General features: G+C 41.9%; 2 protein-coding genes and 2 long non-coding RNA genes across 7 annotated transcripts in view; 3 read left to right on the forward strand and 1 right to left on the reverse strand.

Annotated features, from left to right (window-relative positions):
* Window positions 1-2250: 2250 nt before the first annotated feature.
* On the reverse strand, window positions 2251-5836 carry LOC119030268. Its single transcript, XR_005078220.1, has 3 exons — window positions 5569-5836; window positions 4288-4506; window positions 2251-2642 (listed from the first exon to the last, which is right to left on the reverse strand). It is a non-coding gene; the product is annotated as an uncharacterized LOC119030268 (long non-coding RNA).
* Window positions 2611-4292, forward strand: LOC119030269. The gene is made up of 3 exons (XR_005078221.1): window positions 2611-2677; window positions 3039-3087; window positions 4035-4292. It is a non-coding gene; the product is annotated as an uncharacterized LOC119030269 (long non-coding RNA).
* Window positions 5837-5939: 103 nt separating the features above from the next.
* Window positions 5940-58993, forward strand: znf462 (zinc finger protein 462). Of its 4 annotated transcripts, XM_037117020.1 has the most exons (14): window positions 5940-6473; window positions 6707-6765; window positions 32425-32684; window positions 33588-38803; window positions 39334-39468; window positions 42410-42828; window positions 44692-44810; window positions 47430-47627; window positions 51063-51318; window positions 51455-51594; window positions 52338-52561; window positions 54561-54930; window positions 55426-55564; window positions 57160-58993. In XM_037117020.1, exons 3-14 carry the CDS (start codon window positions 32465-32467, stop codon window positions 57368-57370), a joined length of 7647 nt encoding a protein of 2548 aa, XP_036972915.1. In that variant the 5' UTR covers window positions 5940-6473; window positions 6707-6765; window positions 32425-32464; the 3' UTR covers window positions 57371-58993. The 4 variants fall into 4 exon arrangements, with proteins under 4 accessions (XP_036972915.1, XP_036972914.1, XP_036972917.1 ...); XM_037117019.1 differs by lacking the exon at window positions 6707-6765; XM_037117022.1 differs by lacking the exons at window positions 5940-6473; window positions 6707-6765 and adding an exon at window positions 8416-8504.
* A 6185-nt stretch (window positions 58994-65178) lies between these two features.
* rad23b (RAD23 homolog B, nucleotide excision repair protein) overlaps window positions 65179-72089 on the forward strand; it is a 7232-nt gene continuing 321 nt past the window's right edge. The window contains exons 1-10 of the mRNA XM_037117979.1: window positions 65179-65385; window positions 66266-66347; window positions 68531-68610; window positions 69520-69692; window positions 69807-69859; window positions 70129-70256; window positions 70631-70763; window positions 70873-71000; window positions 71683-71871; window positions 72060-72089. The exon at window positions 72060-72089 is cut by the window's right edge and continues 321 nt beyond it. Of these exons, the coding sequence (XP_036973874.1) occupies window positions 65320-65385; window positions 66266-66347; window positions 68531-68610; window positions 69520-69692; window positions 69807-69859; window positions 70129-70256; window positions 70631-70763; window positions 70873-71000; window positions 71683-71871; window positions 72060-72089 (1062 nt within the window). The 5' untranslated portion in view covers window positions 65179-65319. The remainder of the gene's footprint in view (window positions 65386-66265; window positions 66348-68530; window positions 68611-69519; window positions 69693-69806; window positions 69860-70128; window positions 70257-70630; window positions 70764-70872; window positions 71001-71682; window positions 71872-72059) is intronic.

Raw genomic sequence — 72089 nt, forward strand, 5'->3', positions numbered from 1 at the left:
GTGTATGTGAATGAATGGCTTCACATTTGTTAGGCACTGATTGAAGTAAGTGAAAACTCATATTTTGAGTAGCTCACTGTTTATCATTTGATTCTTTTTCTTTCCCTGAAGGTCAGTGGAAAAACAACTGTAATGTCATAATAAATGTTTTTTTTAGTTGTCTTCCCATAAAAGAATATGTAACAATTTATTTTTAATAACTAAAGATGCTTCATAAATATGATGATTAGGAAGTTTTTTTTGAGGGGAAACTGCTGCTTGAGAGTAAAAAAAATGAAAATCTCTCCCTCCTGCTTCGTCTGCAGATTGTTGTGTTCCACAAAATATATAAAGTGCTCTCATTCAGAGGAGCATTTTAAGTTTAGCCTGCTGAAAATTGCATTCAGATTACACAGCAGGTATATGTATTGTTGGACATGCTACTGTAAGTGCACTGTAATGATTGTACTGCTTGTTCTCTTTTGGTGTGGGGAGAAATTTCACTCAGAACTACATAAACGCGACTACATAAAGCCTCAGACACAGCTGAACGACTGAAAGGGTTTTTGTTTTTGTTTTTTTACGAGATACCTCAGATACTGCCTCAAAAGTCTTGGTGTTACTTTTTTTTTGTAGAACATCTATGCGTATTATCTTCCTTGTCATTGTCTGTTTTTACATATTCCTGTTGAGCACAGAGAAAGGAAACATACAGGTCACTCGTCTGCAGGGTAAACACAGACTCTGGGCAATTTAGGGCCTCAAATTTGCCTGATTTGCATCTTGAAGCTGTTGGGAGACGGTATAACACACAGACGTGCTAACCTCACACCCAACAAGCAAAGATCCGTGTTCATCTGTACCCATTTCTGCTAATCCTGAAAACACCAAGACATTTCTGAGGAGTTGAAGGGTGTATCTGAATGACATAGTAATTGAAGCGTTAATAATTCATGCTCATTTCTCCATTTAGGCGAATGCCACGACAATTTTACAGGATGTAACAGCTCTGTCCGACGTCCTCACAGGCAGCAGCTTCCCTGGTTTTATTTTCCATTTTTTTTTATGCACATTGTTAACTTGTGTTTTGTAATTCAAGCGATCCCTCATGCCGTAGCTGCAGTGGGGAGAAAAGCTACCCGTGCGAGATGGTGTAGATACTGATGAAAGAAACAATAATATGTGTTGCCATTTCTTTCATCATAATCTCAGAAAAATCCATTTCAATTATGAAGACATGTCAACCCGTTCTTTTCTCTTGTCTGTCTTTCTTCAGAATGTGAGACTCGGAGATGCACGTACAGCCTGTTTATGTGCTCGCTGTGTATATAGAGGTTATCTTTCTCAAGACGTAAAAAAAAGTGTCAAACAGATTAGAAAAAACAGACACAATCAGACTCACAGCTGAAGATAGCATCAGGGCGACGATCATTTTATCTCCTCATATCTCTCCTCTCCCCTCTCCACTGGCACACGGTGGACCTCTAATAATGTTTGCTGACCCGTACAGGACTCCGCTGTGTCTCAATTCCAGACTTGGGAAACTTTTCGAGCAGGTGTATTTCTCACCGGCATGTAGGAGAGTTCGCAGCACAAGGTCACATTTTTTAAATTTTCCTCTCAATTTTCTTTAAAGTTGCATAACTTGTATACCTTAAAACAATGTTGTGTTGCCACAGTGTCTTGTAACAGGGTGAATGGTGTCTCTGTCTCAGACACTTGGCCCCCCATCATCTGTTTCTGCTCTATATAACTTCAGTGAGAGGGTCGGATCACAGTGTTACAGATATGTTTTTCTTAAAGATACAAGTGTACAACACATAACATTCTTATGACGTGATGAGTTTTGTTTGTAGTCAGTGTCAACATTACATTGGACAAACTGTGGGGGGCGCCAAATCCCACAAAATGCCAATTTCTACATAGCGTTGATTTAAAAGAGAAGTTCACCCGAGCTCAATCCAGCTACACTGAGGAGTTTGGCTCAAAAGAAGATGGAAGTAACATTTCATCATCTTCAAATCTTAGACTCCATTTTCAGAAAAATGTTTTGTTCTTTTTTGACATTTTAGAACCATTTACTTCAGTTCGTTGAACGCTGCAACACAGTTTGGCTTCGAAGCTCCGGAAATCACCTGACATTCCATCAGCGTCGAGGTGACTAGACACTGACTTCATATTTGAGAGAACTGTTCCTTTAATCATATGTATGTTTTCAAAGAAATAACCAACTGAATGTTTGTCACTAATTAGCAATAATATTTTCCCAGTGAAATGGTGATACATTAATTTTAATGCATCCAAAAAAAAAAAAAAAAAATGCTTTTCTAAATCCGTCCAGCACCCCTCAGCTCCTCCCGCTCACCCGCCGCTCAGACCATCTGAATCCCTGACGACTGGTCTGTTTTTAGCCGCGCTGGATGGAGGCCTGGCACGGTGTGCGGGGGAGGCCGGACCAGTGGGGATGTCCTGTTGCAGTCTGTCCTCTGCTGTACGCTGGACTCCTGGCCTTCCCATATTAATCAGATTTGCCGCAGCAGCCATATGTCCAAGCAGCATGATAAACCCCGGCTGCTACCTGGCACCCACAGGACACACTGTCAACACAGTTTGTGTGTGTCTGCAGGGGTGTGTGTATTTCACACGTCGCTCCTCCGGAGGATCTGTTGAGACATCAAAAATGTTAGAAATATTACAGGTGTGGGTTGTTTTTGTGTGTGTGATCTTTCAAATTTTCTGGAAAATACTCTGAGAGTATAAAAAAAACATGAATGAACAAGAGGTCATCGGAGGTAAACCCGAAGGAGGAGGAAGTCATTTCCGGGCCAACTGATCATTGGCCACAGTGTTTGGGAAATACATGGGGCTATGTACGTCACTGCAACAGGAAAACTGGCACTACGGAGCTGCATTTTTTCTTTAAAAAAAAAAAAGCCTCATTCCTGTTCCCATCTGCCACCTTATGTTTAACAGCACATTACATATTTCATACTCTCACATGATTCAGATCCCAAGGTGTCACATATTTTAGACGCTGTTTGTGTCACTCTGTTTAACAGCATTGTGGAGGATCCAGCCCTGCATTAGCACCACTGACACGCAGAGCAGGTTGGTGATACAAAGACTGACTGAATATCATTTCTTATCCGAAGCTTTCTATTAAATCCCACAAAAAAAAAAAAATGTATCCCACGATCCATAATTCATAACCGAACGCTCGGAAAGTGGCAACACCAACACTTGTCAAACGTGATTAACTACGTCTGTATCTTACACAAATTTAATTCCTCTCTGTGTCGCTGTCTGTAAATCAGCCAGCGATCAGCAACCGGGGAGCTCACAAGATTTGTGGTGGAGGGTTTCTGAGGTGTTTTAATGTCACAGGCAGGATTATAGGGTGAAAAAAAAAAAAGTTTCTGGGATGCAAACAACAAAATTAAGAAACACTGCAGAAGAGTTCACATGCTGTTGTTGTAATCAGGGCGGATGTTGTTGTTGCCATCTACTGTCTGTAGAGGACAAAAGAAAAGCCTCTCACACAGGCAGAGAGAAGGAACACAGTGAGAGCAGGTATCAAACATAAACACGCAGGAATCCAGATAAATATAATGTTAGATATTAGAATAGTGTTTTACGCTAATGATAGTTGAATTTTTTCAGGTAATATCTGTGCATATAAAAGGTAGTTTTAGGGGACACGTTTTAATCAGAGGAGGAATATCTTAATTGATTGGTTTTCATGACAGTAAACTGAACAAACAAACTGCCCTCAGAGGTCATCACAATTCATACTGTGTTACCCGGCCTGACACTGCAGGACACTTCAAGTAGCCCCCTTTCTAGTTTTAAACATTGTTATGGGGACCTTATTCTAGTCTGAGGGTGGCTTTTTTATTCAATAATGAATGTTAATAAATATATTTTTTATCTTATTAATATCATAAATACAACCTTCCTGAGTTAAAATTGGTTTATCTTTAAACATACAACAATTGGCCAAGAGGCTAGTTTTCATCTGCAGTCCCTGGGTTTTTATTTTTATTTTTTCCTGGCAGCACAGGAACAGGCGGTCAGCACAAGATCGATTGTGGCCGGGGTCCACCACACCATGCAGGCTGTGCAGAGATACCCCTGAGACAATCCGGCACATACCAGCAGGTTGTGATGCAGCACGAGCTGGAGGTAGTAGAGACCAGACCGACACACTGGTGATAGCTAACCAACTGGCAGTGGTGATACTGTAGATGCAGCAATCCCAAGGGACAGCAGCATCCGGAAGAAGGAACACAAGAAGCTTGAGAAAAATACCAAGGGGCTGAAAGAAGAGCTGGAGAAGATACGGAGAATGGAGGTTTCAGTGGTAATAGGAGCACTGGGAGCTGTGACCCTGAAACTGGGAGAGGGGCTCCGGCAGATTCCAGGAGCAACATCTGAGATCTCCGTCCAGAAGAGTGAAGTCCTGGGAACAGCTACGACACTGAGCAGAAGCCTCAAACTCTGGGAGAAGATCCGAACTTTGACATCACACTATGAGACAAAAATAAATAAATAAATAAAAGATCCTATCAACTGGTTGACATGCTTCAATACATCCATGCTTTTATTTTGAAGTTTAGACTGTGCATGATTAACTCAGGTGCCAGGTCAGTTAGAGAAATATGTGACCTTGTTATGACTTTATTTTTTAGATTTTCTATAACAAATTCCCCGAAACTTCCTCTGTTTATTATTTTTTTCTATTGTTTACTACTGTTTTGAATATATATATCTATATATATATATCTATATATCTATATCTATATAGATATAGATATAGATATATATATATATATATATATCTATATATATATATATATATATATATATGCATTCAAAACAGTAGTAAACAATAGAAAAAAATAATAAACAGAGGAAGATTATTACACTTAAAGTGTACGAGCTGAAAAGCGTAAACAATTTAAAATCTATTAGTCTACTTCACTTGATAATTTTGAGGCAATCAGGTTCGTCAGTGTCTCTTTCTGTCTCAAGGAGGATTTTCCATTGCAATAAATATAATAGCAAAATAACAAGTAAAATAAATTAAATGTCTGTGAACACAAATATATTTTGATGACAATCAAAACAAACCTAAATAAATAACAACACTCGGGATATTCGCAGAACTTCATAAGAAATTCGAGTAAATTAAAGGTACATCACATAAAGTGAAGTCCTCATGGAACAATAACAATAACTCATGTTGGAGATAAACTTTATACATGAAATGATGACGAGGCTTTGTTACATTTCTCCTCTGATCCAAATTATTCAGTACTCTCAAATGTTCAGATAGTTTGAGCTGTCCTGACGCCTGCGTGTCTCAAATTATAAATATCTGTAAGTGAAGAAACGTCCGTGTTATTAAGCATGGTGAACAAACCTTAAATCCCAAAAGGCAGATTATTATCACTCCCTGATGACATCACAGCTGCTCCATCATGCAAGGTATACCCCTCTCCTCACCCACCTACCCACCCATGTGTGCCCCCTTCTTTACCGCTCAACCCCCACCCACACACACCCACACACACCCACACACGTCCTTACCCTGACATACATAACATCTGAGCAGGACCCTGCACCTTTTGTCTCAGTTCTTTGTTAGCAGCTGGAGGACAGAGCAGCGGCAGCAGCTTGTCTACCTCTACAGTAGTGACAGTGTGACGACAACATGCTGCAACACAACAGCCATGTTTGTTTTTCTGTTTGTTTTGTTTTTTTTGTCTGAATGAAGGGACAGAATGAATAAAGACTGTTGGGTAAAAATGTTTTTATTGTGTGGGATCACAGGATGGATTATGTATTTAAAAATATATATTTTATTATTATTGCATTTTAATATGTTTATTCATATAGTGTGATGATTTTATTGCATCTATCTATCTATCTATCTATCTATCTATGTATGTTGTGTGTTTGAAAGTGTGAAGCTGCATCATCACCACCACCAAAGTGAACTGCAGATAACCCCATGACGTGGCAGACACACTGTATGGTTAAAACCTATATATATTTATATATATATATATATATATACAGATCTATCCATCTATATATATATAATTCACAGCGCCCCGCATGTGTCTCGGTGGTGGTCTGAGCCGCAGATAAGGCTTTGCGGGGGCTATCTCTGCCTTCAGTCCAGATGAAGGATGAGCTTCTCAGACGTAGACGTTGTCCATCCTGCTGATGCTCCCTCGTCTCGTCGTAAACTCTTGTGCACCCTCTGGTGCTTGCTAGTCTCCCAAACTTCTTTGTGTAGCCTGCTTTGCAGATTGTCTTCCTTGTCTGTGTGGTTGCTCATTATTCAGAGACAGACGGATCTCAGGTCATCTGCAGCTGCAGCAAAGGAGAAGCAGGAAAGATGGCGATCATCCATTAGACCGACCGGGCGCACGCATGAAATACGAGGACAACTTTTCGGAGGATCGCTCGAGGAGAAGATTGTACCAGTGAGTTTTTTTTTGTTTAGTGTTTGCCTCCCCACCTTCTTTCTGCACTACTATATTTCCCCCAGTGTTTTTTTTTCTCTTTCGGCTGGGGCTTTCAAGGTCTGCGAGAACGTCGCGATGGTAGATCATGGGATATAATTTGGAGAGCGCCTCGTGAATGACCTGGAAAGAGCTGACCCCCCTCTTCCTCTCGTCTCTCCTGGTCTTTTTTTTTTTTCTTTTTTCTTTTTTAGTCCAGGTCTCCAAGCCGACTTAGGGAGAAGAAGAAGAAGAGGAAGAAGAAGAAGAAGCAGTGAGATTATTCGCGTGTATGTTAGAGTCGGGTGGGCGCTCCAATTGCAAAATAAAAAGCCACAAAGTCAAGTGGGTCTTCTTCTCCTCGCTTCCCAGTTAATATCCTCACCCAGCCAGCCTGCCTGCCTGCCTGCCTGCCTGCCTCACCTCCGCGTCCTCGCTCATGTCGCCGTGTTCGGTGGGGTTTGTTGTCAAAGTGACACAAGGAAATGGACGCGGCGGTGTCGAGGGCTCGGAGCTGCGTGTGTTTAGTGAGCGGCACCGGAGTGTTTTGTTATTCTGACATGTCTTTGGTCAGGGGAATTAAAAAAAGGCAGACCCGGCCGGCTCTGCTGTGCTGTGCCGTGCCGTGCCGTGCTGTGTGTCCCCCCTCCTCCTTCTCCTTCCCTTCCTCCTCTCCTCTCCTTCTCCTTCTCCTCTCCACCATTCGCTTCTCCGGCCGTGCGTGTTGTTGCGCGTTAGCTTCATGGAGAAGCCATTGCACGGGTTGCTCTCCTCGCTCCCCTCAAGCCAAGCCTCCATTAGCGACACAGAGGAGCTGGCATAGCCGCTGGGTCCAGTCACACACACACACACACACACACACACACACACACACAGACACACTATGAGAGCCATGTCCAGTGTGAGGAGGCTGTACGTGCAGCCCCCCTCCTCATTTCTTAATGAAAGCAAAGGAAATCTGGTGGCGATTCTGTGTGTGAGTCTCCTCAGGGTCTGGAGCTGGATGTCTCATGGTGGTGGTTGAAATGAATGCGTGGAGTTCTTTTTGTTCTCGTGTTTTTTGTCGCTTTTATTTTTTATTTATATTTTATTCTTAATTCATTCTTTGAACATCTTTTGGATTGCCTTTCTTTATTTCTGCTGTCACTGCCACTCCAAAGTCAGGTATGTCAGCTGCTGGTTAGGGCTTCACCATAAAATGGAGGAAGGCAGATGGGTCTCCAAGGAAGAGCCCCTGGAGTCAGACAGGCAGGATCTCCTCTCTCTCTCTCTGTCTCTCTCTCTCTGTCTCTGTCTCTCTCTCTCTCACGCCAGAACAAAGGTTGTGTTCAAGAAAATAATCGGCCACAGCCACCAACACCTCCTCCTCCTTCCTCCTCCTCCCTCCTTCTTCTTCTTCTTCTTCTTCTTCTTCTTCTTCTTCTGCTTCTGCTGCTTCTGCTGCTTCCTCTTCTTCTTGTCTCTCTTTTTTTTTCTCTTGCACTTGCAGCTCGTAAGTTTATGGTCAGCCCAGAGGAAGCAGAAGAAGAAAAAAGAAAAAGTGTGCAAAGTGAGGTTGGGTCCTCTCAAGGTTACCTCGTGCTTTTTAAAATTTATTTATTTTTTGACTCCATGAACTTTCTGCTTCTTCATTCACATACATATATATTTTATATATTGTTTTATTTTGAAAGGGATTTTGAAGGTTTTGGGTGGTTTGTGATGTCTGAGGGAATCTTAAAGCTGAATAATGCAGTGCTTTGCTTTTTTTTTTATTTGGGGCCATGCAGGTGGTTAATGTTCAACTAAGTGGTCTCACACACACACACACACACACACACACACACACACACACACACACACACTCACTCTCTCGCTCGCTCCTCTGTGTGTGTGTGTGTGTGTGAGGGTGAAGTAATGGCTGTTGTAGATTCTTTAAGGAAGTTCTCCAGATGGTTCTCTTCTTCTATTTTCAGTGGGGGTTTTTTTTGGACGTTTTCTCACCAGCGCCTGGTTTAGAAATGCACAGTGAAGGTATTCTGGTTTGTGGCGGCACCAGTGGACCTCTTGTCTCTGCATTGTCTGTGCGAGGTTCAAAAGTTATTCGATGGGTTATTGTTGTTGTTGGTCCATATTGTAGTGTTATGCACTCGGCCTGAGGTGACTCTTCGCACGCTATATCCTAAAGGTGTCTGTTGACCAGCCTGTCAGCCGAGTGAAGACGGAGGTGTGTTTGCAAGCTGTGTGTGTTTGTGTGTGTGTGTGTGTGTTGCTGTGGCTGTGGCTGTGCTACGCTCTGCAGTTCCCCTGGCCACTGTGTGAAATCTTGCTGACAAGGAGACTGTGAGCTTGACACACTGTGCTGCGACAATGCCGGGGCTGAGAAGAGCAATCAAAATGGTGGCGATGCTCCTTCTCCCTGGCGTGGCAGCAGGGCAAACAGGTTCTCAAGGAAAAAGGAGAGGAGAGGAGAGGAGAGGACGGGCAGGAAGAATCTGCTGCGGTCAACACATTTTGTTCCTTGTGGGTGTGTGTGTGTGTGTGTGGGGGGGGGGGGATGCAGTCTAGTCATGGATGGGTGGTGGGTGCTCTGTGGAGGTGGCTGTCTCGGTGACACCGTCTGCCGTCTCAGAGTTCCTGTTGTAACTTTCACAGGTCCTCCGCACATTCTTGACTCCCGTCCTCCATTGTGAGGCTCATTCATGCTAGGCTGGAAGCTAATCTGCGTGCTCAGGTTTTTCATTGCAACTCGACCTGCTCGAGGTCACGAGGGTCAGGGCTGTCTGCTCTGGAGATGGCATCGCTTGTAGTCGTGCGTTATGTCGTGAAGCAGTGCTGGATCGCTAACAGGGCAAAGTGTGCAACCGCCTCGGGGGCCCCCAGACTCTCAGAGGCCCCCGAGGTTCTCGGCATGGCAATTACTTTGTTGTAATTTGATTAATTAGGAGTTTATACACCAGAAAAGTACATTAAAAACTGAAAAGCGCAGGGCCCTGAGGTGGTGCTGGGATGATTTATCTGGAGGCTGCATCTTATAGAGAGCAGGTGTCTGAGATGTGACATTGTTGGATTGACAGAAGGAGTATCTGGTGATGTTGGGACAAGGTTTTTTTATGGTTCCAGTTTCTCAGGACTTTGCTGCTTTCCTTGGTTTTTATTTAAAGTCAAACTGATATAATTCCAAACATGCGCTCTCATTTGTCTGAGTGTATTTTACTGGACTAAATTTCCTCAGATTTTTAGACAAAAACAAGATGTAAGTGTTTCCTTCATTCTTGTGTTTTCTAGATGAAAAGTTAACATTAATCAAGAACATAAAAGTCAAATTAATCTAGCTGAAAAGGATCATCACGTGGCACCAAACTGAATTGCTCACACGCTGCTTAACGCTAAATAAATGTGAGTTTAATCAATTCAAATCACAAAGTAATTGGCCTGCGGTTGGGATGTATTTAAAGCACTGGTTGTCAGGAGAGTATCAGGAGAGTATGAGTGTGGATCCGGGCTCAGAGGGGGCCCACACCTCCTTTCTGCCCCGAAACCCCCTCAGCAGGTTTGTCCGGCCCTTCCTCAAACAGCTTCATACATCTGAAGACACTCTCTTTGTTTAGTAAACACACAACATAAGGGTTGGTGTTTTAAAGGTGCCCTATGTAGTTTTAATGAGAGGAGAAAGATCATTATTGACTGATTTGTATAAACAAATTCTTTGTTTCACGACTGAATTAACTGAATGAGCAACCTGATCTTAAAGGACAACAAAGTACTGTTTCACTTTGTTTATGTGTGGCGGACCCTGCCACCTTTCTAGCTTAAACGTTCTGGGGACCTTATTTTCCTCTGAGAACAGCTTGTTTATTTAGTTATGGATAAAGATATATATATCTGAGATCATCATTAATAATGTGAATATCAACCTTCAATTTAATGGATAATAACGGCATATTTTTTGTGTGTGACTGACTAACCAACAGTGACAATCCAATTCAGAATTTTTTTTTTTTACCCTGGCGTGAAATATTAAACACACTGTTGCTGCTGCGGTTCAGCGTTAAGGTGACGGGGCAGAACTGAACCACGGTGGATACTTTTAGAAATAAAATTACATAACTGGATTTTTTTTTTGCAAGGTATTTCAGGATTACACTGAAAAAAAAAAAGCTTCCACAGAGAGGACAGAGGATTAAACAAGAGAGACTTCTGTGATGGTTCGAACGCTGGAAGGAAGTGGTTTGAAGCTCATCACTCACTCTGATACTCTTTCTGCGTCTCTCGCGCACGCACACACTCATAGCAGCCTTCCCTCCCTCCCTCCCCTCCTCCCTCTCATTCACTCACTCGCTCACATTGGGTGATGCACTCCTCCATTCTTCTCTACCTGGGGCAGTGGAGAAGGCTGGAGAGACGCACAAAAGCAAATTGAAATGCTCCAGTGAGTGCTTTCTTGACATGATGCATGGCTCATGAGATGCAGCTCGGCCCTGCTGCTACACTTGTAAAGTGTGCTGAGACACGCAGGACCCCAGATCCACACAAAACAACAAGATCACAGCAGAGCCGCAAACTCGACGCTCTCTCCTGTATTTTTACCGACCTCCTTCACTCCATAAGAAACCTGTTTTATGTCCTAGATTTAGTTATGTGATTTAGACGTGAAAGAGAAAGCCAACCAGCTACATCACGTCGGGGCTTTAAATGCAACAAGGAAGTGGCTCTCAGGAGGTGTCATTCCAGTTTCTGTTGTCTGTTGCCACGTCGCTGCAAAACTGGTTCCTCCTCTCTTTGCTTTCCATCCGAACATCAACAGTTCAGATGTCACCTTTTTCTCCTCTCCTGGAGGAAACCTCTCGTAGCTCGGTTTGTAGCTCACATTTGTGTCTTTTTCTCTTTGTTTTTTTCAGCACACATGTGAAGCATGTGGAGGGGTTAGTCTGAGAAAGAGGACTTTTATGCCCATGCAGTTTCGCCCCCTTGAGATAAATGAAGCCATCGCGGTGTGCTCAGGTTTCCAGCCTGAATTCAGGATTTATGCCCTTCTCTAATAAGACACAGTGAACCGACTCTTGTCAGCCTGGAGCTGCCTGCAGTGGTGGAAAAAAAGGAGGAAAAAAAAAAAATCCTGAATTCTTTGGAGACGCCCGTTCCTTGGGCAGTGTGGTGCCACCAGACAAGGCCTTCATTGAGCAGGAACAGGAGTGGTCTTGTAGAAGGGATCCACACTGGCTCGGCCTACGAAGCAACAGAGCTGTCCAAAGACGATTAAATATTTAAGAGCTTGGAAAGGAGGTCTCAGTGGTAAGTTAATATTGATGGGTCTCTCATCTTTCCCGTCTCAAACTTGTTGCCTCGAGAGGTCAGTTTGGTTGGACCAGGAGAGGAGCCCTCGCCTCCTCTTAGACAGAATCAGCATTAAAAAGCTGTCCAGAAATAAGTCGGCGTGCCTCCAAACAATTCTGCAAGTGAACCTGAGTTTGACTTTTTTTTTTTCCCCCTTCTCCTTCTTCTTCTTCTTCCCTCCACAGTCTTCTTTTGGTCACTCTGAAATGCTCCATCCTGACGAGCTTGTAACCTCACCCACCCCCTGTAACTGTAGTAACTGCCATGTCAGGCTTACAAGGAAGTCAGCATTGCAGTGTTTTCTGGCAGTTGTCCACCGAGCTGCACTTACAAGAATCCCCTCAGTGCGTCTCAGTCTTTTCTTGTCATCATGGGTTTTTTTGTTAGTGTGTTTTTGTTTTTTTTTTGTTCTTTTTTTGATTGAATTGGTTGAAATAGATACTCCTGAAGGCGTTTGAATAGATTAAAGGACAAAAAAAAAAAAACTGCGATGAAACCAAGGACTTAGGCTGTTGATTGAGATCAGATAAGAGGCGTCAGTGGAAGATTGTTTTGTTTTTTTTGCTCATAGTGAGAAGGAAATCACACACTTCGGAGTTTGGCACCTCAGTATTCTGACCTTAGCGAGTGGAGTAGTCCATAAACGTCGTCTGAGATGATAGAGGATTTATTTGAGACGGCGTCAGATTGATTTACACCAGGAAATGGTTTCCTAGGAGAGATGGTCGAGAAGGGCTGCGTGGAATGTAAGGTTTCCTGGAGTAATTGTCTTTGTGGAAAAACACTTCCTGGTTTCTCTCCAAGATCTGTCCTTGGACATCCTTCAGTTGCTAAGAGTCTTCGGTGGTGTTTATGTAGCCTATGAACCCAGATATACGACATCTGAAGGAGACTTTGGTGAAGACTTGCGTGTTTGTACGTGAAGCGCTATAAATATGTGTTTTTCCTGCTGTACCCTACTTGTGTACAGGGTTTTATAGAATCCTTTATTCCGAGAATTTTTTCTCTGTGAGCTCGAGGGAAGAGACCTCTTGAGAAAACCAAATATATCTACCTATTCCTTCCCATATAAAATTGTAAAAATAATCACGCCTGAGGCGATTAATTAAATCGTGCACTTAATCATTTTTGGATGGAATAGTTAATCACGTTGCAGAGGGTTGCCCCAAGTTTTATCCTTTGTGCTTTTCAGTCTAGAGAAAGAAATGATTCTAACGTCTCCCATAGAAGCTCTGAAACGTGTTTTTTGGGTCACCTGTGTTTGATCACGTTATCTACAGACAACAGACACGTATCTTCTTAAAGGTCTGCATGAAAGGCTCCATATTTAGAAGCAGTCCTCGGATTTCTGAGGGAGCAGCAGAGACGCTCTCTAGGTGGCCATCTTCGCAGCAAACGAAACCACACATCTCACTTCTGCTTTTTTTTTTTTTTTTTTGCTTGACTGCCATGACAGTCTGCAGAGGAACAGACAGGAGGAGGCGAGGCTGCTCGCTCAGGTCTCTGCTCTTAAAGTTAAACACTTCCATCTGTGTAACAAGATAGCAGAAGCGAGCAGAGGCAGCTCCACGCAGCTGAGCAGGACAGTCAAAGACCTTGAGGAGCACAAAATGGTGGATGGCCACTGCCACTGCCACTCCAGCATGATTGCCTGTGTCTCCTTGGCCACAGTGGGGCCGGCTGTGTGAAATGGAGTCCTCTGTGTGGAGCGTTGGCCCGGCCTCAGCTCTGATGCAGAAGATAATTCTGTCAGCCCCGAGAGAGAGAGAGAGAGAGAGAGAGAGAGAGAGACGAGCGAGCAGCCAAGTGAGGTGACTATACTGAGGGGAGCTTGAGCTGTAGACTTCCAGAGAATTCAGAGTCATGCGTGTCTTCCCATGTCTCATCCTCACACCGTCACTTGATTTCCTGGGTTCTGACTTCTCTTATTAACTGCGTTTTTCATCCGGTGCTCGGACGCTCGGCGGCTAGAGGAACGCGCAAAAATCAGCTTAGATGAAAAGATTCATCTCTGGGTTTTTGTTCACAGGAAGAGTGCGAGTGTGTAAGGGCATTCATTATCTAACCTTCACACCCAGCAGGCTTTAGCCGAGGGATTTACCAGCCTGTTTTGTTGCTTTGTGCAAATTTTGAGGCGTGAAGGTCACGCAACTATATCTAAGATGGAAAGGACTGTAAGCTTTAACAGGTTTGAATGGAGTAGTATTTTAATTTTTCCTGTATTTTTGAGGGTGAGATTTCACCATGACAACCTGAAGGCAGCAGCCACATGGACGTCCGCCATTAGTGCTTGTCTCCTCTTAATCTGCTTGGTCATTATCTTCTGTGCAAAAGAGGTCAAATGTTGCTAGCGATTGCTGTGTGATGCAGCCGTCCCCTCCTTTCAGAAGGAACAATCTGAGCCCTTCGCTAAACACAAAGGCTCCCCTTGGAGCAAGGTTACTTGTACCGCGATGGTCAGCTTTCCTTTCTCTTTTGGTGCAGCTTGAGAGAGAAAACATGTAATTAGCAAGTTGGAGGTCTTTCTGATTGAGAGAAGAAATGTCATGGTTCGCAGAGAAAGAATATAAATAGGAGAGCGGGTGCAGTGATATTAAGTATTAAAGGCCGTCTGACTGGGTGGGTGAAGTCAGGTAGCCATCTGTCAGAGAGAGACAGGCTGACACAAGCACTGTCTGACCTTGCAGTATGGACGGCACACACATAAAATAGAGAAATTATCTTCTCTTCCCCGGGATTAGCATGGTATTGCAACCGGGCGCCATGTTAATGGCATTCCTCGCTCTCCCTTTCAGCTTCTCTGTCTCTCTTTTTGATGTGAGGACTTGCTTGAAGGCCTCAGTCAGCAGAATACTTTGAGGTCCAAAGATCAAACTCCTTCAGTCCTCTGCACTCGGCTTGCTGGCCTTTTTTTATTACCCGTGGCGGCACATGTTCACATAATGTTATGCATTAACTTGAATCAGATAGTATCCCAAGCATGATGTTGATAAGAAAACCAGTTTAAAATGAAAGGGATATTGTGATAAGAGTAGAGAAAGAATCCAGTTCGGCCTTGTTTTGTTCCATTAAATCTACATTCAGTCAGTTAGACAGGACGGTGGTAAGCCTACATGATCTTCTCCTTTACCCAGAATCCTTAAGGGGCGGCCTGGGTCTGCAGTCGTGAAGTGTTTCCTTTTAACGCCCTCTGAATGTGACACCAGTGAAGGTCAGGCAGCAGACAGATCAGCAAAGCTCGCTGGATTGCGGCGTCTGGAACGCTCTGCACCTGTATTTACCAATCCTCTGAGACAATGTGGGATTACCGAGCAGGTTTTTTCTGAGCGTCCAGCTAAAATCCAGACTTTTCGTGACTCATTCATTCAGTTAAAGTAACCAGTGAAGGAAAGTTTAAACACAAAAGGCTACTGTCAGCGTGAAGAATGCATTCAGAACATTTTGGTAGCACAAGTATTCGCATACCTCAGGAACTCAGGGTTGAGAATTTATTTCGGTTCAACTCGCTTGCAATGAAAATCAAAAGTGAGCTAATGTTTCTTCGATTAAATGAAGTGATTCTGATGAGATGAAATAAAAGTCAAACCCTGCAGAGGTGATCCCAGACAGGAAGGAGCCAACAACTGATCTAAAATCAGATTTAAGACGCGTTACATTTTTGTGCAGAATAAAATGAAGACAAACTTGAAGACTGTGAACAATTATGGCTCCATCGGGACCTTAATCTAGATCGGGTCATCTGTCTGTGATGGATGGTCACGTTAAGAGGAAGCTCTAAAGGAAAAACTACCAAGAGGCCAACAGCAAGCTAAAAATAACTGAATAGCTGAGTCTGTCCACAACATGCACTTAGCAAGAGTTTTATGTGTTCTGAACACTTCTGAGCTGAGAGGGCAACACGATGAGGAGTACTTCTCACCAAAAAGCACATGTTCATGTTGCAAGCATGTGGTTCATTCCCATGACAGGAAGTGGGAACTTGTGATCTGATGAAACCAAGGTAGAATGTTTGATGTTAATTCCTAAATATAGAGCCGTGGCAGTTACAGGTCCATGTCCTTAAGGACAATGCTTACAGTAATGCAGGGACCATAATACTACACAGCTGTTGTGCTGGCTAGATGAGGTGAGTAGTTTAAGACAGCAAGACACTGTGAAGACTGTATGTGTTAGAGGTGAAAGGTTAGAAAAGACTCTCTCTTGGTAGTGTGACTGAAAATAAAAATGTCATCAATGCTGAAAATCAAAAGATGCTTTTTTCTGTGTCATTAAGAGGAAAGTACATTTAAAAACAAAAATACATTAAAACAAAATAAAGAAAATAGACTATAGATAAATAAAAATTATGTAGAATGAAAACTAAATATTCAAAAAAAAGGTTAATACATTGAATGTCTCCACTAGAGCTAACAGAGAGCAACAGTGGCTAACGATAGTTTAGAAGTGAAGTCCACTAACAAGAACAAATTTATCAAATAATAACAAATATTAAAATTTTGTTTAAAAAAAAATCTTCATTTACCTTTCAGGGAAACCACTTCCTGTCCCCAAAAATAAACCAGTAAGCTGAAGAGAAACAGAGCAGTCCAACATCATCGACCTTCCTTTAACTCAAAATAAAGCAATTCTGTTGAGCTTTGCCAACATATGAATATTATGTGATGATGGTAAATGTTAAAATGTAGTTTAACAGCAGTCCAGAAGTACAGAAGAGGCACAATGTCAGAGAACTGACTCAGTAAAGCCAGTATTTGCTAACCTTAGCTAACATTAGCCACCATAAACTAAACCATATAAGGTATCAGGCTGCAGCAGTGAAACCCTTTAGTGTCCTGATGATTATTATCTTTATTTGTTGTAATTTTGCATAGTATTTTTTGTTCTTCATCAGACATCTCAGATGGACTTGTGGTCCCAGATGAGGAAGTGCTGGAAGAAGGTTTCTGGTCAAGGCCGTGCTAACTGGTTAATGGTTGACCTACTTCTTTTGAATGCCATATGCTTCCTGAAACAGATTTCTCACCAGATTAACTCCTGCATTTTTTTTAGTCAGGTGGTTGATAATATCTTATGATGGTGTTGATGATTTTGGATGCTGGTTGTTTCCCTTTTAAAATGAAGTGGGCTCCAAATGTGTACCTGGTGATTTAGCTGAAAAAGATGATTAAAGATTGCTGCCCATTCCAACATATTTATTCAGCACATTGACCTTGAAGCAGAATCTACAAACATGATCATATTTGGAAATAGCCTAAGGCCTGGAAGTAAGGTTGAAATAATTAAAATCAAACCATAAGCTGTCAATTAACGGGGCTCTGTGTTGTATTCTCCAGCTCTATTCTGCTCATTTCTGCAGCGGTTTCATGCCATTCTCACCCCTTTCATCCCATTCCTGCAGATGTCTGATGAATGTTATGACAAAACGTTCATACTGAACATTATTGATTCCTCACATCTCCCCTGAAAAGGCCTGGTCTATTGATCGGCCAGGTGGGATCAATGTCTCATCTCTGTGCATTCAGACTTCCTCAAATGAGCAGCACCATGTGATCACATCGTTTGAGGAAGCTCTCTGCTCTGAACAGTCAGACAGGAGTGAGGTCACTGTCCAGCTCACTGTTGTTCTTATCACCCGAGAGCTGAAACGCTGTTGTAATGAAACAGATAGGCTCATCAAGATCAATAACAAGATATCTGTTGGATTCAGGTATAAGATTGCAAATGAATTCCAATGTCAAAGTCTGTTAGATTATATGTGAGATTAAATTGATTATCATTATGTGTTTATGGATGTACAATTATGAAGGCATTAGAGGGTTAGTGTGTTAGCGTGCTAGCATTTGCTATGCAGCACCAAACACGAGTAGGCCTACAGCTGAGCACACCATTATTTTAGGGTAAAGGTAGATTAACATAAACAAAAGCCGTTCCATCACCAAGAGCTAAAGGCTAACATCAGCATGCTCACAGTGGCAAAGCTAACATATTGAATTATAGAAAGGTATCGTGAACTTTGTTATGTAGTACATCCTAGTTTAGCATGTTAGCATTATCTAAGTAGCACTAAACACAAAGTACAGCTGAGGCTAAATGGAATGTCACAGTAGTAGTAGATTTCTAAGGTATTGGGTCATAAACCAAAAGTTAATTTCTAACTAATGATGGAGCTGGATAAAAAGTCAGAAAAATATCTGATTATTGTTCATCCTTTGGGGACCACTTGAATCCAAAAAACATGCTAAAGTCTAACATCAGCATGCTAACACACTCACAATGACAATGCTAACATGCTGATTTGAGCAGGCATAATATTTATCATATTCAGTGTGTTACATCGCTAACATCTGCTAAGTAGCACTTAAGTAACCCACAGCTGAGGCTGATGGGATGTTATTACATTAGATTTCAAGGTATGTGTGTAGTCATAAACCAAAGCACCCGAGCGAGTAAGATTCATTTTCTGAGCAAACTGAATGAGGATGTCTCCAAATACTAAACATTTTCTGGTCCCAGTTCCTCAAATGTGAGGATTTGTTGCTTCTCTCTGTTTCATATTGTTGTAAACTTTAATCTTTGTGCTTTTGGACTTCTTACATTTATTGATTTATTTTTTTTAGAAATAATAAGCAGACTAATAATGAAACCGTTGCAGCTCTACACTGTAACTCATTTGCATCTTCTTTTCCTCTTCATTGTCTGAGCTCTCCGTATTGCACGAGGACTTCGTTTACTGTAAACTTTGGTTTCTTCTCGTTGCAGGAAACCTGACACTTCTAGGTGCGAGGGAAGTCAGCGGTTACAATAACAAAATCAGTTTAAATTGATCTGATTTGAATGAAAATATGAGAAATTTAAGTTCACCATCTCCACTTATCATGCTTACTGACACAATGTGAGACTCCCATGCAGTGCTGGGGTTGAATTTGTCAATATATTATTCTTCTGTGAAGGGATTAATGGAATATGAAGGTCAGTCAGGTCGGACCCGCTTTTCTCATTTGAACCAGTGTTGTTATCTGCCACAGTGCCGACAGATAAAAGCCAAACTGTGAGCCAACACGAGTGTAAGCTGCACGCAGGCCAAAGAATCGCTACAAACCAGACGCTGCTATTTTGGCTGGCTCACATTTGAGGGCACCATTCCTAATCTGCACCGAAATAACTTCCAAAATGTGTGTTAAGAAATTCTGTGGAGATCCTTTTCAGGGAGTAATTCTTTGTGGCATATTCAGGACCAAAGCGTTTTCATGTGTATTTGAGACCCTCAGGTGGGGCAAATCTTCGAGGAAACCAAAAATAGTGAAAGCTGAAAATCAGATGTTTGTGTCTGTTTGAGGTGGTGATGGTGTAATGTGGGTGTATTTGTGTCTCACGCCTGGCTAAGAGATTGTAGGCACATGTACATATGGTTGCATGTTAGCCGGCAGTCTAACCATCCAAACGTTAATTATGCTTCCTGGTTACCCTTTGGCTGTGGTTTCAGAGCCTGCAGCAGCCCTGTGTCTGCTCACCGTAAATAATACAGCAGGAATGTGCCAAAGGTTTATGACTTGAATTTGTCTGACCCCATAAAAGTGATAACAATGTCATGCTATTTTAGTTATTATAGTTCTAATTCAAACCTTCAATACCTAATTTATAATTTTATAAGTTAGTTATGAACACAGCATCTTCTCATTTCCAATTGATAGAGTGAGTCTGTTAGCAAAGAGATGCTTATTTACACATAAGCATTTATTTGGAGTTGTATATCTGGCCACTTGATCTAGCTAATCTCTCTTTAAGCTCTTTTTTTGGTTGCTACCAACTCCAGAGGGAAATATTCAGCCCTTTAGCTGCCATATTTTCCATTTTGTTCACTAGCTAGTTGCTAACTGTATCAGTCCACTGTTTGGTGTCGAACACGTAGTATACAGTGGGTTTTTAGAGCATTATTGCTGAGACAACAGCTTGCTGTGACCGAAGGAACGCTACGAGACCGGTAAGAGTGAACCGAAAGAGTAAAGTTGCAGAAAAGGTCAAGAATTAACTGAAGCTTGGTATAATGCTCTGTATAGTTGAGGCTAGCATGACATTGACATCCAGAGGGAAATATCCAGCTCTTTAGCTGCTGTATGCGCTATTTTGTTTGCTAGCTAGCTGCTTGATGTGTCTGTCTGCTGTGGCGTTGAACAGGTAGTGTACAGTAGGTTTTTAGAGCTTTATCCCTGAGAAAAAACTACCTCCTGTGACCAGAACAACACTACAAGATCTGTGAGAGTGAACCAAAATAGTAAAGTTGGTGCAAAGCTAAAGAATTAGCTGAAACTCGCTATAATGCTCAGTAAAGACGGGGCTAACATAACTTTGACCAACCGCCTTTTCACCTTATTTTCACAAGATTATCATTAAACTATAGAACTAACTATAGAATATTAAAGTCAGTGAACTGACTTAGTAATTCAGCTGAACGGTTATATCTATTTAAAGTTTGCTAATATTAGCTAACATTAGCCACTGTGAGTAATTGGTCACACTGGACTAAACCGTAAAAAACCCTGGGTGTTCAGAACCAAGTGAGCCAATTAATTCCACTTTTCATTTTCTGTTAGTTATTTGAATTGAAGATTATTTGCTAATCTTTGTAATATATGATAATTAACTATTTCTCTTTGAGTTTTGGGTAATTGGTCAGATAAGCCCAAGAATTTTAAGATGCCACTGCCGGCTCTGGGAAGTTATAATTTTTTTCACATTTTATGAACAGAACAAATTATGAATCATGATTTTATGGTTTGAATGTATTTCAATTGATTCATTAGATTTCACTGACAGAGCTAGGACGATATTGAATGTATAGTTGTCACAGATCAAACCTTTTTGTGGTTAAAAAGGACGCTAAGGTTGAGTTGAGTTTCCTTCAGCTCAAACAGAAATGGTGTGTCAAGATTTCCCACAGATGTGGAAGGAGTGACTCAGTTGTCCTCACCCTCTCGTCACTGTCTGTGCTGCCTCTGTTTGCAGCTCCGAGCAGCCTGGATGGTGGTGTTAGCTGCAGGGTCTGAAGTGTTGGGAGTTATGTCTTATACAGTTAAAAAACACTCACGTGTAGCCTTTTCTGGGCAGATCTGGCACTCTCTTCAGCATGTTGGATGTCTCAGGGTGTGAAGAGTTTGCTTGGTTTACATTGAAATGCATCTTGTACATCGTTTAGGTGTCTTTTACAGTCTGAGTGGAAAACCCGTGGCGGAAAGTGGTTTTGAAGAAGCTCTAAAAAGGACAGAAATATTTTCTGTGATAAGTGCTTCGCAAGAAAGAAACTACTTCTGAATATGAAATTCTTTAGTGTGTGGAAATCTTCAGGCAGAGAACACACACAAAAAACAGTCGTCTGGCCGAAAGCTGCAACTAAATGTTGTCTTTGTAATTGATTAATCTGGTAATTATTATTTTGGTTAATTGTTTAGTAACACTTTTGTTCAGTAAATGGTTCAAAAAGCATTGTTTGTTGACAATAACTTAAGTTTGATTACTGTAAATCCACCATGGATATAATAAACTGCTATAATATTATGAACACTGTCCATCACAGACTTCCAAAGCCAGATTTGATGTCCTCAAATCACTTGTTATGGACAACTAGCAGTCTGAAACCCCAAAATAATCAGCTAACCATTACATCAGACAGAGAAACGCAGAAAATCCTCACAATTAGGAATCTGAAACTGAAGAATGTTTGGCTTTTTAATACTTGAAAAATGACAAGTGTTCATCCCAAATGACTTCAGTTGGATGACAAAAGCCTGCAATATTGTAACATTTGAAGTGTAAAATTACAAGCTAAATTCTCATGTAACCAGGCTCCGATCGACAGTCTAAACCTGACACCCGATGATGCTCTCACCAGGTGTAGAATGAGCAAAGAAAAAACTTTGACTTTGAAACCAAAGCCTTTCCTCAGGTTTTTCTGGTTTCAAAGTCCCTCAGTTTTGAAGTTGGTAAAGGGAATGATTAAAGGTTTGGTGCCAAAATAAATATGTCTTGCTGCTGCTTGACTTGGCCCATACTTGCATCAGCAGATGTTGGATTTCAGGACGATGATTTGAGCCTTCAGATACAAAAACAGCAACTGAGAGGCTACACAGAGCTCATAGTGCCATAAAGACAGGTGTTGCTGAAAACATTTTTGGTAAAGCCATGAGAAATAAGGACTATTCAGAACATTTAACTCCCCAATAAAAAAAAATGGGAGCCCATGTGTAATAATAGAATTATAATGAAAAACATGTTTACTTTGCGTAAAGGAACACTGACTGGATTCACAGATGCGTAGGCAGATTTGGCACATTCAGGAAAAGCAGGTTGTGCCGTTAAATGTTTACTAAACTTAACCCAAAAAGCGTGATAATGAGGGTGGGTGTGCAGGCTTGCGCACAGCATGGGACGACAGTGTTCCAGTAGGTGATCTAATGAAGATAATACACATTGACAATTTGTTGTTAGGAACTGAACTGACTGATAGCTATCAAGAATCGAACGTTTGTGTGGTGAAATGCAGTCAAAACATGTCTCTCTTTCCCCTAAACTAGAATAAAAATGGAAAGGTATTGAAAACATTGATAAGTAGACTATCAAGGAGCTAAAAATAGAAAGTGGGAAAGTAGTAGACAAAATTGTACTGTATGCTTCATTGTGGATCTGAAACGACAGGTCAGTTTATAGACAGGAACTTAACTGGCAAATTAATGGATTCAGTCCACTCCAAAGCTATTGAAACAGCGAGGTCAATTCCTTTACTGTGGCAGTACACTGAGAACATTTGGGTTTGACATCAAAAGATGAATATGAGACAAGAGATCGGCATTGTCAGCTTTCATTTCCAGGTATTTACATTTAAATCTGTTGCAAAACTTCGAAGATAGTGTCATTTGTAACGGAACAACTGATTAACTCCTTGCTTGTTTTGGCAGTGTGTTTTTGGTTGTTGTCTTGCTGCATGATGACGGATCAGTTTGGTTCCACCTCCCTTTAAATTGGCAGACAAAATGTTTCTGTAGTTTTCAGAGTTCATTTTGCAGCTGCCATCATGTGTAACACCATCAATGAAGCCCAATGAGCCCATCCCAGAAGAAGCCATGGGAGCCCAAGCCCATGATATTACCTCCACCTTGTTTCACAGATGAGCTTGTGTGTTTTGGGATCTTGAGCAGATCCTTTCTTTCTCCACACATTAGCCATTCCATCACTTCAGTAAAGGTTAATCTTTGAGTCCATAAAACTTTGTCCCAGAACTTTTGAGCCTCATCTCAAATTCCAATCTGGCCCTCCGATTCGGATTGCTAATGAGTGGTTTGGATCTTCTTTTGTGAACTCTGTACTTTTGTTCCCAAAGTGTTTTGCAAATTTGAATTTTGATACCTTCAGTCCTGTCCTCTGGAGGTTGCTGGTGATGTCACTGACAGTTGTTTTAGGTTTTTTTTTTTATTTACAGCTCTCACAATGTTTTGTCATCAATTGCTGATGTTTTCCTTTGTCTACCAGTTCGACATCTGTTGCTGAGTACACCAGTGGTTTCTTCCTTCTTCAGGACATTCCAAATGGTTGTACTGGCTATGACCAATAGCTCTGATTGATTTTCCATCTTCTCTCAGCTTCAAAATCGCTTTTCTCCCATAAACAGCTCTCTGGTCCTCATGCTGGTTACACCTTTTTAACCATAAATGCTGTCTGCAGAGGCATAACCCAAAGCTGAAACTGAGAGTAGACATTCAGCTCTATCTATTGTTTGAATAATCAATCTAATAGAACACACCTCTTAACATAGGTGTAAATACCTGAAAATTGATGCTAACATACTGATCTCTTGGTGTATATTCATCTTGAGGTGTCAAACCAAAATGTTTTTCAGACTTACAAATGTTTAAACACAGTCTTGAACTGCAGTCACTGGCTTGGTAGCCTTCTGCCTCAACTCCACCACCATGCCTTCTGCCTCCCAGTATGAAAGTCAGGTCATAAACAATTTGGCATGATGGTAACGTATCAGTGGTTTGAGAAACATTTTATTCAGGGCTGGTAAACGACATGCCTACAGCTGCTTCAGAGCGAAAGGCTCTTTTTCATTTCCATCAATGTCTATAGAAATGCAGCACCAGCATCAGATATAATACCTGTTATCATCACAGTTATGCATTTAACCGCTCATTCTCAAGATCGCTCCTCTTGACCAGATCTTTTGTAGCCTCATTGCAGCATTCTGTCACAAATTGGCACATTTCATGGCAGAAAGTGCTTTAAAAGTGGAACAACGTGCCCAACAGTGCATAGAAAGTGCATATTAGTACTGTGAGGGAAAGACAAAAGGGAGTAAGTGTTGATGACATAAGCACAGAATCTGAATATCAGTTATTTACACAGAGAGGCAGTGAGCCAGCATGTAGAAGCTGCTGGTTGAGAACCTGTTTGCTTTGTGTCATGGTCGAGTGCGGCAGACTTCCTATCTCTTATGTCACATGTCAGACACTGAAGCCAAGTCTTGCTGTTTGGTTATTACCTTCTAATGAGGTCTAATACATGTTTCCAGGCCTTCAACTAACGATTATTTTGTACTGTGGATTAAACAGTTGAATACATTTTGATGGTTAGATTAGTTTGGTCTGTATGGAGTCAGAAAATGGTGAAAAGTCGATCGGATGAACCAAGATGAAGTCCTCCAATGTCTTGTTTTGTCTATAGCTCAAACATATTATGTTTGCCATGAAGAAGACGCAGAATTCACACTTATAAATGTGACATGTTTCCTTACAAAATTACGCTTAAATGATTAATAGATTGGCAAAATAGATGGTGGAAAATGCAGGACTTAACTGACTGATTTTGGCAGTTCTACATCCTGTCCAACAGAGAAGGTTTTGCTTGACTTTCTGAGCTATTCATTCTCGATGGACGTGATGGTCATGTAATCTCAATAATTACAACTGGAGTTTGCTGCTATATTATAAAATAATGTTTATTTGTGATACTTTTGATTTGATTTTGCCTCAGATGTGTCCATTGAGGGCAGGCTGACATCCGAACACCTGCGCCTGCACAGCCCTGTCGAGCAGCAGTTTATGGTGTCTCATATTGTGTTGCACCATGCCTTGTGTTATTTGTGTACGCACACACTATCAGATCTGGTGCGTTGAGTTCTCTGGGACTGATGACATCAGAGGATGGGAGTAGCCATCTTGATCTCCAGCTCTCTGTCTCCTTTTTGTGCAAGAGGCCAAAACTCACGGCGCTGGTGTGACGCAACGTGTTCTACTTGTCTGCAGACACAATGAGATCTTTCTGCTGCTGTCTGTCTGCTCTCGTCTGTGGACTGAAGAGATCAGAATTTGAGGGATTATATGATTACCCTTGCTCCTTCTCTTTCTTTGTTTTTTAATAACTTTCTTGACTGAAAATGTATTGATTTCTCTCTGATGTTGTCATCTCATCTCGCAAAAAAATAGAAGAAAAGAAAGAAAAATCAATCTCCATGGCTGTGGTTACCTACTGTTATTGCCACTGTTTCTCCCCCCCCCCTTTTCCAAAAGCTGGCTGTCGTTTTCAATCCATGGGTCATTAATTATTGAGGGGCTGCAGGTTGACAAGATGCACGTCATGATGAATTAACTGAAGCCAGGATGCTCAACATGTAACAGTGTTACAACGCACTGGTGGGTTTTCCTCTCCCTGACGGCATGAGATGGTAGCACTAACCAACAGTTAAGGACAAAACCTCTGTACTCCTAATCAGCTTAATGCTGGCTTATTCAAAGGCCCTCTTTCAGACAGAGCAGCTGCTGTCAGCCAGTTTGAGTAGAGGGTGTGACTGCTGGCAGAGCTCGCCGATGCAGAGAGACCGGTTGGTGATTAACAAATGTCAGTAGACTTTGGAATCTGGGGAGCCCAGTCTGATGGCTTTGTCCTCTGTTGCTTCCCACTGAAGGTCTTCCAGGTGGCTCTGTCATGCTCCCTCGCTGCCTCCCTTCTCCCTCCCACCCTTCCCCTCCAGGGCCCTTCACTGCTCTCCCCTCCTGCTTCTCTCTGCCCTTTTTCCTCGTCTTCTCCTCGGGGCTGAGGGTTTGCAGAGCTCTGAGATAAAGAAGTTCAGACATGCCTCACATTTTTAGACCCCCCTTGTGGAACGTAGCTGGCAGCTTCTCCACGAAAGTGTTGGTGCATGCCGTTCGCGCTGACCTACTCCGTCTTTCTTTGGAACCTGGGATTGGAGCGCTTCTCTGAAAATCTCCCGATGTGTGAGCGATAGTGTCCCTGAGAAATGATAGGACGAGGCAAAGTCAGCCCTAGCAAGAGCGTGAGATGTTTTCTGCTGAGCTGTGTGGGCAGAGGGCTTGGGTACAGCTCTGTACATCTGGCAGATAGATTTCTGTCAGCAGCTCTCCAGTGTCAGGGCTGCCTGCCTTTGAGGAAGAGGATCAGATCTGCGGGTCCATGTTGTGTGCTGGCTGAAACACCTAAGCGCACATAGTCTGCTCCTAAAATGGCTGCCCTTGAAGCTCGGCTCAGAGGAGGATCTGAGCAGCTCAGTCGCTGCCTGTTAGAGCCCCAGCTGACGAGATGAAAGCAGTTACACAATCTCACCCATTAACTTGGTGTGGCAGAGGGACTGACTGGCTGAAAAGACACAGCCAACTCTAAGGCAGATGGTGGTTGTGTAGGAGGCTTTTTTTTTCCTTCCTTTCCTCCCCGGGCATTCCTCTCCCCTTCTCTCCAAAAGGATTCTCTTGATATCCATGTCAAGGAACCTGGCATTAGGAGGCAACTTTGTTCAAAACAGCAGTGAACTGCCAAGAGAGCAGGGTGGGGCCCCTTGGTGAGGCTGTAACCTGACCCTGAACAACAATGGATCCCCTGGTTGCTCAGGGACATACTGGCAGCTTGGCCGGCTCACATGGAGCGCTCCACTGGACGACCAGTTGGGTGTAGGAAGCAGGGCGGGATTCCCGACCGTCTCTGGCTCCATCTCACTTAAAAAAGATCAGGCGAGGGAATCTGATGGCGGCACTGAAGCTATATTTCTGTAATATATCTGTTAAAATCAAAGCCGGCTTTGTAACACAATACTCAACCCCTGTTTTGTTTTTTCCCGGTAGTACATAATTTCTTTCATTGATTTGTTTCTGAAAAAAATAATAACTGGAACTGTGAAATATTTTGTTGTACACTGGTACATTTTAAATCGAGTATTATTTTTCTGAGAGTGAAAGAAATAGCCGAAACTTGAATACATTCGATTGATGTCAACAGCCCATGTTTGAGGCTACTTGGCAAACATTACATGCTGAAGTTAACACGCTGTATTCAAAGTCTGTTTTTAAGTTGGTGCACTTGAGTAATAAGCCTTTTCCTGTTACTCTGACTTGTGTGGGTGCAGTTATAATGAAATATCCTGATTTCTCCTCTCTCGAGCCTTCCTACTATCCAGCCAGAACTGGAGATATTAAAAGAGTACTGCACTAATTTAGCTGTACACTCGAATTTGGACCGAACTGATTCATATATCAGGCCAGGGTGCCAGTACTTTACTCATTGGAATAATTGTTCCAGATGCCGATCCAGGTTCTTCAGTCCGATGTTGTTGTGAGTTATAAATATGTAATGATGAAATTTTAAGGCCATAACCAGGATCCTACAGCAAATTAAACAATTCTATGAAGATATTTAGTAGCCCCAAATTTTTGTCTCCCAGAATTCTGTGAATGGAAGTAACTTTGTTCCCCCCGTAACCCAACATGCGATAGTCTTCAACTGAATGAGTTTGGAAGATTTGGCTCACTCAACATGTCCTGAGTTTGACACAAGAGAAAAGCAAGACAGGAAATTGTGTCGTGATATGTAGATATCCAAATTAAGGTATCAGATTGGTTGGTCTCCGCATCAGTTTCCTAAAACGTTGTTGGACTTACGATGAACCATTTCAAGAAATGTTTGTCTCTGCAGCAGAACCAGAGATTTCGTCCTTCATTGGACCATAATATGCCCAATGTCCTCATGCTGTCCTCACATGAATCACACCATTACCTTCTTTTCTCTCTCTTGCCATGTTGCCAATTACTTGATATTGTGATACTGTGCTACAAAGGCCCAAAAATATGTCAGAAAACATCTTGCGTGCAAAAACAAAATCTATAACCATAACTTTGTAAGTACACTAAACCACAAAAGCCTTCTGTTCTGGTCGCTTTTAACGGTCACAAACTGAACTGACGTGTGTGTGCGTTGGTGTACACACCCTCATGTGTGCACAACTCTCCCTGTGTAAACCTCATTGTTTTTTTAGTGTTGTATTTTCAGAAGATCTATATTGAAAGGCTGTCATAGAAGCAGCTGTGTGTAGGTTCAGATATGTTCTGACCCGAAAGAAGTCCACAGTGTTCTTAGAACTGCTCTTAATCTTGCCTGGTGATTTGAGGATGTAATCATCCTAAAGTATTGAAACATCTTGACGCACCAGTGTTTGTGCTACAGTCTGTAAAATGGTCTCCTGTTATAAGTCTTATTGGCCTTCATTGATCTATGGAGATCAATCAAAAGACTCTGAGTGAATCCTACAACGCACCCATACCATTACAGATCCTCCGTCAGTTGTGTCTTTGTGAATGGGCCGTGGATATGAGCACTGTGGACATGAATGGGAGCCTTGTTATATATAAATATCAGCTTTGTTAACCCACATGTGTGGTTCTTGTACAAACTGGGTCAGAGAGGTGCCGATTCAGTTCCGGATAAGCATATATTTGTTTGTTTCTTCAAACTAAGTTACATTAGGTTGTACAGATTGTTCATGTTTAACTTGATGATTGTATACCTGACCGTTTAAATCTCTGTGAGCCTCTTCAACCTTACAAATACATACCCAGGGCTTCAGGGTGCAACTAAACATTTTCATTGGTCATATCAGTGCCCCTGAAATTTAGCAAACACCAACTGTAAAGACAGCTGCTTTGGCACAAATATTAGCCTATAACATAGTGTCATTAGATTAGATTGTTACATACAAATTCATGCATTGGTTAATTAATTGATAATATTCTAGCTTGATTTATTCAAGTTTGTCTTGTTGCCTGGAATGTGATGTATATTGTGTTCCTGAGTTTCCTATTATTGGGTGCAACCAGACTGTATGCTTGAGGGACCTTAATGAAACAATTCGACTCACCAGTGCAACCAGTGTAAGAAGTTGTCTGGAGCCCTGTTGCAGTGTGATTAATAGTCGTCAGGTGTCACGATTTCAGTTATCAAAATCAAAAGCAGAATCAGCGATTCTCCCAGAATCTTTTTTTTTTCCCTTTAACTTGCCTGGAGGTGCAATGATTAATCTATGAATTGTCAACTATTCATTTAATTGCCAATATTCACTACTTTTTAAAATCTGTTTATGTTTTTTAAGAAAAAATGCCATAATTCTCTGATTTCTGCCTCTTGATTGCAGTCTGTGATACCAAAATGAATAAACTATATTGCCAAAAGTTTTCGCTCACCTTCCCTGACTCGCATATGAACTTAAGTGACATCCCATTCTTAATCCATAGGGTTTAATGTGATGTCGGTCCACCCTTTGCAGCTATAACAGCTTCAACTCTTCCGGAAAGGCTTTCCACAAAGTTTAGGAGTTTATGGAATTTTTGACCATTCGTCCAGAAGCACATTCATGAGGTCACACACTGATGTTGGACGGGAAGGCCTGGCTCTCAGTCTCCACTGTAATTCATCCCAAAGGTGTTCTATCAGGTTGAGGGCAGGACTCTGTGCAGGCCAGCCAAGTTCATCCACACCAAACTCTCTCATCCATGTCTTTATGGACCTTGCTTTGTGCACTGGTGCACAGTCATGTTGGAACAGGAAGGGGCCATCCCCAAACTCTTCCCACAAAGTTGGGAGCATGGAATTGTCCAACATTCAGAATTCCTTTCACTGGAACTAAGGGGCCAAGCCCAGCTCCTGAAAAACAACCCCACACCATAACCCCCCCCTCCACCAAATTTTACACTTGGCACAATGCAGTCAGACAAGTATTGTTCTCCTGGCAACTGCCAAACCCAGACTCGTCCATCAGATTGCCAGATGGAGAAGGGCAATTCGTCACTTTAGAGAACACGTCTCCACTGCTCTCGAGTCCAGTGCATCTGACGCCTTGCATTCCATGAAGCTCTCTACACACTGTTCTTGAGCTAATCTGAAGGCCACATGAAGTTTAGAGGTCTGTAGTGATTGACTCTGCAGAAAGTTGGCGACCTTTGCCCACTCTGCGCCTCAGCATCTGCTTACCTCGCTCGCTTACGTGGCCTACCACTTTGTGGCTGAATTGCTGTCGTTCCCAATCGCTTCCACTTTGTGATAATACCACTGACAGTTGACTGTGGGATATTTAGGAGTGAGGAAATTTCACGACTGGACTTGTTGCACAGGTGGCATCCAATCACAGTACCACGCTGGAATTCACTGAGCTCCTGAGAGTGACCCATTCTTTCACAAATGTTTGTAGAAACAGTCTGCTTGCCTAGGTGCTTGCTTTTATCCACCTGTGGCCCTGGAAGTGATCTTTGAGTTATGGACCAAACAAGATATTTGAGGAAGTCATCTCAGGCTTTGGGAAACACTTTTGCACTATTTCTGACATTTTATAGACCAAATAATTAATCTGGTAATTAAGAAAATGATTGACAGATTTATCAAAAAAAGAAAATAATTAGTTTGTTAGTTGCAGCCAAAAACCACAAAAATATGGCAGTTATATCACACTTGTTTCCTTGTAGCCTATTTTTTTTTTTTAAAGAAGATTTTTAAAATATAAATTTAACTTGGGAGTAAAACTAATGATCTGTTGATCTTTACAAATCAAAACTTGATATTCAAACAGTGCCGATGGTGCTGAAAAATGTTTAAATGGAGAATTTAATCAAATCATGACCTTCAAACTGAGTGATGGATCTGGAGGATCGTGACACCTCTGGTAGTCATACAATAGTAATGTTATTCACCTTTGATACTGCATCTCCAGTACAATTTGTTTGATTTTTCTTTCCTCAGAGAAGAAGGGCTCACAGAAATGAGAAACTTTCTGTTCCTTTTGTTTGATTTACCTCTTCTTGTGTTCAAAAGAATGCGTGAAAAGCTCCTATTGATTGGGTTTTGATTTAAGAGTCAAGGTTGTAAACTGTGCCCTGTGTTATTATACGGTCTCTGAGACAAAACGTCAGTTGATTAGACAGCCATGATGAAAGAGCTGTGAAATGATGGCCCCCATCATCAACATCCATTTTTCTGGCCAAGTCCAAACTGCAAAGCAGCACAAAGACATAAAGCCTTCATCTCTCAGCCGATTCATTCAATCTTATTTCAGAGCGCTTGATACAATCTGATGGAATAGTCTGCTCTAAATACTGAGCTGTGGAGCTGCTCTCCAGCTGTTGCTTATCCCAAGGTAATAAAAATGGGACAAATCAGCCCATAATCCCTCCTCAGTCCCTCCATTGTTCTTGGAATGATGCTATGCTAAAAAATGGGACCTTCTTAGTATTCGGAGTAACATCAGCATCTGCTGAATTCTCTGCTTTGTTATGTTTTCGTCAGGCTTTGTATCAGAGCTCTATCAGCTTCAGGCGCTTTGGTGATTGAAAATATTCTAATTTTTCCATGACTTTGTGACTTGTTATTCATTTGGTTTTTAATCATGAGACAATACAGATTTGTTTCTTTGAATAAATGGACAAATGTGTCTTCTGTATTCAGTTTTTGAGAATAAGATTGTTTTAATTTTTGCTAATTTTTGTGGTTTGTTTGTATTTTAGTGACATATTTGAGTCATATTTTTAGACTCATGCTTGTGTGTCACTTTCACATATAATACAATTCAATATTGATCATTTGAAAACGTATTACATTTTCAGGTTCATTTATTTTGGGTTCTTACAGCATTAGGTTTACATGCTTGAATTGAAAAAAAACATACATCCATTTTCTCATGCAGTTCAATTTAGCAGCACTGAATTCACTTTTCCATGAATCTAGGCAAAAATTATGCAAATGTGTGACCGTGATATAGTGTGGTGTCAAGATGTCATGGAATTAAAGGCGGGACTACTGACAAGGAATTTCAGGAGCAGTGTTTTCTGTAGGAGAGAGGAGCTCTTGTTGGTGCAGACTTCAGACTTGTTGAATTTCAATACCATTTAAATGTACCTGTGTAACATACTGAGGAAAAGAAAAAAAGCACAATAGGTCTCCTTTAATTCTGGCAGTAAAATAATATATGAAGACGACAAACAGTACATATTCTTTGCAAATGCAACTTGAAGAGGCTCCGTATCAATTGAGCAAAAACCCATGAACTTTTGAAAGCATTACGTCTTTTTTCTGGCCATTGACTTACTTGGAAATGTGTTTCGACTGCTTGATGATTCTCTGTTCACAGCAGGAATTGCCATTGTTAATCATGCTTGATCATTACAAAGCTTTTATTTTATTTTCATTACACTGAATAAGAAACCTTACAATGAATTAGTCCTTAACATGACATGTATTCTACTTTCTATTCTTTGGAAAAATGATTCTTCATGACTTTTCTTTCTCTCTCTTTTCTCTGTAGGTTTCCCTGATTTTCCAGGGAGTGCTCCCTCTTTTTAGTGATGGAGGTATTGCAGTGTGATGGCTGTGACTTCCGTGCCGAGTCATATGACGACTTGAAGACCCACATTCAGGAAGTGCACACTGCTTTCCTGCAGCCTGCAGATGCGGATGAGTCTGACTCTCTGAAAGACGAGGATGAAGATGAGGAGGAAGAGGAGGACTGCCAGGATAAGGATGACAGGGATGACAAGGATTACACGCCTTCTAAAGCTGGAACGAGTAGGCCCAACCACATTAATTCAGATGTTACAGTTAATTTGTTGAGGATTAGGAAACACTTATTTTTTTCTGTTTCGAGGAACTCTTTATAGCAGGATGATTGTTTATTTTATTAAGGAGCATAAAAATATAATGCGCTGTTGCTGGTTTTATTGAGAATCTAAATCTGGGCTGGCAGATTTTTGTAAGGTAAACTGCTCTTTAAACATGGATTATTCATTATTATGTTATTGTGTTATTTTGTTAGTGAGTTAGTTCCCTAAAGGGCAGCTTCACCAATTTTACACATTAAAGTGTGTTTACAGATCTGCTGCATCTATGAAAAAAGTAATGAATCCTTTTGTGGCTTCAGAGGAAACTGCACGTAATCTGAAAAAAACGCCTTCAGCAATGTCACCCAGCAGGTACCAGGTTTTGAAAAGCAGTCCACTGGTCAAACATTGCACTGCTATAACACTGTTGGACTCATTACAGGCAATTTAAAAACAAATTTTCAAAATCAATACAGCCGAACCAGAGGTATCACCTTTTTTATTCTCTGCTGCCTACATTACCCACAATGCACGTTAACCCCTGAGCAACATCAGTGGAGGCAATTCATGAGATTACATGCAGCTTTCCTCAGAGCCAAAAAGGGGTTTTATACTAGTCCTCTGTAAACACACTTTAATGTGTAACATTGTCAGAGTTAACCCATGAGGGAAGTTGTGATCCTCATACCATTTGCCATCTTAACAAACGTCAGTAGGTGCTTGATTTTGGTGCTGGCCCACAATTAATTTTAGTTTTGACCCTACTAGCGAAAAAGTTTGGACACTATTTGACTAAACAATGGCAGCAAAATGTTACTAATTTACAAGAGTTCCCTAGACATCTCACACACTCTCTCTTCTTCTTTTTTAGGCCCCAACTCTACTGACTGTTCCACCCCAGCAACACAAAAGCAGACCACCGAAACACATCTGCCGTTTTACCAGTGCAAGTTCTGTGTCCGTTACTTCAGATCGAAATCATTCTTAAGAAACCACACCAAAAAAGTGCATAACGTTGTAGAGGAAGATTCGGATGCAAGTATCTCCTCACAGACAGCTAAGCAGCCCAGCTACACTGTTATCATGCACAACGACCATTCAAAAGTGTATTCCTGTCAGTATTGCACATACAAGTCTCCACGCAAAGCAAGGATAATTAAACATCAGCTAATGTATCATAACAAAGTCCCCTCAGAGAGCACTGGAGATCCTTCCACCGAGACTGGAGAGGAATCTGACTCAGCCAGCGGACTCATGAAGGGAACATTTGCCTGTGAATGGTGCGACTATCAGACTGACCAGAAGGACAGCTGGACCAATCACGTGGTGAAAGAACACAGCGACAAGGTCAAGATAGTTTCCTGCATTGCAGAGCTGGAAGGAGAGGCAAGTGCAAGCTCACCCAAACCAGATTCTCCCTCCGCTTCCCAAAGCCCGACTAGATCAAAGATGAGTCTCTCTGGGAATGAAGATTCAGGAGCCAAACCAGCAGAAAGCACGTTGGAGAATTCAGTCCCAGAGCTCTCATCCTTCCAATATGCACAGATAAGTGCCGTTACACCCAATAGTACAGGTTCCTCGATTTTGTCCAAGAGGTTCGCTTCATCCGATGTCTCCAACAGTGTCACAGACATTGATGCCAACTTACTCAATGAGGAAGATTCTAGGAGCAGCTTAGAGGATGATGATGATGATGAAGAAGAGCTGGGTGATATAGATGATCCCAGCTATACTGGGACGCTGTCAGCAGATGCAAAGCAGCTTTTAACCGACGACGATAATAAATTACTGGAGACTAAAGGAATACCGTTTAGGAAGTACATGAACCGTTTTCAGTGCCCCTTCTGCTCCTTCCTCACCATGCACAGGCGGAGCATCTCCCGCCACATTGAAAACATCCACCTCTCTGGTAAAACCACAGTGTATAAATGTGATGAATGCCCGTTTATTTGCACCAGCCCTCTCAAACTCGGCACGCACAAAAAGAGCCACAGCTCCTCAGATGTAGAGACCATGGACCTAACAAGTGACAGCCCGGATCCCCTGAATGATGCTGCGGAGCCAGTCAATGGGGGTAATGTCAGCTCCAAAGTCAATGGAAAAAGGATAACCAGCACATCGAACGACCAGCAGAACCCTCACCGCTGCACGCTCTGCAGCTTCTCCACCACCACTCTGAAAGGTCTGAGGGTGCACCAGCAGCATAAGCATTCCTACTGTGATGACCTAGATCCAACTGTCTTTGAAAGCCAGCTGACTGACCAGCAGGACTCCGAAGTGGACGCTTCTCCGATCTTTCTACAAAAAACCCAGACCTCCATTTTAGGACTTGCCACCAAAAAGTCCTTAGTTACAGGGAAAAGAGCCAGGAAGTCCATTAATGACTTGCCTTTGGATTTATCCTCAGTTAAGAAGAGAACTAGAATTGATGAAATTGCCAGTAACCTTCAAAGTAAGATAAGCCAAAGCCAGCAGGACATGATCATAAACCTAGATGACATGGATGACGAAGATGCAGGAGAAAATCACGCAGGTGCTGATAATGAGGATCGAGAACATGATAATAAGAATGCTGTCTTCGCTTATAACAGCCAGCAGCTTCATCCAAGAGAGTCAGTGATCCCTCCCGAGGGAGGCAGGATAGGGAAAAGAAAAAGCAACCCTAAGTCAAAACCTCGAAACATCCCAATATCCTTGACTCTCTCAGACGATAGTGAGAACATCTCTGCTGATCCCAGTGACGGCACAAGCCAAGAGAACGCTGATTATTCAGAGGAACCAGGAATGACACGTTTCTACTGTAAACACTGTGATTACCACAACAAGTCAGCTCGTAGCGTCAGCACACATTACCAGAGGATGCACCCTTACATCAAGTTCAGCTTTAAGTACATCCTGGACCCGGAGGACCAGAGCGCGGTCTTCCGCTGCTTGGAGTGCTACATAGAATACAGCAATTACAACGATCTTCACCAACACTACATGGATCACCACCCTGAAGCGAGCAACGTGCTCAACTTCAACCAGCCAAATCTGGTATACATGTGCCGCTTCTGTTCGTACACAAGCCCCAACGTCAGGAGCCTAATGCCTCATTACCAAAGAATGCATCCGGAGGTGAAAATCAACAATGCTATGATCTTCTCCAGCTATGTTGTGGAGCAGTCCCAAAAGACGGGTGAATCACAAACCCTGAGGGAAATATTAAACTCCGGCCCCAAAACTTTTAACTCAGCCTCGTCGACCCCAAGGTCCTCCTCGAGTCCAGTGCCGAAAACTGTCTCCAAGACCCCTGAAGCCAGTGCTGAAGCAGACCCTCTCAAAGAATCTACGGGTGGTAATGTTGTCGTCTATGATTGCGATGTGTGTTCTTTTGCTAGCCCCAACATGCACTCTGTTTTGGTCCACTATCAGAAGAAACACCCAGAGCAAAAGGCATCCTATTTCCGTATACAGAAAAACATGAAGGTGGTGTCAGTGGATCAATCACCATCTGTCGCAAACTCATCTTATAATCTAAGTGCGGCTACGCCTCCGAAACAGCAGAGCGCAGCACTTTATGGATCTGATGAGGAGATGTACTACTGTAAACACTGTGTGTACAGCAACAGATCTGTTGTTGGCGTGTTGGTCCATTACCAGAAGAGACATCCAGAAGTAAAAGTAACTGCAAAATATATCAAACATGGCGCCCCCACCCCTGGTTTGATGAAATTGATGGATGAATTGCAAATTGCGACTCCAAAACAGTTTTTGAAGCAATTTCAAAACAACGGACACGATGGATCCAACAACTCAAGCCCAAAACCAGGAAGCGGTGAGAAAAGTGAGGACGAGTTGTTCTTTTGTCAGCACTGTGATTACGGAAACCGGACTGTTAAAGGAGTTCTCATTCATTACCAGAAGAAGCACAGGGAAACCAAGGCCAACGCTGACCTCGTACGTCGTCACACTGCTGTTGTCCGGAGTCAGCGCGAGCGTGCTCAACAGGTTCAGTCAAGTAGTGTCTCCTCTGCCATGATCCCGGCCCCTCCGGAACCTGAAAACTCTACGTCCTTGCGTTCCCTTAAGTGCAGACACTGTTCCTACACATCCCCTTATGTCTATGCCCTGAAGAAGCACCTGAAGAAAGTGCACCCCACTGTGAAAGCCACAGCCATGACTATTTTACACTGGGCTTACCAAGATGGCATTCTGGAGGCTGGTTACCATTGTGAGTGGTGCATTTACTCCCATGCTGAACCCCAAGGCCTGCTGCTCCATTACCAAAGACGCCATCCCGAGCACAACGTCGACTACACATACATGGCTAGCAAGCTGTGGGCTGGGCCGGAGACCACCCAACAAGGGGGCAATATAGAAACTAAGCATTACAAATGCAGAGACTGTGCTTTTGAGGCCTGTACAATATGGGACATCACCAGTCACTACCAGGCAGTGCACCCATGGGCCATTAAAGGGGATGAATCTGTGCTTTTGGATATAATCAAAGGAAACGGCTCAGTTGAAAAGATCCAGCAGCAGGTTGTCAAAGAACACTTGTCTTTCAATTCTGTTGAAGATGACGGAGCACTGATCATTGCCACCCCGCCTCAAGAAAGCAACCCCCACCCTTCCCATCCACGTCTTTCCATCTCCAACAATCCTTATCAGTGTACTGTATGTCTGTCCGAGTACAACAGCCTCCACGGTCTCCTCACTCACTACGGGAAGAAGCACCCGGGCATGAAAGTTAAAGCGGCAGATTTTGCACAAGAGGCAGACATCAACCCCAGTTCGGTGTATAAATGTCGTCACTGTCCGTATGTCAACTCCCGCATCCACGGCGTCCTGACTCACTATCAGAAAAGACACCCGCTTGTGAAAGTCACTGCAGAAGACTTTGCAGACGATATAGAGCAAATCGCTGACTTAAATGAGGGAGATGACAAGTGCAAAACTCAAAGGCAGGGCTATGGTGCGTACAGATGCAAAATGTGCCCGTACACACATGGGACACTGGAGAAACTTAAAATCCATTATGAGAAATATCACAATCAGTCGGCCTCGGATATGTTTGCTGCCTCTGTGACAACTTTCTCCCCCGGTAGGGACACAGAGCCAGTAGCTGAATGCAGTGCTAGTAACATATCAAGTGCAGCAAAAGTCCAGGAGGTCAGTGAATTGGACCTTGCCCTCTCCCAGTTACCCATCAATAAGACAGGCAAACATGCTATATTCAAGTGTCAGCTCTGCAAATACTTCTGCTCCACCAGGAAAGGCATCGCTCGCCACTACCGCATCAAGCACAACAATGTCCGCGCTCAGCCTGAGGGCAAAAACAACGTCTTCAAATGTGCTCTGTGTTCGTATACAAACCCTATACGCAAAGGCCTGGCAGCACACTACCAGAAGCGGCATGACATCGATGCTTATTATACACACTGCCTGGCTGCTTCCAAGACTATGGCTGAAAAGCCTACCAAAGTGGTGGCGTCCCCGCCACCAGAAGCGGAAAATTCAGAAATGAGTGAAGACTTGCGTTTGGCTGTGGAGAGACGACGGTGCTCTCTTTGCGCATTCCAGGCCTTCAGCAGGAAGAGCATAGTCTCACACTACATTAAACGCCACCCAGGTGTCTTCCCCAAGAAGCAGCATGCCAGCAAGCTTGGTCGCTACTTTACTGTTATCTATGCCAAAGAACCTGAGAAGACTGCTTGCAGTGAGATGGTAGAGGAAGACAAGGAGATCCTGGAGGTTCCACTCGAGCCCGAGCAGGACGCAGATAATGAGTGGCTGCCATTCAAGTGTCTAAAATGCTTCCGGTTGTCCTTCAACACGGGCGAGCTGCTCTCTATGCACTACAACGACCACCACAGCAACGACTTGAAGAGGGACTTTTTGGTAGCGCCCGGTCCCAGGGATGAAGACTCTGAGTTGTACCAGTGTTCCCACTGTGAGCTCAAGTTCCTGGCTCTCCCAATCCTGGCTAAACATCTGTTGAACCACAATGAGGAGTTTCAGAAGAGGGCCATGAGGCAGGAGAGGAGGAGGCAGCTGCTCAGCAAACACAAGCCTGCAGAACTACCAGAGAACAAAACTGAAAAGGTGAGTGGAGATACAAGTCCTTATTTTTTTCATTAATATCTGAGAGCACACTCTCAATCTACTGATGCTGTACTCACAAAGTGCCACTGTCTATCATACTTAAGATGTTTTGTCTTGTTTAGGTCTTTTGACAACTCATAGAGACATATCATATCACTGAGAGTGTTGTTAATTGATCCTAACATGACAGTTCTTGCAGTTGTACCCGAAGTAGTCCGATCCTGCTTAAATGGAATTACGGAGATAATTATGTATTTCAAATGACCCCTTCAAAGTCACCAGGAACACGTAACCATGCATGATAGTGAGATGTTATTATTAGTTTCATAATATGATCATTAAAATACCATTGATCTAATTTGAGAACAGTAACGATCTATCTTCATCGACAGAAAAGGTCAATTTCTAGAAATAATAGTATCTTCTGACTGTGGCAAATACATCATTTGTTTCGGTTACATATATCTTATATAGCTTGTTGTCAAATAGCTAAACCTGCTTCCTTTTTCTCCTTCTCTTTCCATATACAGGAAAGCCTTGTAAATAAAGCTCCTATAGGATTCAGGTGTAACTTCTGCGTAGAGGTGCACCCCACCATCCGGGCCATCTGCAACCACCTTCGGAAGCATGTCCAGTATGGAGAGGTCAAGGAAGGACACGTCAAGGTAAAATGAGTTGGATTTATTTTACATGTCTTCAGTGCTATTGTATTATTTAGCTTATTCAGCTGCGAATTAGTTATATCACATTTAAAATACTTTGATATTAATGATATGTCAATGTTAAATATATTGATTCATGTTAATGAAACCCTGAGTCCACAAATGTTGGGTATGAGTGAATTAAAACACAGCGTTTTTACATTCTAAAGACTAAAAACTGAAAAAAAAAAAAAAAAAGTTCACCCTTTAAGGTGTTTTCTCTCTTTGCTAGGCTAATATGCTTGCTGTAGCCTGATATTTGGTGTATGAATTTTAGTATATTGTCAGAGCATAATTCCATTTCCCCAAAATGTCACACTATTCCTTTAACAAATAGTGCAGCTACAACAGCTCTACTCCAGGGATTAAGCAAAAGTGATAACAACATTATAGATTTTTTTTTTTTTTTTTTTTAAACAACCCTTAAAAGACCCACTTTGTCTGTCCCATGTGTTACTGTCTTGTAATCTAACTCTCATCCTCCTCGCTCCACACTGATCTGTTTTACTGGACTGGGATTCTGCTTCCCATTCTGTTTATTACTGACTGAGGCTTCTGGGTAGACAGTCTGTCAGTTTCCCCCAGAGAAAACAAGCAACGCTGTCCCATCGCTGTGGAGGGGGGAGGAGGGTGAGTGGAGGACAGAGTGGTGAGCCATAACTTTTAGGGCAGCGGCGGGTAACCATTCGAACATTAGTATTCCACTGAGGCTGCCAGTGAGGGGAACAGGCCTGAGGATCCAACGCCTCACCCAAATGGAGGCCTGGTTCTTCCGTCAGACACTCAGTCTGTCTTTTATGTATTTAAGATGAGATGGTTTGAGGCCACGGGGAGTGATTCACTTTGGCAGCTGAGGTCTGCTAAAATAAAGGGAGTACTTCGGGGGCGACTTTGACTTGGTATCTTGAGTATGTGGGATAAAATGTTAACCTGTGTCGCTAATGGCACTTAGGTTGCGAGCAGTCATGGGCTACAACACAATGATATTGATGATACAACAGTTGGAATGAACTGTATGTTTTACACATTGCAGAGTGTTGCTTTTTATAGTATCGTGAGCACAGTTGCTGCAATGGTTTCTAATACAGTTGGATGAAGCACAGGCTGACAGTTCAGCCAGGGCAGACTGGATGGCAAGGTTGGGTCTGTGAATGCCACATCTTATTTATGGCTGCATGAAGTGCAGGGTCAGGTCCTTCCAAAGAAAGAATGAGCTTCCTCGGGGCAGTAAAGAAGTCATGGTGATTGTCCGTCCACTTGTGACGGCTGCAGAAACCAGCCTGGAGACGGAGGGGAGAAGAAGAAATACATGGAGGAGTTTTGCTTTGCAGTTGGCAGAATGCAAAACAAAACTGTGTGAATCTGTTTTAGCTCTTTATCTGTTGTTTCTTTTCGGGGTGATTTAGCATCAGCAGCAGTTCATAATGGAACAACTCTGGTAGCAGCAGACAAAGAATATTAAACACTCCAAATAGATGCTTGTGGTCTGGTATAAAGATAGGAGTGGGCGATTGATTTTGTTAAGATGGATTTTTATTGCATTACAGTTAAAAGATGGAAGAGAGTTGGAGAAGATATGTAGAAAAGCTCCTGGGGAGATTCAAGGGAGTTGGACTCGAATTTTTCTGTCACATTCCATTTTGATATTGCAATTAACTCAATGTCAGGCAAGAGTTGTGTGTCAGTAAATACCGGCAGACAGCAGTGTGTCAGGTCAGGAGTGGAGCTGGCCTAAGGATACTGTTAAAGCCTATCTGTACTGGACTTCTTGGACCAGAAACATTTTAATTTTGCCCTCATGCAAGGCTCATGTTCTGGCTGTTTCTGACAAATATTTCAAGATAATAGAAAGGCATTCAGGTCAATGATATACCCACCTTTAGATATTCTGTACTCAAGCATAATGTAATCAGCTGCAGGAACAGAGGGTGAGTGAGAGGGCTGTGACTTGATCTGATAGAAGCAGTGTTGTCAGACAGATGTTTGAAACTGGTCTTTATGTGCTGTGTGGGTTTCCTGATCTTGGACAAAAGGGTTAGAGTTTCCAGACTCGAAATGATTCCCTTATTGAGCAGGTAGCAATCCTGCTGTTAAGCTGGTATTAACAATCGACCATCCAAACAAATTGTTACCTATTGTCTTTGTGATACTTTGTCAAAAAAGGACCCTGACAGGCAGGTTGAAAAACTAAATGCAAGCTTTATTAAAATGATGTTGAGATCCAAAGTCCAAAATCCACGATGCAAAATCCAAAGTCCAGGCAGCAAAAAGGCAGGCAAAGTAAAGTCCAGGAAACTAAAGAGTAATACAAAATCTAGAGACAAACCACGAAAAGTCACAGGGACAAAACTGGGAACATATCAGCGAATAGAGACACCATGGGAAGACAGGACAGAGAAACACAGATGATCCAACAAGGAGTGAATCTTAAATACACAGGAATGATTAACTAATGGCACACAGGTGAGCAGGACAACCGGGTGGGAAAACAAACAAAGACAGGAACTGGAGAGTAACACACAACATGTGAGGATATAATCTACAAACAGGCTTTGAGAGGAATAGAATGCATGTAATGGGATTACATACTTAGAATACCAAAAAAACAGGTAACTGTATTCTGCTAAAGTACAGATAGAGGGGTAAAGTACAGATAGAGGGGTACTTCTTACAGGAGTGCTATTTTAAAATGAAGGATGATATACTAGTCTGTCAACGTGCAGGTGCACACACTTCAGCATCACTCTGGTCGTGACTGACTTCAAATAACACACAGGCAGTGATGGAAAGTCTAACTACGATCTTTTACTGCAGTGTTGTGCGCCTGCTTCAGGAAAAGGCTTTTACAGACAAAATCACCAGGCACAGAAAGGTTAATCAACATCTTCTCCTCTTCGTTTTGCAGCAGGAAGTCAGCGAGGTCCCTCTGATGCTGCCTTCAGAGAGCCTAACTAACGGTGACCCGCGGGAGGATGAAGCGGCTGAAGCAGACGACCTCGAGAGCCCCGCGGCTACAATGATGGGTCCGGCCCTGGTTTCCACAGCAGCTGATGATGTTAAGGCAGAGGCGCTAGAGCCAGAAGCGGACGCTGTCGAAGGAAGGGCGGCGGCCCTCGTGGCTGCAGCGAGGGCCGTGGTGTCAGAGGACCAACTGAAGCAGCGGTTAACAGCAGGGGGTCACCCGTGTGCCCAGTGTGATCGAGTCTTCATGTCCATGCAGGGACTGAGGTCCCATGAGAGGAGCCACTCAGCCATGGCGCTGTTCAGCAGAGAGGACAAATACAGCTGCCAGTACTGCCAGTTCGTCTCCCCCTTCAGACACAAGTGAGTATGGAGGATACAATAGTGTCCCCTCTCTGTAAGATAATACTGTGTCCAAGATAGAAACATGTGTTCCATAATCTTTTTTTAATAATGTGTCGATCTATCCAGTTAAAGGAACAGTTCACCCTAAAATCAAAAATGCACATTTTTAGTGCTATTTAGCCATCTAGATCGGCTCTGGTGTGAGTAGCCGAGTTTCAGAGGTATCAGAGTATCAGGTGTAATGGAACTTGATGGCACCAAATAATACATTTGAAAAAGTCAAAAGCAGTGTGTCTTCCCAGAAATCATGACCCAGTTAGTCAAGATAATCCACAGACCTTGTTGTGAGCATTTACATGTAGGAACTATTTTCTTTGTACCGAACCAAAGCCGTCTAAAGTATCAACACGCAGAAGAAGGCACGCATCGACTTACTGAGGAGGGGCTTGCTAGTGTGATAGCATGGGGTGCAAACATTGATGGTGTCATCCTTAGCTTTCAAATAGATTGTTTTGTTGTTGTTGCTTTAATTACCACAAACCAATCAACCTCCATTATATTAGAGAGAAGGCGGACATGTCTATCGTCGCATCAAAAGATTGTAGGTGGACGAAAAACACTGCAGGTAAAATACGTTTTCTTAATTTTGGGTTGAACTGTCCCTTCAAAACTAAAATGAAGTCCTCTTACTGGTAGTATCAGCCAGTGTGGTTTAATACAACAGCAGACACTTACTCAGCCATGCCATGGTTTGCCAGGTGAGTGCTTTTATTTTGAAGCAGCATCCATAGGAAATGTTTGCTTTGTGTTAGCAGTGACTCAACACATTACCTGTTACTCCCTCATGTGTGAAGGTGATTTGAATACAGCTGCAGGAATGGCAGACCGCACCACAGACAATGGAAAGTTAGATAGTGGGAGGAATGTAAATACATTTGCTCAAAAAATACCAACTGGAAATAGTTGATAAAACAGGATATGATCTTGTTATGATCTTAAAGACTATAACTCTCAAGGCCAATCTCTGTTTCTGACAGCTTTTCTTACACTTCTAGAAGTGTTTTTTGAACATTCTAGCCAGTAAGTTTGCCATTAATGAAAAGCTGCACATAAATAATGGTATTTGTCTCGGTGACAGATCGGTATAAAACCTCCCTTACACTGTGTAACTTCTATACCTGACCAGTCTTACACCAGCTGTTCTGCAAATCTATGGGATGTTAAACTCATTTTGTACACAGCACAATTTTACACCTTGCTCTGTTTATCCTACCAGAAGCCCTTTGAATCCTCAATCTTCTCTTAAGACTTCCTGCCTCCTAGGAGAGTAAGACAAACATTACAGCGAGACAGACATTTTGGTAGTGTGATTTGTTTTATCCATCACAGAGACACGGAGAGAGGGGGAGAGGGAGAGAGTCCTCATCTCCTCTGAGCTCCCAGGTGTAATCCCTCTGTACTGTATGTGCCCTGACCCAGAAAGAAGCCGCATTCCCATGCCACCTAGGAGGCTGGCATTAAAAACACAGCCACCGTCCCCACAGGCACTCACACACTCATTCCCGCCAGGGGATTGTGGGTAGATGAGTTCACCCCACGGCTCCTTGTTCTGTAGTCATTGGAAATGTGCGGCGGCTGTTTGTTTGCGAGGTAAACAGAATCGAGTGCTTTAGATGCTGCTGAAAAGCCCCGCTGTTGAAATCATCAGAGGGGATGCTGTGGAGTAGATCTCGCTCTCTCTGTTTCTTCCCTCCACTCTATTCTTGTCACTTTCGCTCTTTATCTGCTATCCTGTTGTCCTCAATTCATCTGTGTTTTTTGTACATCTTTTATCCTCTTATCTCATATCCTTTTTTTTAATATGTTCTGTCTCATCACCAGCCTGGACAGACATGTGCAGTCCCACCACGGACACCACAAGCCCTTCAAGTGCAAACTCTGCCCCTTTAAATCCGCCTATGTGAGTCGCTTGAAGAGCCACCTGCATAAGGCACACACAGGTAAAAACACACACTCACACACATTAAATCACATCTTACAGCTGTATCCATGACTAACAGTGTGTTCCTGGGAGGGGGGATAGCAGCCTCCTGTTTATCATCCTCCACATAACGACACTGGGCTTTTGATTTAGCTGATCCAGCACAATGCAACCTGTGGATTAGCTGTAGGACCAGCTTCTCTATTCACTGTGTATTTACCTAATTATGCATCCAAAAGAATCATTCTTGGATTAAGATTTTAGCACAAATGGCTAAAACCTTCAGCATGCCAAAAAGGTGTCTTTAGTCAGATATGATCCTTCGCCTGTGATCATTCACTGTTTTTAAGTGAGCCAGATAGCAGACAAAGGCGCAGACATCCAGGTAAATGTAACCTGAGCGATCAATACATGGATAGAGCAGAAGAAAGAATCAGACTGGCAAACAAGAAAGACCTATTTTTAAAAAGGGCGTTGAGTGCTCTCAACTATCTGATTGTAGAGCTCTAAGAGTCAACAAATGTTAGTGATCATTGAAACAAACCCCTTTTAAGTTTTGAGTGGTTTTGTACATTTTGTGAATACTGTGATCATTAAATGTCGTCATGGTGACTCAGTTCCTTACCTCATGTGTCCTCACTTCAAATCCAAAAAGACAAAGATACTTTGGAATGATCATCTCATGACGAACGTGTTCCTGCTAGAAGCTATTTCAAACAGAAAGTTGTGTCCCTGTTAAACTGCTTCTCTAAAAATTACGTAACCCCTCGGAGCAGATTTGATTTTAACGGCGCCACTGCTCAGGATTTCATCAGGTTGTTTACAGGAATCAGAAAATCAGAAGTACTTTATTGATCCCTGAGAGGAAATTGGTACATTATTGTTCCTATAGTTCCTTTTAGGATAGAAAGATCACAGTATAGAGAGATATGAATAAAGAAGATGATACAAAGTAAGTAAAAAATAAAATTTACAAATACAAAATAACTATGAAACATGTGCACTAGACTAGAAATGGAGACATAACGTATGTACCACGTACTAGACAACTACAGATGAGTAGATGATATTGACTAATGTTGCCGTATGTAATAGTTAACAGTAGTTAGCAGTATAAATTTTTGCTCCATAAATGCTCCAAACAGCAGTAGAGTATTGCACGTGATGTAAGAAACACTGTTAAGAGAATGTATAACATGTAGTTCTGATTGATCAACCAGACATTCTGTACTTGATCAAATCAGTGTGACAGCACACCGACGTTGCTGCTATCTTAAAAACCCATGTGACGTTACTTAGTCGCAACGTGATTATTGGAGCTTTTGTGCTTACATGTGTAGTCTTTATTCATCTTGGGAATAAAACATTAACGTCAGCTGAGGTTGACTAGAGATCGTCTCTGTTGCTAGATCGTCACTAACAGTCTTCCTACTTGCTGGAGTGGCAAACGAGAGGTTGGGAAGATTACTTAGAGATGTATTTACAATACAGTTACGAATTACCTGTTAAAAAATGTGGTCAGGAGCGTAATAAGTATTACAGTATTAAAATGATATAGCTTGATTACTTTCCCACTACTTTTTAACTACCTCAGTTCTAAATATATGTAAATATGTGTAGCTTGATAAAGAGTGTGTCTTCAGTAATAATACGGATACTGAATACTGATTACTTAATCTCATTACATGTAATTTGTTACTCCCCAAGTCTGTGGATGAAGTTTTAGACTAAACTGAGATCTAATTTGGGAGATAATGGCCTCACAATATGAATACATTTTAAAAACATCTTTTACTTTGTTGGTAATCATTGTGTAATCACAATATTACACTCGCGGGTGAGCTTAACTGTCATTATTGGCACTTCAGTGATGCTTATGGACGTCGGCGGTTAAAGCACACCCTCTCGTGTAATATTGCTTAAATATTCAACACCTACAGGAAGCAAGATGTTATAAACCCCCCCGATGGGTACATTACACCTCTGCCAAAGTGTTTGCCAACAAACAGTAGCAGAACCAGCTTCAGTATAGCCCCATAAATGGCTCACCAACCAGCACCACACATTTATTTTAATTATGTGGAGATGGTGAAATCAGACCTCACTGGCTGACTGCACCAGTCTGAACCATTCAGGTGCCATTTTCACTGAAAAACAACAAGGAACAGTGAAACTAGCTAATGAGCTAAATGCTAATTACACATTAAAGCTTCTCAATAACACTTTGCCTGCCCTCCAGACTCGCCTCCTTTTTGTAGAATAGATACAACTTCAACTTTGTAACTTCCTCATTTCCAACAAGAAAAAGTGTATATTCAGGAACTAGAATCCAAATTAATATGTAAGCTCGTGTTTATGTGTGATACCTCGAGTCTTTTCTATCTGAATTTTAATGGACCTTTCATAAACGTCGCAGCTGAACATCTTTTCTATCAGATTTATGCTAATTAGTCCGAGGGGAGCACTAAGTGAGCACAAGATGACATATTCCAGATTGGCTCAGAGGGGAATAGCTTTGTTTGGATGTGTTTATCATCACTGTGTTTTTTTTATGTAAAGAATCCTCTTCTTCCACAGATCCTCACTCTAATACAGCCTTGAACACGAGTTTCTGACTGATGTGGTTTTTGATTTCCAGGCGAGCAGCACACATACAAGTGCTTGTCGTGCCCCTTCTCCTCCATGACCATCAGCCAGCTGAAGGAGCACTCGCTGAGAGACCACGGTGAATCGCTAACCCTCCCCAAACTCCGGGCTGCGACCCAGGCTGCTCACGCCGCCCTCAGGCCCTCCCGGCTGGCCGGTAACACAGAGCAGACTCCCTTGGCCCCAGATGGTAATAATGTCATTTTAATAAAGATTTATAAGATCACATGATGAGCTTGTCGAGCCAGATTTGGAAAGTCTCAATTGAACATTAAAGCAATATCTATGATTTTCTATACGAAAGACCCCATCCACGTTCTAGTAATCCATCTAATGTGTTTGTATTTTCAGATTAAAACCAACAATTATCTTCATTAGTGATTCATTTTATTGATATCATTAAAATAATTTCTCTTCAGTCGGTCTAAAACATATGAGAAAATTGTGAAAAATGCTCATTTTAATGTTTCCGGAGCCGAGCAGATGTGCTCGTATATCTTGTTTAATTGGACCAACTGTCCAAATCCCAGAGAATTCACTTAACTATCATCATAAAACAATGGACGGCATCAAATCCTCACATTAGAAAGGCATGAAACCATCTAATGTTCTGCCTTTGTGCTAGAGAAATGACAATTATTCTGAAAAATCCATTATCAAAATCACTGTCAGTTTTCCTTTGATTCACTAATACGTGAGTCAGATAATCATTGCGGCTCTAATATATAATTCTTGATTCTCTTGAAAATAAAACAAGTAGCATAATGATTGTCATAAAATACTATGCAATGATCGCCTCCACACATTAAGGTATTAAGGCATACAAACAGTTCTCTAATGTGTGTCTGACATGGCTTTTGTAGAAAAAACAAAAAAGAAAAACCCACATTGAAATCCTCAAAATGACACCCACTGCTTCTCCCACATTCCAGGATGTATGAATACATCTAGAATATTTAGTAAGGCTGCCTCCTAAAATCAGATTTTCAATGAGCACAGAGAAGGTTTGCACTTTCAGAAAAGTGTAAACCAGGGGATGGATCTTTGTCGGCTTCGCTAGCAGGATATATTTATGCGTGGTTATTGTCTCAGTCAGTGCTGAGTTTGACGGAAAGACTGAAGTGAGAGATAGTAAAAAAAAAGTAACCGCTCTTACATGTCTGTGGCTTCCATGTCAGGACACGAGCCTGGCCAGCTGCCTGGACGCTACTGTTGCTCTTAATAAAAGAAGTGAGATATCTCACTCCGTAGCAACTTTTATCATTAGCTCCAGGAAAAACAGTCTGTCTAAGCAAGAATTTTATTGATTAAGACCTTTTAAAAGACGTTTTTAACGTCTGCTGGATGCTGTCTGGTGAGGTGTACTGCACATTGCACAGGTATAAGCACACAGATCCATCCAGTGTATGAAGCATTTTATTTTATTCTGTTCTACTTCATTGATTTATTGGAGTATATTTTTATTTTATTGTGTTTTATCTTATCTTATAAATGTACAGCAACAGAGAGAGAACTCATCTCCAGTCAAACATCTATTATCATTGGGTTTGCTTGCTTTTAAAACCTGCATGTGCTCACTATTTTTGGTGTTAAGGTGGTGCTGGTGTCAAAACCTTCACACACATGATTCTACAGTGTGAAGCTCAAACATTCATCTGTAGGGACAGGAGAAAAAAAAAACAAGTTTTGACTGGAGGGGGAGCTATTTCATTTGCATTTTAAACTTCAAAGGCAACGTTTCTGCAAAAAAAAAATTAAAATGCTTGTGGGCCCTTTCATTCAGGGTGGTTTTGTAACACATGAGATCTGCTGAACATATAGAAAATCAACAGTTAGTGTCATCAAGTCTGTGCCATAGTCTTTGAGAAGGAGTTGTGCGCCTAGTTTGAATAAATTATTGTAAAATTTAGGAGTCTGACTGTTACGTTAGACAGTCTCGGCTACAGAGCATTTTCTACCAAAGAGGCACCGTCACTGTAGGTACAGTAAGTGCAGCAGCTCGCTCCTTGATGTGCCGCCGCTGTTGTAGGTGTTTTTAGTGGCTGTGCAGCCACAGCTCTAGCTCGCAGACTGTTCTTGGCAGCAGCTGTCACCTTGCTGCTGGAGCTGTGGAATCTTCCCTGGAGCTGAAGCAGGGCAGCATTCCTCAATGCACCAACCACCACTGTCAGCTGTGCCTTAGCAAGACAAGTGAAGCATTGAGAAAGAGCAGAGCTGACATATTGAATGTCTCTCTGCCGTGCCAAACGAGCTACCTTCAGATGAATGTCTAAAATTCTGCAGTGGAACAGAGGGTTTGTTCTCGAAAGATTAACATTTGATTGGCCGCAGTGTTTACTGCGATTTCTTGGGGAAATGTTTTGAATGTATAGCTGCAGCTTTAAAGCAGTTACACCTGCCCAAATCTATGAATATCTGCACCTCAGAGCTCCAACCACATCCTCACTTATTTACGTTGCTTTAAAGTCGTTCTCAAGATATTTCAAGGCGTTCTCCTCCCAATCTTCTCCACCGCTCATTTATGCCATGTAATAGACAGTTTTTTGACCGCTAATCCATTCGAGGAGACGCGTCGCCATCTTAAGACAGCATTCGCTCTCCATCTCAAATCTCATCTCCATACATCTCAACAATGCAGAGAGGATATTAAAAGCATGAATCAACTGTGGCATTGTTTGATTCGTATGAATTCCTCTGCCTCCTCTGCAAAAAAAAGAGAGAAATTGGATCTCAGGCATTTTATGAAGTTAAAGTTTAAAAGTTTTTTTTTTTCTCCTCTTTCTTCCATGCTTTCCCACACTGCGAGTGCTGAATGAAGCATTTTTCACATGGATAGATATTCTATTAGTGTCACTGTGGTTTATTTATTGATGTGTTGGAGGCTCAAAGTAGGACGAGAAGATGAGCTTGCTCACAGATATTATAGGCTCTTGAGAGAGGGAATGAGGAGGGAAAGAGGTAGGGGACAAATGATGACAGACACCGTTAAACATAGAGGGGGGCGTTGGAAGTCTTGTCTCTTTTCAAGAGAAAAGGATCAACTGCTGCGTGTTGATTGCCTTTCATTAATATTCTTTATGTTTACAGCATATATGCACTTTTTTAACTCATCAGACTTCTCGCAAAGAGAATAGTTGAGGCAGATGAATCCACTTGGAGAGGATAAATAAAGTAGGTTATACTCCCTCCTGCTGTGCAAAGATTTGCATTGGAATAACATAAGTCTTAGATGTGCAGTCACTCTTACGGGTTGAAAACTGGTGCCCAGATCCTCTTGAAACTACCAGAAAAAGTACAAAGATAAGCGGCTCCTTCCAGCCAAGTTAGAATAAAATAATCATAAGAGAGAGTATTGAAGCCTGGACACATATATCCACCATAAAATTCATAATTTTCTCAAGAATAGATGTATACAGAGATAATTTACTTAAGTCAAAGTACCAATACAACAATGTAAAAATACTTTGTTACAAAATCTGGCCAACAGTATTGCCACAAAAATGTGACTGCTCAGACCTGCGAGAGCTGACCAATAGAGGGATGCAGTGATAGAGCACTAGAGGGAAGCACTCGTAACATTATGATTAACAGCAGGTTCTTCTCGGTTTCTTTGCCCCTCTTTTAGACCCATCGTACCTGGAGCCAGCGGACGTTCGTCAGCAACTTAGTCATTACCAGCTGGCCTCCCGCAGTCAAATGTCTTCCGGCTCAACACCTGGTGGCTCAACAGTGGCTGACAATCGACCAGACGGCGTCCTCACTTGCGAGTTCTGCGAGTTCAGCTCCGGGTACATGCAGAGCCTGCGTCGGCACTACAGGGACCGCCACGGTGGCAAGAAGCTCTTCAAGTGCAAAGACTGTTCCTTTTTCACCTGCTACAAGTAAGGAGAGACAGAGAGAAAGAGGAAGGTGTTGTGTGTGTATGATATGTGTTGTTCATGTGAGTATGAAGGCTGTAACATGCAAGACAGATCAGCAGTTCAATGATCCTTCTGTCCGTGTTTGAATCCACGTCAGGAATAACTTCACCATGCACGTGGACGCCGGTCACAACAACAACATACCTGACGACCTCCCTAAAGATCTGCGCTGCCCTCTCTGCCTCTATCACACCAAACACAAGAGCAATATGATTGACCACATTGTCCTGCACAGAGGTAGGGAGGCTTTACTTCTAAAGGAACAAATTTATTAGTGTAAATATTTGATTTTATGAGGCAGTGATGATGCTTTGCAGCCGTGTTAGCATCAGTGTGTTGACACTTCCTGTAGTTCTTTTCACCAAGAGTTGGTAAGCAGACATTCTTACAGAGCCAGGCTAACTGTTTCCCCCTGTTTTCATTCTTTATGCTAAGCTAAGCTAACTGTCTCATGGCTCAGATTTACCACACAGACGCGAGAGAGGCATCAGTCTTCTCATCAACTTGCATTTTAGTTCATTTCTCAAAACGTCAAAGTTAATTGAAGTGCTATCACTATTGAATGGAAACCTCAGAACTCGAGTTATGAACGTGTTTCCTAACAAACTGAGCTCCTGATGCCATTGACCTGCACCCTGCATTATATGATAAGAAATGTAAACACAATTTGAATAGGTAAACAAAAGTAAGATTAAAAGTAAACAATAAGAATGAATTGTTTATTGAATCATTAAATTGTTGCCTGCAGTGTACTTAAAGCAAGCACAGAGAGAAGGAACTGATGTGATAAGTCGATCGCGGGTGTTGGTTGTGTTGTGAGACTATCACGAGTTTGGTGGGGAAATGTTTGTGCTGAAAGTGAGAAACTACAAAACTGTGAATACCTTTTTCTGATGACAAATAGCAAAGTTATATTTCACCTGCTCCTCTCCCTTTTTCAACCTAACAATCCTCTCACCTCGCTCCTCTTTGTCCTCCAGAGGAGCGCGTGGGTCCGCTCGAGGTCAGCCGCTCCAAGCTGTCGCGACACCTTCAGGGCCTCGTGTTCCGATGCCACAAATGCACATTCACATGCTCCAGCGACCAGGCCTTGCAGCTGCACCTGCAGAAGCACGCTGAGATCAAACCCTACCAATGCCAGCTCTGTTATTATGATAGCAGTCGGCGGAGCCAGCTGGAGGAGCATCTCCGCCTCGAGCACAAGGTCGGTAAAAAAATCCACGTTTGACGCATATAAAGTTGGCAGTGACCACATTTAAATGGACGTATCATGTAAAATTAGCAAGAATCTGGCCATGGCCCTCATTTGGCAGATGAGGTTAAAAGTCTCATTTAAGATGGCTTATTGTTAGAACAGGTTATAATAATGCATCTGCTCAGTAGCTGTAACATGAGGTGTTTACAGCTTATACACTCTATAATTTCAAACTGTTTAATTAATTCCACCATGTGGCTTTATGGCAGGTAATCATAAGGCCAGTCTATATTCCAGCAATATCATGTTGTTATGCCAACAACTCCTAAATCAAACGTGTCCTCAGTAGTCAGTGGCTGAATTGTAAAAAATCAAATATCCTGAAATTATTTGAATCCCAGATACCTGGGCCTTTCAAAAGAAATGATGCAGTATTAGATTTTTTTTTATTGTTGTTGGTGCAAAACTTCAAAAGAAAAACTCAAAAATTCTTTCAAAAAAGACTTGAATAAGTGTTGGCTTTACAAGTAGAATAGGTACAAGGACAGACAGAGAAAAAGTCCTCCACATATAAACTATAGCTGACGCAGCATCATGTTTTGGGGTTGTTCGGACGTCCAACCAGCCCATTATTGTGAATGTGATATCTCACATAGTTTTTTTACTTTCTTTAAATTTGGTACAAATGTCCGCTAACACTCAAGGATGAATTGATTACATATTTGTGGTCAAAGGTCAAAGGTCAAGGTCACTGAGACTTCACACCACACATTTTTGGCCATAACTCTAGAATGAAACACGAGGCCAAAAGGGATCAAATCATGAAGTTCTGACAGTTGATAACAAAAAGGTCAGAGGTTAAATGCACTGTGACATCATAATATTCTGTTAAAAATGTTGCCCATGATTCAACATGATAGCTCTGAAACAAGAACTATACTGACTATAGTTTTGTATTTACATCTATTTGATCTGATAACATGTGCCTGTGCAGATTATCTTTTGACATTTATAAATTCTGTTTGTAGCTTGAATGGCTCATTTTAGGATGTGGTTTATAATTAGAAGAGCTCATTAACCTTAATTTGTTTGGACACTGAGAGGCGCTGCTGATGTCCTCTGACCGGTGGGTTTTGTCCCTGGCTATGCTTACACAAATGGTAACAATGCTGTTTAATTGGAGTTTGAAATAAAATGAGTAGACATGACTTAAAAGGTCCAGAAAGGAGAATAAAAACAGTGCGCAAATATTTCTCATACTGGATGAATTTTACTGGAGCAGGTGTTTTCACTGTTCGGAAGCCTGGGAGTATACCCCTCCGCAGGGAGTATCCGAGGAGGGGATTGCTCATAAAGAGTGATGTAATTTATGACAAGATACATAACCATGTGTGGGTCTGATACTGTCATCAAAATCTGCCATCATCTTTGTTAGAATAGTTCTGTCTCAGATCACTTTTACTGACTAATGATCTCATGCTGTCTCGTACAGTATACAGATATATTTCTGTCTGTTGTTGTACTTCAAGCTAATATAAATTTAATCAGCCTCAAAACATAAAGTGTGCTGAAAGACGAGCTTCTGCTAAAACATTTGCTTAGTTTTACTGCAGGTTCAATATCTTGTATCGACGGGGTGTGGATTTGTGTTGAACCAAGATCAGAAACAGCAGTTTTAATGTCTTAAACCAGTCGTAAAATCTGCATGCAAAAGGGTCCACAATTTATAATTGTGTGGTTAATAGTAAATATAAGAATGCAGATAACAAGAATAGTCTGCCTAAAATTCATGTCATGAGGTTTTAGTGGCTGTTCACTATATAAAAAGCAGAAATAAAGACCGAAACTCACATAAAGTTTAGTGCTATATGCAAATAATGTTTCCACCCTTTCACCCTGTTGAGGCGTCAACAAACAGCAGAAGAAAAGAAAAGAGAATTTCTGAGATAAATCCTGCTCAGATCATTTAATACCAAACTGACTGATACCTCCTCCTGTTTCCCACCAGGTTATCCGCAACTTTGAGCTGATGGGCCGGGTCAACCTGGACCAGCTTGAGATGATAAAGGGACAGGAGAGCAGCGCAGAGGAGGAGGACGAAGAGAGAGAAATGATGGCGATGGAGATGGGGATGGGGATGGGGATGATTGGAGATGGAATCATGGCTGTTGCAGAGGAGCAGGACGAGGAGTACTACGACATGGACAGAAGGCGGATAATGGATGACCTGGAGCAGGAACAGAGGGAGATGGATGATGAAGAGATGGAGGACAACATCAAAGAGGAAGAGGAGGAAGAGGAGGAGGAGGAAGAAGAGGAGGAGGAAGAGGAGGAAGAGGAAATCAAGGAGGCGGAGGAAGAGAGGCCTGCCCTCCAAGGTACATACAGATGAGGTTATACAGATGTGTGTCACTCTGCATATTCTGATATGAGTCATACAAGGTATTTATTTCTATAGCTACATGTGCTGAAAAGTCATTTTCTGTCTTTCTGTTCGAAGCTTATCAAAATGCGTCCTTTTAAGACAAATCAATGGGCACATCAGTGAGACGTAGCCTGCTGTGTAATGAGTATTGTGTTTTAGTTGTGTCTTCATGAGAACTGTGGGTCTTTCAAGAAAGCCAAAATCTCAGTGTAATTCTGAATTGATTTTCTCATGTCACTCTCCAAGCTTATAATAAACTGAGTCACTTTACTGCTATCGGTTGCTCACTGAAGGAGAAAGTAGATTTCATACCAGAATATTACTAAAGTTCCACACTGAGAACCCATTTAGAGTCTTCACTCTGCTGTGATTGGTGTGTATTTACGTGTGCAATATTGATTTCCTGTGAATAGAGCACTGAATATGTCCATGAACTCTTATTTCCCAGAGGTCCTTGCGTCTCCCACCAGCAGCATCAACAGCAGCTCTGTGCCGAGCGCTGTCGAGAAGCGCCTCCCCTGTGAGTTCTGTGGCCGCTGCTTCACCAACAGCCTCGAGTGGGAACGACATGTCCTGCGACATGGCATGTAGGTCATCTTTTCAGATTTCTCGTCTTCCTCTTCTTCTTCTTCTCTCTCTCTCCTTGTGTGTGAGCCTCCTCACCTGGCTCTCTGGTCTTTGTGCAAACGATAGACAATAGACAGTGTTACACAAGGTGAGGAAGTGCTGCACTGCAAGGAACACTTTGAGCCATGTGAGCCTTGCAGCATGGCTCCATAGATAGTTGAATGGATAGCCATGAAATCCGGTACACTCTGTGAAGCAGGCTGGTAAAGTTGAATGCTAAGTCTTAGTCATCGTCGGGAATGAAGAGATGGCAAGATTTGGCCAGCTGGGAGCTTAGTCCACAGTATGTACTGCAAGGCTTATAAGGAAGTAGGAACAGGTGCGCAGGTGGGCGAGGGGAAGACAGTTGATCTGAATGGCATGAACACAGGCTTTACTGCAGGGCAGGAGGAAGTGGCAGGAGAGTTTATGGACGGCAGCGGCAGAGAGCAGTTAGTAGGTGTGGCACAAGGATCAGGCTGACGCTGGAACTTGTTGAATCCTAATGACGATCACTCGACTGTTCATTTCTGCGACTAATGTGAACCACTACATGGTTTGGTACACAGAACATTTTGTGATAAAGTGTTGGGAAAAGGGCGGGCACTGTCAACCTCTATCATCAGCTGACTTCAGCCAATCAGATCAACAGTAGGAGAGCATTACCACCAGCAGGAACCTGTTGGTAAATCAAACTCTCACCCGAGCCAACTGAAAAAGCAAAAACATCTTTTCCATCAAGTCTTCAGTGTTTTTTATTTGCTATCTTCCGATTAAACATATCCTCCAGTTCTCATGTAACTGATGCTATTGCAGCTACACTAGCCTCTTGAGGAGCCGCCATTGTCTTTTCAAACAGACAGTGGCTTCTCTTGCTGGGCGCCACACCTAAACCACGCGCCATAGCTGCCAATAGTTTCTCAAAGGATGCTGATTGGTCCAACGCTGTGTTCACCGTGTTCAGCCACAAGCGCATAGCTTGACGCCTGGCAAGATGGAGCAGAAAGGTCATGTGACTTCACAAGGTAATCTTGTGCTTCCATGATGTTAAGGTTAATAGCAGTGTCATGAAGTTTGGTTCAGAAAATCATGTTCCCCAGAGGATGACCTGTTATCTGTCATTCATGACCAGATAATCAGATAACTGCAAAACCAGTGGTGGATTCAGGCTGTTTGAGGCGCAGAGGGGGAAAAATTAGACACACAGATTTAAAGTAAAGAAACGTCACTTCACCATGTTTTGTCCACTGGATGGGTACCCCAGAGGGTGCCATCATGAAGGATGATACTACCATCTGCCTCAGCTGTACTAATTGGCAAAGATTAGCATGCATACATGCTAATCAAAGATGGTGAACATGGTAAACATACATACTAAATGCCAGCAGTATAGCATTGTTGTTGAGTGCTTGCTAGCATTTAGCTCATAGCACCGCACTGTCTCCAGCATGACTGAAGACTTTTAGTTTCTTTTCTGTGTATCTGCATATTTAAATTGTGCCTCCTCTTTTGTTAGTCCTACAGTTGTCCATACATGTCCACAGGTTAAAAACACCTGTTTCTGATTCATTGTCAGGATGGTAAACAACAGCCGGATGGAGACCAGCACCACCACCTCAACCGAGGCCTCAGCTTCATCTTCCACCAGCTCCTCCGTCCCGATGGATGCGGGATTGGACCTGTCTGGCGTCAGAAAAGAGGACACTGATCTATCGCTTAGAAGTCAAAGCCAGTACGTGGATGACAAAGAAATGCTCGACACCAAAAAGGATCAACAGTTTGGTTGAACTGATTGTGGCCTCTTGGGATATTGTAGAAACTGATAATATTGGGTAGAATCAGCACTGAGTTGGATCTTTAAAATAGGACTTCAAAGGAAATGAAGAGAGAAAATGAAAAAAAAACAAAACAAAAGACTTCTTATGAGTTGGCGCATTACTAGATTTTAGGTGTTACATATTTAAGTATTAGGTTGTGCTGCATAAAACGGCTGAGCTCTTTAAACGGGCAGTCCCCTAGGACAGATCTTAATATATTGGTAACCAATAGTGAACAGAACTCTTTATTGCTGACATTCTGGTCAAATCTACAGTGAAAGATCCCACCTAGAGAAAGACGAAGCTATTTATGAAGAATGTTGTCCAAAAAATGATGAACTAAATTTAGCTTTTTATTATTTGAAGCACCTTTTACACCCCCCCTTCCCCCTGCTCATCCAAAACAGGGTTACTGTAAATTTACCTACAAACGGAACAAATGAGATATGAAAGCATTTACGACCATGGCCCCACTGTAGAGCTACCCTTTTCTTCTTTCTTGTCGAGACCTTTTTCATGTTAGCCTCGTGTTTAATGTGTAGAAGTATTCCTTGAGGAAGAGTCGCACCTTATCTATTTTAGTGGAATCACAAATCATGTTTTCTTTGTTTGTAGAATATGAAAATTTCCCCCCCTAAATGTTTGTAGCAAATTGCTATATTTTATGTCCCCTTAATATTATACTACGTATAAGCCTTCAGCCTGTGGCACCCCTTCGCATTTTGACTGTAATATTTTATTGTCCGGTAATTTCACTGATGTGTTGAAATCATGGATATAACTGTTGAAATCTCCCCTCCCCTGTAGGATATGTTGTTCATCGTCCAGGTCAAACGATATCACTCTGCAGATAAGTATAACAATCTGTCATAACTGTATCCATATTACATAGGTGTCCGTTAAAGCTGAGCATTTGCAAGCGCTACCCTGGAACATGACTGCAGGTTTTAACATCAGTGGTGTGATATCATCAGTCATCATGGTCACTTGATTACACTTGTCTTTTCAGTGCAAAACTTGTGATTGAATGTGACATAGTCCGGCTCTGTCCTGTAGGCGCATCCCCGAGTGATTAGATAAATGATAAAACAACCACCCAGGCTGAGTGTTGAAGCCAGTGCCCAAGTGCCTTAAAAATGCAGATATCCACTAATCGGATTTAATGAATTTGAAAACAAGGAAACCAATCAACTTCTCTCTCAAAACACAGCTTTTTCCCACAAGAATTTATGACCTCAACAGCCAATTTCGATTCTCTTAATGTGTGCATTAGTGGCAACTTGGAAAGTCATTGTTTAATTAAGATCAGATCAGATTAAATTAGATTTGACTCCATTGTAATTGCATAGTAATACCAGTGCAAAGAAAATGCGGTTTAGAAAAATATAGATGTTTATATTATATTGACCTCTGGTGTTGTCTGGCCCGCTGCTAATAGCTTTGGTTTATTTGCCAGCGCTTTGGAGATTTTCTGTTGATTCATTAGAAGTGAATGAGACTTTATTTGTTAAACTCGCAGGATTGAAAATCGTCTGTTCTTTTGATCAAAATTACTTTTCCTCTCTTTACAAATAAACCAAACCTGCGACCCCTCGGGCTGAATGTAGTCATTTCACAGCCCTATTCTTGCCCTTTGATTAGTTTGCTACTCGGCCCAGTCATTAGTTATGTCCATTGCCAATTACAGAAATACCTCTACTCCAATTTTTTGTGAATTCTAGTTTCCTGCAGTTTTGTACACATAACGATCCTTTTTCATTTGTGAAAACCAATCAAGTGAAGAGAAAATAAAAAAGTGCACAGTTTTAACATATTTAAAATGAGAACTTTACAGCTCAGATGAAAAGGTCAGGCACCTTTTTCTTTCCCTAAACCTGATCCTTCTAAAAACAGTGGTTGAACAGGCCTGAAATAAGTCGTCCCTTTGAGAACTGTTGACAGTATTTTCTGTGTGTTGTGCTCCGTTATCTTGAGTAAACAGCTGTGTTGTTTATGGAAAGAAATGCTGCTAGTGACTTATAAGTGTTTTTATTTTAATACTGTGAGCACCACAAATGAAACTCCATATGATAGACATATTTGGACCCGCGTTTGCGTGATTGACAGATGTCTCTGCCTTTCATATTCAGCCCTGGTGATTACCACTTCGCCTAAATTCAAAAACCTTTTCTCCCGACAGGGAAACTGCAGAAAAACCTACAGATCCAGTTTTGATGTGACGAGATTATCACGATTACTGAAAAGACAAGTCTAACCAGGTCAAAAAACCCTACAACCATACTATCTATATCTATATATATCTATATATATATATATATATATATATATATATATATATATATATATATATATATATATATATATATATATATATATATATATATATATATATATATATATATAATTTGCCACTGGGACTGTATGTTGAAGATCGACTTATGAAAGGTGACTTTAAACCATTTAAATTCTCATTGTGTATCGACACAACCTGCATTTGTGTGCTTCTTTTTAGATGCAGTCGTCACGTTATCGTTGATACTGAAAAAAAAGGCAGAGATTGTATTTGTTGGAAGTTGCTGCTTGAATGCCCTAAAGCCTTATAAGATAATAAATAGCAATTAAGTCAAAATTTATGTCCAATTCCAATAAAGACCAATAAGCAACACTGAACAGTCTGAAATAAAATGGCTGATGAGTACAATATCGAATTAGTGGAGGAGGAGCACGATTAATGTAATTGTGTTCTTGGTACCAAACTATTTACCAAGCCTGCTGTGTTTGCTGCTGTGATTGTCCTTCCTGAGCATTGAACCATTGACGGGAAATGGGAAAATCTGGGTTCGGACTATAGGAATAATGGAATTAGAGTTCTAATGGAACCCAGGAGAACTACATGTTTGCAGCCATGTATAGAAAAACAAAACTACTTGTTAAGTGTTTGAACTGTGGTGTTTCAGAAAGGATACTTTAACCCTTTTTTTTCCTTTAGGTGTTCTCATTTCTTAAAAAAAAAAAAAAAAAAAGAAAAAAAAAGGAAATTTAAAGATGATAGCTAACCCTCAGGGGCTTTTTGAGTCCCCCAATCCAACATTATTACACTGTCGTACAATGTCTGGTTACAATGAAAAATATCTCCTTTTTTTGTACTGTAATGGGAGTGAGCAGATAGGAGGAGCAGTGTGGTTGTACAATATTTAAACACGTGAAGGAAAATGGCGGCAAGAGCTTTTATTGTGAAGGAGGAAAAAAAAGATGGCAAACTAAGAGAAAGGAAAATATTTGTTCCTTTGGGGGGCATTTCCTTAAACTGCTTGGTCCTTTTTTCTGAGATTGGCCACCGTCTGGGTTCCCAGTCAACCGATAGATCCCTCTGAGATCTAGCTGACACTCCAGTATCTTCTCTCCACGAACAGTGAGGGCATCGGCTCACTCGCTCCTTGCCCTCAGTCTACCCAGTCAACAATTGGTGGGAATGTAGCAAACCCCACTGAACTCCTCAGTCCTTGTGAAACCTGAGAAACCGTTTGAGTTGGTGCTGAATCTCAAAGCCCTTTTTTCTGTTTTTCAGGACCAGCTTGTAGCTTTTTTCAAAGTAAAACTGTTGTTGTAGAAATAAGCTTTGTAAGGCAGCTTGTTGCCCCGGAGCGAAAGCCCAGTGCGAACCCATAACGATGATGAACTGGGCCGCTCGGGTTAATGAAGCTGTCAACCCAAAATTGTTTGTCGGTCTGTGATCATTTGAATAGAAAATGACTTTGATTCCCTCACTGTGTGCAGTCTCTAGACTGCGATACTCCCAGTTTACCCAAAGTTACGCCCCTGCTGACAACACACTGGATACTTGTATATATGTTTGGTTTGTTTCTGACGCATTTCTCTTTTCAGACTGTTGTCTCCATAGTTTGACACTAGAATCTCTCCTTCTTGCCTTTCTTCCCATATAAATCTGATTACCTGATGGTGGGTTGTGATGTTGCCTAGAATGATTGTTTACAATTTTATTCCATTTATCTCTGGATATTCTGTAAATATTGTAATTCATTGTCTTTTTTTAACTTGATAATAAAGTTATCAGATAACGGTTCATTGTGTGGATGTCCTCTTTGAATTGTGTCAGGGCTTTTAAGTGTGACTTTTCCTTGCTTAACGCACAGAAGTTGAGGGTTAAGACGGACCAACCCAGTGATTTTTCTATAGAACTGTGGGAGGCAGATGCCCTTTTACCTTCTGATATAACATTTTATACATTTTATGCAGACTTGACACACTTGATATCACAGATATAAGAACTTCCTTATAGCTTTCTCTGCCCTCTCAAGTGGCACATATGTCAAAGTACCAATATTTTCCAATAAGCAAGCTTCCAGAATAGCAAAATGAGAATAGGGTGTTAGTGAAAAGAACATTAATGCATCTTTCTTGATAAAAAAAAAAAAATATTGTCAAACTTTATCAAATAGTGTGATTACTTGAGGTTTATGTTGGACATTATTATACATTTGAATAACCCACCAAATATTCTCCATTCTAATGAAGGACATTGAGACAAGCATCCATTCACGTTTTGTGGCTGATGTCTGTTAGGAGGCTCCTCAAAAGGCCACGAGGAATTGGTAGTCATCAGACAGAAAAAAAGACCATTTGAGAATCGGGGCAAACCAAACACTGGCCAGAGAGGGGCCTTCCCATTTACAGTTGACCCCATAGAGGAAGATGAGTTGAGGTGTGTTCAGTTGGTTGCAGTCTGTAACCTCAGATCATGATGCCCCTAAATCCTTCACTCTTTATGGATTGCCATGAAATTTGGTCGACAGTTTCTCTCTGGAGAGGTGATTGGTCATAACCTGCTATTTGGTCCAGCACCATCTTTGTTTTTTACAGAAAACACCTCATGACAATGCACTTAGCTAATTGGCACGTGGTGAATGGACTTGCATTTCTATAGCGTTTTTTCCAGTCTGCTGACCACTTGAAGCGCTTTACAACAGTTGTCACACTCAGCCATTCACACACACACACACTGATGGCAGAGGCTGCGATGCAAGGTGCCAAAAAAATTGGGGTTCACTATCTTGCTCAAGGATACTTCCACATGGTACTACGAACCAGCGACCTTCAGATGACTGGACGACCAGCTCAACCTCCTGAAATACAGCCACCCCGAAGCATGCTAACAAACTAAACCAAAATGATGCACATGGGAAAAATGACCCTGCTAAACTTTAGTTAGCGTTGTCATGGTGAGCATGTGAGCACACCACCATGGGCTCTTTGTCTTGGTTTATTACCATTACTTTCGATTTGAAATTGTGCCTCCTCTGTCATTAGTCTTCTGCTCCTCCATAAATGAAGGTAATATTATGATGACTAACAACAGCTGATGGACACCAGAACCACCCCAGCCTTTGCTGGCAACACTCAGTGGAAACAATCTGATAATGAAAGTTAACCATGCACTTTGTAAAAAAAAATCTCTTCATGGTTATCCGCTCTAGCTTTAGTGCAACATGTTTCCCATTCCCAGTGACACACAGGATTTCCTTTGTAACGTGTCCGCAGGGCCCCTTGGAACAACCAATAATAGTCCCGGCAGCTTGTCCACAGGAAATAGCTTCGGGCTGAGAAGGCATCTCAGTGGCCTTCACTTGTGTTCCACCCTTCCACCCTTCTGTTGCTCTCTCTCTCTTTCTTTCTCTGCTGACCAAAGCCACAAACCTTGCAAATGCCAGTCGTGCGGGTGTGTTGTGTTCGTCTTTGTGTGTCAGGGTAATGTACAGGCATGAATGGGCCGCAGCTCTTGCACCATGAGGTAACACGAGTCACTGAGATCAGCGAGTTCACAATTCAGGATGTTTATCGTCCTCCCGGTTGTTCGAGTACACTTGTGTGAAAGTCTTTTGCTCGGAGACTCCACAACAGAAATTATAAATAGTAATTAGTCAATAGAATGTATGTAAGAATAAAGAGAAACAAAAAACAGAGTATGCAGGATAAAAATGTGGACAGCAGGGATATGGCGCATATGTATAGACTCTATACATGTACGTTCATGAGACACAAATACGTTCATGAGACACAAATATAATTACAGAATGTAAAGGCAACAAGGTTGTATTGTTGTCAGGAAAAGATAAGTGAAAAATAAATCAAATTGGTATCTCAGTAAGTTGCCCTCTCTATTTGGCGCCATCTCACCAATTCAGCTGTGTCTCCACTTTATCTTTTGCCTGTATCACCAAAAAGACAGCATGCAGAGTCGTCTGTCCCTGGTGTCGCTCTGCTGAAGGTCTCAGTCGTCCTCAGCATTTCCTCTCCTGCCTATTTTAGAAGGGGGCAAAGTCTTTATTTCACATGTCTAACATCATCTCTTAAAAATATCTCCAAGTCACCAGGGATCAGACTGTAATCTCTGTGGCTCACCACATCATAGGGGGGGGCCTGATGGCAGACTGACGACCCCTGGAGACGGGAGCAAGAGGCACAGCCACAGTGGGGAGAAAGGGGAAAGGAGGACACTGCTGCTGCTGTTGCTGAGTGGAGCAACAAAAGGGAATGCCTGATGAGAGCGTGCCCAGGCCCAGGCAGGCGAGGGCGCACTGCTCCTGCCGTAATGACTGGATGGGGAGAGGACTGAGCAGAGGGAGATAGACAGAGAGAGAGAGAGAGAGGAGGGAAATTCAGGGTAGAGGAAGAAGTGAGAGCGTTGAGAGGAGTGGCAGATAAAGATAAACAGACTCGCAAAGAGTGAGTGGGAGCGATATGAGAATAAGGGAGAAGTGGTCTGGGGGAAGAGACCCCATTGAGCTCCGGCGTATTATCTCTGGCACTTAACAGTCAAAGTGTCAAAGTCAGAGCTGGGCAGCATGGCAGCATCATGAGCGAGAAGTCAATAAAGCAGCTGAATACTGAGTGCTGGATACTCACATTCCTCCATGCTTGAAGGACTGGGGATTTGTTGAAATTGATGATAACAGCATAAAACGCTCTGTAAAGTTCAGGAAGGGCGCCATTTATATTCTAACAATGTCAGCCTTGAAGCTCCACAAACATAAAGTGTCCAAAGGTAGACTGCAAGTAAAATGTTAAATCTGTCAAGGATTCTGGAATCAGAAATCAAAACTGGCCAGTTCACAACACTTTGGTTTGAACGGTTGAGTTGTTGCTCAGCATTGACACAACTTTATGTTCGCTGTTAGACCCTGAATTAGCCGTGTGTGGATATATGTGTCACTTTAATTGATGTTCCTCTTCTTATTCTACTATCATAAGTCACCACCATCACCATGCACTATATTACATGAAGATAACTTGACAATAAAATGAGTCTAATTAAGAGTTCTAACTCTAATTAATTATCAGATATATTTTTCCAGTTATTTCAAGCGCTGACTCAGTTTGACTCTTGTCAGCTTAATGGATTTAATTAATCAAGTAGAATTAAAGCAAAAGTGGCACATTCATTTTTACTTTAATACATTTTTTTGACAGTTATAGTTACTAGTTACTTTTTGAATAAAGAACATGTGAACACCTTTTTAACTATGAAACAGCATATAATGTCAGTCGTTGATTATAACACTTCTGTGTTTAAGTACAATGCTGTATGCTGTAATGTTGAATAGGGCTCTTTCTTCGTAATTTAGTATTTTGAAATTAAGGTTGACCAACTTTATTTAATAAAAGATGTGACGATTGCAACGAAAAATCCCAATCCCACTCACAAACAGGCTGAATTCACTGCAGTTCACATGCTCACCAGCAGGGTGGCGCTGTTGCCTAAATATCATCCGTAGAAGAAGAACGGCGAAAAGTCATGGCGGCTGACAGTTTGTAATGAGCCAACGAAAACAGACAAGATTCTTGCAAGTTGGACCCACAGCGTTTAAACCAGCCCCGGCGATCAAAACACAGACGGCAAAATGCAGATAACTTTGAAAACCTTACAGCAGCAGACGTTCAAGATCGACATCGATGAAGAGGAGACGGTGAGAAATGAAACCATGCATTTGTCAAGGGGGGTGGAGTGGGAGTTGGGTATGTCCTGGAACGGAGCACTTTAGTCCATAACCATTTCAAATTAAATGAGCGACAGATGGGTCCGCCTAGACCTCACGAATACATTTGAGATTGTGTACATGTTCGGGATGGCACGTTGTGTGTTTGACCCGCGATACGAGACAAATTAGCTCAACTGGTTAAATACCGATAAGAAAAGTAGTTTTCTAGTGTCAGCATTTAGCCGTAGCCCACTTCAGGTTCCAGATTGAGGGGGGGGTGAACAAGTTAGCGATAACGCTGATAAGCCTTTGTAAAAGAATAACGCGGAGTTATGATAAACTATTACAGTTCTATGAAGTAAATGTAATTAGCACGACATACGTGACAGATGTCACTCGGACTTGATGTTTAACGCCACTTAACGTCTCCAACGTTAGCTAAGATGACTTTGCTGTTATTTTTAGCTAGTCTGAAAGTTGTAAACCTTGACGTAACGTTGTGTTTGACGATAAAAATGAATGTAGCTGTAGGGTCCATGACCGCTCACTGTATATTAAACTATGGTCACATTTCACAGCTTTGACAGTTATTATTTCACTTTCAATAAGCCGGCATATGACGTTAGCTGCGTTAGCAATATAGCGCCCATGCACATTCTTCATATGAAGCGTTAACGTTACATTACACATGAAGATTTTAATGTTCTTGTTTTAAGTTATAATTCACGTCATTCTGTCAATGTTTAATTTAAAATTCAGTTTACAGCCTGCTGTCTGTGGTCACTAGTTATGAGCCAGCAGTGTCAACATTAAAGGCTGAAAACACAAGGAAGAAGAAAAGTAATAGCAAATCATCTTTTTTTCACAGGTGAAGACGTTAAAGGAGAAGATCGAAGAGGAGAAAGGAAAAGACAATTTCTCAGTTTCTGGACTGAAGTTGATCTATGCTGGTATGTCACAGGCTGTTTTAAGCCTTCTTAAATCCTCACTTTTCCGCCTTTACTTCCTGGACGAGCCAAAGTCTATGCTGTCCTTGATTTTCCAGTTCATCAGTGGCTCAGTGTTTTAAAAGATCTTTCAAAATAGCTGCTGTGTGTTTTGTTGGATTGTATTGGGTGTTAATGTAATTCCTGCCACCCTTTACACTGTTAAATGATGTTAGCGATGCATGTGAGATGCTGATAGCCAGAGAGAAATCCGTTGTGAACTGTTAAACACTCACACCGGTCGGGAAGCACCTTATTATTTATCCAGTGTTTTCATAGTTAAAATGGACCTTTATTCTCACTATCCAATGTGTTTCGTTGGACATCCCTTGGGGAACTCGTGGTGGGTGGATGTATTTGGTGTTTCCGCGCATCCATTCCAGTGGTTTCTTCTGATTCAAATCTGGATCTGCGTTTAACTTGCCATTGTTTTGTGTTCTGCTCAGTCACAGGAAAACGAGTCGTAAAAGCGAACAAGCTGATAAATTGGACTCACAGAGCTCTTGAAACCTGACGTAGGCCTACATTAAGATTGTTAATTAATAATATAAAATGTTGTGGAATAGTTCAGCATTCAGAAGGTATCTCAGCTTTCCTGTAACAGTTTACTGTAAGATCTTGTCACATACAGCAAATTGAATGCTAGAAGTGTAGAGGGGAGTCAGTGTTGAAACATAGTGACAAAAACCCAATATGAAAATACACTGGAGTTCAAATGCAGTATACAGACAGCATTATAAACATGTGGTACACCTCTAGAGCATCTCAGAAATCAAGGCAAAATGACTCTCTCTCCTGAAACAGCTCTCATCTCTCGCTGCTGCATGCTGATGAATAATTGAAACTGCTGTCTTCCTGTTTAATCCCTCGTTGGTTCACTCGTGGTTACCTTGTGTACACCACTGTGCAGTTCCAGTGTTTCGATGGAGCACAGTGTGGCATTTTGGACGGCTAGCTCATATCAATCCATCAAATTCGGCCTGGATCCCCCTCTAACCCCATTATGTACACTGGTTTATAACATCCCTATTTATTAGTTGTTGTTATAAGAAATGCATTTTTGGTTTTAGGGTTATTCTACTCACGTGTTTGCAAACAAAACTGATATAAACTAGCCTTAAAGCCAATCGGAAAAAACATAATTTCTAGATTTAGCTTTTGTTGCCCTCCGGTTCCTCGGTTTGTGAGTCATAGCATGAGGCTTTTCTGTAGTTAACCACTGAGTCATTGAGCATTTCAATCAAGCTTTGATGAAACAGAAGTTGTTCAGCTCTTTGTCTTCCTCTTTATCAGTCAGATTATTATATGCATAGTCATAGAACTTGTGTAATTGTAAATAAGCATCTGGCTCCATGCCTTTTGTTGCTGCTGCTTTGTTATTCAAATGTACACTAGACTTATTTAACTCAACATGCACTGAGAGGCTGAATTTTTTTTTTTTTTATGTGTCATTTTAGATTCTCTGTGATAATGTGCATAAATAAAAATGCAGCGTTTCAGAGCTGCTAAAGGCTGGTTATATTAAATCTCCTACAGCAAGAAACCTGGCAAAGAACACATCTGTCTGTCAGACAAATGCTAGCCAGATTACTGCAAAGGTTGCAGTGCAGGAAGGCATAAGAATTTTAGGACCTGCCCACCGTCATTTGTTTAAACAGGCTCTGCAGTTATCTGTCTTTCAAAAGATAGATAAAGCTTGGGGAACATGGGGGAAAAAAACGGTTGGTAATTACGATTTTTGTCAGTCCCCCCCCCGATAACACCAGTGTGCTTTGTGTTTAAACAATCAAATGTGACAAACTCCCAAGGGGGGATGAAAACATTTTGTAGGCAGTGTCTATGTATATGCACACTGTAGCATTTAGACACTGGAGTTTAGTGAGACCTACCTCAAGAGGCTTCTCACACACACACACACACACACACACACACACACACACACACACACAAACAAAAGTTACTGTTTTACACTATGATGAAAAGAAGCAGATGTGGCGAAGCAGGCAATTTTATCGGATCAACACCCCACTATTCAGTGATGAAATGTGGCACCGACTATTGTTGCTTCCCTGTGTTTAGTTTCAGAGTTCACGTCAGGTAAAGCCAACAGAACTGTGACTCATTTTTCTTTTTTTTTTTCTTCCCAGGTAAAATCCTCAACGATGACACAGCCCTCAAAGAATACAAAATCAATGAGAAGAACTTTGTGGTCGTCATGGTGACAAAGGTGTGGGATGTGGAAATAGTTTTAGTAAATGGCAGGTTTTGTTTGTGATATTTGTCTTGTAGAAAATCACAACCTTGAATGTTAAAAATAGGAGCGACCAGTGAGATATGATCAGGATTGCAGCCTGCTCTTTCCACTGCCAGCCACTTCTGTCTGTCTGTTGGAGCTGCTGAACAGGCTCTTATGGTGCACTAGAACAAGCAGTTCACAGTGTGATGACTGCAGGCTGAGAGTGGGGTCAGTGCTTTCAATGCCTGGTTCTGGTTTGCTCCTATATATTGCAGTACATTGCAGATAAAATGAGATGAAGATAAGATTATCTTTGTAGAGTAATGCAAATCTGTTTTCCTTAATATATAGTATGTACATGTTAAGATGAGCTGTTACTGCATTTGATTTGTAATTTCCTTATGTTGAAGTAAACCTCCCCGCTCTAATACATACTTTATGTGAAAAAAACAAAAAAAGACAAAGACAGGACAGTGTAGAATACAGTGATTGGACTATATGTTGTTCATGCAGAGGTGTTTAGGGGCCACACATTTAAAAGCTTCATTATTAAAGCAATATATTGAATCTGTTGATTCACATTTGTAAAAGACTCAAATTTAGGAGCAAAAACATGACTTGGGGCAACCCTAACAGGGAGTACATTTAATTTGCTATCGGTCTATCTGGAAGAAAACTCATTCTAGTTATATCGCAGGGTGTAATGCCACAATGGCCTTTATCAGCGTAATGAGAGGATAGCCAGGACATTGCTTAAGCAAGCACACCCCGAAGTAAAATACAAAGATGGATCAGAATTAACATTTTCATGACAACTAGCAAGTAAATTATCCATTGTGACTATCAAGGTTTATTGGAAAAGTAAAATATTTTTATGTTATAAATTGTCTCGACTTTCAGGCTAAAACGGCCTCACAGCCGTCACCCACCAGCTCAGCTCCCAGCACTACAGCCCCCGCTGCCCCCACCGCCTCGTCTTCCAGCTCAGAAACGAGCACAGAGCGAGCCTCCACAGACGACAAGCCAGAGGAGAGACCGTCTTCCACTGCTGAGCCTGCTACCACCCCTGTCGGGTAAAGATGGATAGATGCTGGTCTTTCACTGTCATCCTGGTTTCTCTGTGTCTTGCTTTTGATAAGTGATGTGCAGGTCACGCCTCACCCAAGATTTGTTTTCTGTCGCAACAGCTCTGAGGCTTCAACGAACACAAACCTAATTGATGAGGCTGTTTCAACTCTAGGTAAGGCTGCATTCGTTAGCATAATGTGTTGGTCATTATTGTGTGGCATTTGTGCAGAAATGACTTCCGCCTCAATGCCTTTAAGCTGCGTCTCGCATTTTTTTAAATAAAAAATCATTCATGATTAAAAGTAATTGGGTCTTAAGTTCTTAATTTTCTGGCTTTAAATATGGCCAATCACAGTGCTGCACTTGACAAAACAGAAGCTGGCCCACTGAGAAGCTCTTAAGTCCCACCACTACTGATAACACACTTGGTGTTTCCTTCAGTGACGGGCCAATCGTACGACGCCATGGTGAATGAGATGATGCTCATGGGCTACGAGAGGGAGCAGGTAGTAGCAGCTCTGAGAGCGAGCTTCAACAACCCAGACAGAGCTGTGGAGTACCTGCTCACAGTAAGTACAGTGTTAATGTCCATGTCGTAGAGCAAACTGCTGGATTGGTACATGATTCTATCTCAGGGTGGTTTTGGTGAATCACAAAGCTTAATATACCTGCTCAGGACAGGATCTTGCACAGGTATCATTTGGACTGCCTGAGGAAGGTGTTAATCTGTAGATATTCATGTTGACGCCTGCCTACATTTGCATCTTGACATTGACATTCATGACATGGTTATACAAATCAGTTTAACACACACCACAAACGTCAGAGTGAAGTTAACTTCAAGTAAAACTGATTCTCAAAATCAAAGTGTGACGCCCGAGCGTGGTTAGTTTTTTTTTTGTTTTTTTTAAAGTTGTTTTATGTTTCATGACTTTTCTTCCAGGGTATTCCAGGCAGAGATGCAACAGGATCTGATGCAGCGGCTTCTCCAGCGAGCGGAGCTCCTGCTCCTGCTGCACCAACAAGCGGTAGTAGCGCCCCCGCCAACACTGGCTCTTCACCAAGTGCCGGAGGAGGTAAGTAGCCCTTACTCTTCTGCATAATCTAGCAGCCTCAATGAGCCAATCAATATTGTTTCCTATTATATCCTTCTTTGACTTTCTGACTCTCACTTTAAACTTTCAGTCAACCCGTTGAGTTTCCTAAGAAATCAGCCCCAGTTCCAAATGATGCGGCAGCTGATCCAGCAGAACGCCTCCCTGCTTCCTGCCTTGCTGCAGGAGATTGGCAGGGAAAACCCCGAGCTGCTGCAGGTGAACTACTGACAGAGCTCGATGTGTTTTGAATGACAAGTGTGGATGTGCTTGGGGCCGTAGACACAGTTCTGAATTAATAAGGTGATATGGGTTGGTTGATATTTTACACATTAAAGTGTGTTAACATGTCTTGGGGAGTGCTACTGCATATGTGAATAAAGTAGTGTATTGTCTTCAGTGATGTCACTCAGCTGCAAGTGGCATTGTGGGTAATATAGGTGGTTGGTTTTGAAAAGGAGGAACAAGTGCAATGTAAAAGGTGATACCTCTGGATCCACTGTATCCATTTTGATCATTTGTTTATACTTTCCATCAGTGTTACAGAATGCAATGCAAGACCAGTGGACCTACATTACCCACAGTGCAACAGCCACTGAGTGAAATCACATAAGGCAATGTATCAGATAACATGCTGCTTCCTCTGTGGCCACAACAGCTGCGAGACATATGCAGTCGTTTTCCAGAAGATCTGTAAACACACTTTAATGTGTAAAATTGGCAGAATTATCCTTTAAAGAAGCACTCAGCTGATTTATACAGATGAAGCATTTCAAGCATTGTAGAGACTTAAAGTTGCACCCGTTTTAAGATATTAGAAAAAAGTTTTTCTCCCCTGCAGAGTCATAAGTGCCAAAGAACGGTAAACAGTCACATGTCAACTGTCCATTTACCATTTTAGGAGATCAGCAGCCATCAGGAGCAGTTCATCCAGATGCTTAATGAACCTAATCCAGAGCCAGTGCCAGCAGGTGGAGGTGGAGGAGCAGGAGGAGCAGGAGGAGCCGGAGGGCAGGCAGGTGACGCAGCCGGCGGGAGTCACATGAGCTACATCCAGGTGACGCCGCAGGAAAAAGAGGCAATTGAGAGGGTGAGGACGAGCACAACACTGTCACTGACCTTTTCCTACCGTCCAAAGTTCAAAAGTGCTGGAATGTGAATCCTCTTTAAACTTTAATCTTTCACACAGTGGAGACCAGTAAACATGAGGCACAGGTTGTCACTCGCTTATTAAAGTATTGTTTGTCTCATTTGCAACTCTTCTCGCTCTAATTCCAGCTAAAAGCCTTAGGATTTCCAGAGGGACTC

This window comes from Acanthopagrus latus, chromosome 12 (genome assembly GCF_904848185.1).
Source record: "Acanthopagrus latus isolate v.2019 chromosome 12, fAcaLat1.1, whole genome shotgun sequence".
NCBI lineage: Eukaryota > Metazoa > Chordata > Actinopteri > Spariformes > Sparidae > Acanthopagrus > Acanthopagrus latus.

Excerpts from the sequence above, each read along its gene's own strand:
- znf462 (XM_037117020.1), top strand. The coding sequence starts at position 32,465 with ATGGAGGTATTGCAGTGTGATGGCTGTGACTTCCGTGCCGAGTCATAT. Across the intron at positions 32,685-33,587 it reads GCCTTCTAAAGCTGGAACGA|GCCCCAACTCTACTGACTGT; the intron begins GTAGGCCCAACC and ends CTTCTTTTTTAG. Across the intron at positions 42,829-44,691 it reads GTCTCCCCCTTCAGACACAA|CCTGGACAGACATGTGCAGT; the intron begins GTGAGTATGGAG and ends TCTCATCACCAG.